We start from the raw sequence: 72089 nt of genomic DNA, 5'->3' as shown, positions 1-72089 counted from the left end.
ACACACACACACACACACACACACACACACACATACACACACACACAGTCTTCACAGGTTCACAAGAGATTCAGCAGAGACACAAACTCTGTCTATCACTGTGACTTTCCTCCAAAGGTCTTTAAACTTGTGTAACTGCATGAGAATGTGTGTGTGGTGACTAATGTCTGCAGTCTGACGAAGCTTAACAGAAAGCCTTGACTGACGTCCTGTTCCAAAAGCTACGCTGACCTTCCTGAGGAATTGAAGGAAGAACACTGACATTCACAGACAGGGCGGCTTTTTAGAAAATGTTCACATTCTCACTTTTTTATTTACAACACAGTCCAGTATTTTTGCCAAGAGAAGGTGAGAACTGCATGTGCCGTAATATTTTATATCATTGGTGACATTTGTATTTGAATATTTATGGGGGTTTTTTCAGCCTTAGTTTCAGATGCACAACAGATCTCAAGGTGGAAACTTGAAAGTGTAAAATTTGAATATTTGTTGTGATGGACTGTGTGTGGTTGTTGAAAGAGACAGAGCGGCTGACTGAGGCTGAAGGTAAATGCTTGATGAAGGCAATGTCATGGCTGATAAAGAGATAGAGATGAAGGGCCACATCTCTCACCCACCGCAACACACCGCAAGTGTCTTTGCTGCTTTCAGAACAATGCAGATGTCATTTTCCTGACCAGCGCCCTCGTAGTTGGAATGGCAAATGCATTCGCATCCATCTGGGAAACCACAAGTTATTTCAGCAGCGCATAATCAAAAGAGTAATATGCACTTACATAGATGGTGCACTGTGCTTGTTACATGCACAGATGGTCTGCTCATGTGTAAAGTGAAACTGATTTCTCTGCAAAGAAGTCTTCTTACTGCAAAATCCACCCCTCATCAACCTCAGCAATCTGACAGGGTGTGAGATTTTTAGACTATATATCTTGACCATGTGTGTTTATCCTTTTAAGAACGGGTGCTTCTCCCTTTAGAGCTGGATGAGAGTCATCGTTTTCAAGATTTGTGACTGACATCGTGATTTGCTGAAATACTAGAGGAAAGGCAGAATGCATTATGGGAAATTAAGTTGTTTATTAGCACTCTTTTGAGATAATGGCCGAAAGTTTACAGGGATCTAAGGGGAGCAATATTAGAATAGAAGCAGATTATAACATTGTTTCATTGATGAAAATAACAATGAAGAATTGATTGAAAATTGATTAAACCAATTTCTCAAAACTTATAAACCTATAAATCTGACAATCTAAATTCAGGAGATGTAGTTTGACTTTGGGTTTATGGAAAAGAGATATTGCTTCATCATCAATTGAAATACACTACATTCTGAATGTCATTTTCTTCATGTGTCTCTACGTGTGTTTCAGACATTGACACATATTTTTCTCCAAATTCAAACACAAACTAAAAAAGCAGAGAAAGTGGAATCATACAGTGCATCAGAATAATTTCACTGCCTCTCTTTGAAAAAGGTCCCACCTTAACTGTTCGCAGATCATTTTGACAGCAGCATCATACAGCATCAGTAGGCAAACATGAGGTTAGCGCAAACATTTTATTTACAATTATATAAATGTACAACATGCAAGATCGCACACAACAAACATACAATCATACCTAAGTGTGGGCGGGAAGTCTGACGGGGAATCCAGTGTCCAGAGAAGGGACAAATGTTTCTAGAGCTGAACTGACAAGAGGAGGATGCAGGAGGAAAAGGAAGTGGTAGTCATGATCAGCCAGCAGCACAAACAACAGCAAACAGTCTAGCCTACAACCAAACAGTGACCCTTTCTCTCTGACTCTAATTAACACTACCTTCATATCCCTGCCTGAATCTGAGGAACCACTTCATCAACTGCAAACAACAGAGAGAGACAGGTGAGTTGAATGTGCTGCTGCAGAGAAGGACAGATATAATGTTATAACAACCATGAACAAGATAATGACAATGATCTCTTAACACATTAAATAAAAAGTGCTATTACTTAGTTCATCTGACCGGTAAGTAGATCCAACGACTTTATGTGGAAGAGAATCGAACAATCGATTCCTCTCTGATCTTAGTGAAGCATAAGATTCCATGTTATATAAATCATATGGAGGAACACGATTCATGTCCTGCTTAGTGCTCAGAGAGGAGACACATTTTGTGGTATTATTGGAATCACAAGGTCGTCACGCTATGAGCAAACTGCAAAACTGATGTTACCTCTCTATTGTTAAAATGCCAACCACTCACTCAGTGTGATTCACAGCCTCTGTTATGATAAACAGCAGCTCTGATGTCGCATTTGGAGATAAGTGTGTGTGTGTGTGTGTGTGTGTGTGTGTGTGTGTGGGTGTTTTCACCCAACAGAAGGAAAGGTTGGAGAAGCTGATTTAAATTAGAGCGGTATAAAGTGCAACTCAAGTAAACTTTAGTGAAAGTAAGTGTTGTAGACAACTGGTTAGTGGAGATAAGGGAGAGGAGGTTAAAGCATGAAAACAACTCAAATAGAGATCATATGCATGTTTTCCTGGCACGCTGCCATGCCCAGCTTCGCAGTACATTTTCTACCTTTTAAAAAGTTTTTGTAAAAAGTCACAACATGATTATATTTTGAGCAGAAGACTAAAACACCCCCCAAAAAGTACATGTCACGATTGAGCCTGGCTTTGTTGTTGTGCAGCAGAAAGAACAGCTGTTGACGTCGCGTACCGCAGAAGCTGCCTGCTGGGCAGGAAACAGCAGAAGACAAATTCATGTTTATTCACACCGCCATTAGAAGGAATAACACACACAAGTAATGTGCAAGAATTGAATGTGTGCACTGAATACATATACTCAGGGAAAGAGAGGACTAGATATGCTCCCTGCATTCTAATTTGGACCATGCAAACAATAAGACACGTGAACTCTGCTGGAAAACTGGGCGATAACAAGAGTTTGATGATCAACTTGGGTTGTTAAAAAAGCTCTCACACACACACACACACACACACACACACACACACACACACACACACACACACACACACACACACACACACACACACAGAGAGAGAGAGAGAGAGAGAGAGAGAGAGAGAGAGAGAGAGAGAGAGAGGGAAAATCTCCCCCCTGTAGAGCTATGTTTATATTCTGTCATGTGCTGCAGAGAAGCAACACACAATTCTTCTAATCTGAATAAAGTTTTATCTCTAATCTGCAGTCACTGAAATGCAGAAGATTGGATGGAGGGTGAACTTCCTTGTCAGCTCTGATAATCTCCTTTCAGGGAAGTTAGATTAAATGTATTTCCAGTTTTGCTAACTGCACAGTGGGTCTGTGGATTTGATCAATCATATCTGCTTGAAAGTATACATCTAATAATTGGTTTTTATTCATATTATTTTCCTGTATGGTAAGCATAGCCTCTGGAGCCCTGAAGGAAGGTATTTTATCTCCTTCTCATGTTTAAAAACTGAACTGTGAATATCACAAGTTAAATATTTTGCACTCAATTCACACTTGAGCCATGCATTAGAAATCAATTTAGTTTAGATCCGGAGGTTATGGCAGCTGTGAATGGCCTTGTTCCTCCCACGAACCAATTAAAGACCATTTACTATGAGTCATGACTCTTTTCACTACAGGCTTTTTACCTGATCAAGTAGGATTGCTTTAAGCCTTCTCATGAGAATGACACCCTAATGGAAATAATTGTTGTTATCCTGCTTGTCAATCTGGTGCTGAATAAGTCATCCCACCGATTTGCCTAGAGAGATCTGATGGGTTTGGTCTGGTGTTAGTCTGAATCAAACCCACTGCCCACCAAGATTGAAAAAAAATCTGTATTTGCATTGATTATTCAGAAGATATTTTATATACAAGGAACATTTATTGAGACCTTAATCAACATTGTAAAATAAAAACTCAATGACAACAGCACTGATAATGTTTTTGATATGCACCATCACGGCACACACAGACCATTATGACCCATAACAATAACATCAACAGCACAACACAGACAGGGGGGTGCAGGCGGCTTAAATATTAATTACTTGACATTACTCTGACTAACATGTTTCCGATAAGAATAGTTGGTGAGTCCCCCTGGGCCCATGTTTGACAAATACAAGTGTGTCTGTGTGTGTGTGTGTGTGTGTGTGTGTGTGTGTGTGTGTGTGTGTGTGTGTGTGTGTGTGTGTGTGTAATAAGTAATTGAAAACAATATAATCGCATTTCTAACACACTGATGTTCTTTAGGTGGGCGCCAGCACAAACATGTATGTTCACCAATGTGTTTGTAGACATAAAACAAAACAAATATAAAAACTGCATTTCTGAATAATACAGCCAATATGTGCATGTGTGTGTGTGTGTGCGTAACTGTGACTGTGTGTGTGCACACACACACTATTAGCAGGGTAGAGAGTGGCTTTCCTAATCTGCTTCCTCCTAATTAAAAGCCTGTGACTAAATGGACCCGCAAAGGAGCTGTCTGCCGGGGAAATTTAAAAAAAACTGAGATGATTAGAGGACAGAGGAAAGAGGGAGGTGGCAGAGCACAGAGGAATCGAGGGATGAAGAATGAAAGGCACTAAGGATGGAGGGTAACAATGAGAGAGGAGGTAGAGAATTGGGGGAAGGATGGTGAGATGTTGAATGTGAGAAAAAGGGAGTACAAGCAGATAGGGAAATGCAGAAGGAAACAAAAGGTGAGGAAAGAAAGGTGGACAGAGGAAAGAAAAACAGAAGGAAGTTGTAGAGATGAAAATATTGTGTTTATAATGTTGTGTAGGCATATGGAAAAGGTGGGTAAAAGAAAAGATCGAAAAGTCAGAAAGAGACATACAGGAGGAGTCATAGTCTGTCGTCATAGAGCAAAGTAATGGACATAAGTCTGTTGATGAGCAGAGTACAAACACAGATTCTGATGAATGATGTATCTATATGTGTTTTAATATTTCACAGCAAATATGTAATAATATATATTATTACATATAAATGGCTGTTGATCTAATAATCATTAACATTGCTTAAACTGCACAGGCACGGCTTATATAGAGATGACTACAGCTTGAAAAGGCCAACTTTCTTAAGACATTCAGGTTCATCCTCTGGAAACCATGAATTCAATTTCATGGCAACCTATCTAGTTGTTTGAATATTTCATTCAGTCAACTTTCTTGTATAGTATAAAAGATGAGACTTCACCAAAGGTACTTTGGTTCAGCATCTGGAAACCATGAATGTGTGTAAAATGTCTTTGCAATTATTTTAAGAGTTGTTGATATATTTCAGACTGTTTATTAAAGTGGTGGACCAACTGACTTTGGATGATAAGATAGAAAAAAAAGTATTGTATAGTGTTGAGAAAAGACTGTGAGCTCAAATAAGAGTCAAATACTGGTCTGTCGATCTTTTCTTTTATTATATTTCACATCCTAAACAGTCAACTGTTAGTTGATGGATGTGCTTGAATTCTGATTGGATCAGAAGAAACAAAATATGTGCATGAGGCCTCTAGAGTTGGTGCATAAAACTTCTGCCCTGCGGCACATAAATCTAAATTCTGGAGGAGGCAGTCCCATCTCCTATACTAAGCTTTGCAACCATAAACAAACAGGGATAGAGAGGATGGAGAGGGAGCGAAATAGAGAGGGGGAGAGAGAGCAAGATGAAAAGACAGAAGAGATAAAGATAGAGAAACTGTGTATGCAAGGCAAGAGGAGAGTGTTTGATCACAGCAGCTGAGTCAGCAGTGCACTTTAGCTGAATGTAGATATGCTCGATGCTCATACTTGCAGTTTGCACTTCATTTATATGTATCACTCCCTCCTTCTCCCGCTCACTCAGACATAACTTGTCTTTCCCCACTCCCCGTTCTGTGTCTCTATGCCTGCCACTCTCTTTCGGTCTTTCTCTCGGGCACTAACAAATATCAATCTTCTCCGTACAATGAAAACCAGCGAGATATGATTACTTATTCCCATCTAAGGGAAAATTTGCAGAAAAATCCTTTACCCTGAGGCCTTAAATGTAAGAATAAGAAAATACAGTGTAAAATGTAATATGCACTAAGTGAATGGAAGTGAGTGCTTTCATTCTGAGCGCCTGAAGGTGCAGTGAGTGAAATAGCAGTAAGCGTCTGACACCAGAGTTTTGACTGGCAAGCAATCCATCTTTTGTAGCTGAGTGTGATGGTTGTAGAAAGGATATCACAAAGTATTTATTTTGTGCCCCTCATATTGAACAAAATGAAGCAATTTGCTGCTAAACAGTTCAAGTAGGACACAGGTCAGAAACTGTACTTGAGCCTAAGAAAATAATGTATTCCTGTTGTTTTCAATGTTTGAGATAAACTATCACAAAATCCAATTTACGGTAAAGCTACTTTTTGTGTCTTGTACTTTAATGCTCACAAAATATAGCTGAATATTGAAGCAGAAAAAGAACAAGCTTTAATTATCCATAAAGAAGTTTAACTTGCTTTGTATTTTAATTGAACTAATAAAATTGAAATAATCTGTCATAAAAATGCAGTAAAAGTTGTAACCAAAGACATAAACTTTCCCAAAGCTCTCGCTCTAAATGAAAATTTGCCTGTATGGCTGGCTGGCTTAATTTCCTCAGCAGAAATTAAAGATAGACTTTTCTCTATGATATATAGTATGGGAATCAATCTTCAAGCACACAGCTTCTGGGTTGTAGAGGATTTTCAAAGTGGCACAGTGATGGGGATGTAGAGAGACAAACTATTCCTGAGGGTCTCTTTGTGACTGTTTCCTCATTCTAGAAATGTGTGAAGCAGGGCATATTGAAAGAAGACTCTAAATTGTCCACTAGTATTATATAACAATTAAAGTTAAATGATGATAAGCTTTATCTCCATAGCACAAATCATGAAAATAAAGTCAATAATAAACTAGAATTACCATCCTGCTGAATTAAACACCTCCGTCAACCAGTGCAGTTTCCATCTATGTACATTTTTTTCCAGACTCATGTGAGATCACCGTGACCTTTAACTTCTCATCACTGAAACCTCATCTGTTAATCTCTCAGTCCAAGTAACAACTGGTCAAAATGTTATGAGATCCCCCAAAGGTTTGAGGTACAGTATCGTGATCAAGAGGCCAAGAACATGTGAGGTCATGTGATCTCAAATCCAATCACTTAATCTGTCTATAACAAACAATTGTGCAGAATTTGAAAGAAATCCCGTGAGGTCACCGTGACCTTGACCTAAAAGTGAATCAGTTCATTCTTGAGTCCAAATTAATCTTTGTAACAAACTTGAAGAAATTCCCCCACAGTGTTTAGATGTTGCGTCATAATAACAAAAACTTTTTTGTTAGGCCATGGTGACATCTGACCTTCCACCAACAAAATCGAATCAGTTGTTTTTTGAGACCAATTAAAGGTTTTTACCAAATTTGCCAAAATGTTCTGCCTACTGGTTGTTGTCGGCATAAAAAGCAAATAACTGTGATATGAACATAAAAATAAAGATAAATCAATCATGTTAGTGTTTGATCTTTGTGTGTTTAACTCAGTGCTGTACTGTTTTATCTGAAAGGAAGCCTTTTCCACTTTTAGCAGCTTTACGTTTTAAGATGAGATCAAACAGTTTTAGCCTCAGGATCTGTCCATGGATCAATGTGAAGGTCATTTTTTTTTTACTCTGAATAAGAATCAGAAAGATATGTTGAGTACAATTACATTCAAAAACCTAATTTACATTGTTTAAATGTATCCCTGCATTGATAGTCCAACATTCAACATATGGACTGCTGTATATCACATCAGTCATGATATCACAGTGTGTGGTATGGTTGCCTTCATGTAGGTTTTAATGCTAATGACAACCACGCCAGAGGACTGTGTGATGAGTGTTATAGCACTGGACAAAGTTTTTTTAACCGAGACAGCGTCACACTGAGAGGAGCTGACAACCAAAACCTGAATTCAAAACATTTTCATGCAATAGTGATTCCCAGATATTTCAGGAGTGATCACTCTTCTGCATGTCAAAGTTCGTTCACCTCAATGTTGTTGATGTATAAGAAAAAGCTGACCTACCCCAGTCATGAGTGCTGCTATGAAGTCCTCTGTCAGTGTGACCTAAATGTGGGAGAAGAAGAAAGCCTGTGAGAAGAGGATCATTGGTTTGATCCCCAGTTAAGACTAGCACAAACAAAAACATGGTACAAATTGTGTTATTGTAGCAAAGCAGTGGTCAAAAGAAGTTCCCTGCTGTAAAAATCCAAAGTGTACGTATATGAATGTGACGTTGGGCACGGTGGAGAGATTTTCCCTCGATAAATAAAGTTTGAAGAAAAAAGCTAACAGCTAAATAGGTCACTGCCCTGTTTCCACCGATCTCCAAAACATTAAATAATTTAAGAATTAATTTTCACAAGGGGTTGTGCATGTTCATCTTCGTCTGTAAATGTTTTTGCAAGTTAATATGTGATTAATAGTTTGTATTTGACAACAGGTCTTGCGCTGCTCATGCTAGGTTGATTAATGACAGCTAAAAGAGATTCACCCATGTGTGTTTGAGTCTCAGATGAGGAATCTGTTATCCAAAATCATCAGAATGGTAAGTGTATATAATACTTTAGTTCTTAATGTTTGTTAGTTTAGCAGTTGACACAGTGTCAGCATGAAAACTGAGGCCATATCTTTGCAGATGTAAGCTGCAGCAGCAGCCGTTATCTCCTTCAATCTTCATGACTCTTAGCCATATGGTGTGCTGCAGGCAAGGGCCTCTGGTGATTGTTTTAAGCACTCAACTGTACTTGTGTGGCTCTCAGCTGTCGACTCTTTCCATTCTGTTTGACGTGATTCTTGTGTGGGTGGTAAAAGAGCTTAGTGATGTTTGAATCCGTTGTTGAGAACCGGCCTCTATATCAGACTTTTTAAACCAACGACCCATCTATGCAACAGAAGTAGCTCCTCTTTAAGGGATGAGTCCTCGTGTGTGTTTGTGTTGCCTTCATGTAAATTTAACATTGTGTGCGGGGGAAAGCAAATTGCCATCCTAATGATAGAAAGAATTGCTGTAAAGAAGGATTTTTGACACAAAGAAATAAAGGATAGAACATAACATACACAATCCTTTTTTTTCCGTTTTCACCAAATACACATCAGATCTCGTCTCAGGTCTCTTTAGCCTGACCACACAATTTGGTTCCTTGATAAGTGATGTATAAAAGCGAGATTCTTTTAATCTGCTTTCTGTTTTTCACACTGTTATTTGAGCACCGTAGGTCCAAGGAATTTTGTGCGACAGTTTATCTTACTCATACCTTGTATGATGTAATAAAAACACCATATGGACATGTTAATAAGGTCAAAAACTCAATTTCCAATGGAGGTGGTCTTCCAGGCTCATAATTGCGTCGTGCTTTGAATATATGGTCTTTAATGCCGATGACGCACGATGAACTGAATAAGCAATCACACTGTGGGTGATGGACTTACTTTGGGTCCACATAAACAAAGCATTTCAGCTGCCCCCACTGAACTGATAAAAAAGGTGCACAGAAAATAGCACTGCTGTCAGTGGCTGGTGATTAACATCATGTGTTCTCACTGTACACTCACTCTCTGCCATATATTTGGTTCTCCACACAATGAAGAAAGTGTAAGGCAATGTATAACCTTTTGCGACATTTATTGAGACTTTTTATTTAATAGATTCAATAAGAATTTCTGCTCACTTGTGGTTTCATGGTATTTTTTTCTTTGTTGCTTTGGAACTTCAACACCACTTCATCACTTATCTGTTTTGTCGACTGCGTGCACAAAAGAATAAAGGGAGCTCAGCACTTCTACTGTATTGTGTCAATACTCATTCATGGTTGAAGCAGTTGGGGACGGAATTGAAAATCAGCGCTGTCATTACAGCTCCTTCTCATGATGGCAGCATATATATCCCCTACATTTGAAATGTATGACATTGCTCGAGGAAGAAATGAAGAATTACAATCTTTCGACATTTAGTGGTGCATTTCCATCAATAATAAAGCTACAGGGTTGGACCGAACTATATGCACTTTAGGCTTGGAAAGATTTTGGAGTTTTATACATCAAGGAACCAAGTTCAAATAATCCTGACTCCCCAGATACATTTAGAGTAAATAAAACTGTACACAGCTTTATGGAGAACCAGAGAGACAGATAATAGAGAGAGAGGATAGAGTCATTGAGCTCAGTGTGTGTGTGTGTGTGTGTGAGAAAGAGAGAGAGAGAGAAAGAGAGAGAGTCCATCAGTCTATCCTGTCACGTAACATGCTAAATATCACTGCAGACCACCACCAATGAAGCACAGGGATTAATGGGCTGTTTGAGGCTATACTTGACATTTCTGAAGCCCATTTCTTTGTGCAGGAATGGACACCCCCCCCCCCCCCCGCACACACACACATCACACACAAACAGGCAAACAACCCACGCATCCCCCAAAAGTACAGTAACATACAATGCTTAAGGTGTAAATGAAAGGATATAGAGATTGTAGTAAACTCTACATGTTGTAGCAAACTAAATACTGTGACTACAAAACACAGACAACAAACACACTCATTGAACAAACTCAAACTCATTTGTGAATAAAACTCTGATGGATTTAACTGATGGATTTAACTGAAAATTAACCGCCCCCCCCCCCCCCCCCAGTCACTTACATTAACACACCTATGGTCCCATTTATTATTTTTATATTGTAGAAGTTGGCTGGACTATCCATTACAACATCACCATGAGTTAGACACTCTTGCTATTTGGCTGAATTATGCAAAGTGTCAGCACTTTATTAATTGTGATGATACACTGGCACAGACTATTTAAACTTGTAATGGAACAAAACCTCAAGGGTCCCAGATACACAAACCTCTTTCAACTTAAAACTGCCTCACATGTAAACTGGCCAGTTATCTTTGACATGTCTCTCTAATGTTGCTACAATTTCACCTTGAGCGCCTTTAAACACAAAGGTGCATATAATTATAATAATGTGTCCTTACGACTGAACATCACAACATCTTTCAAAAGGAGGCAGAGAGGTCACTTCATCTTCGCTGTAGCTTAAACAAGTGGAGGCGCTTTTTTTTGTGAAGGTTGCAGTGCATTCTCATCATTTTTGGCCACAGCTCTGGGTGTTCAATGTGCTAAAAGAAAGTCTCCAGTGCCACAGCCTCTGGTGCCCCATGAATCAGTGCAAATGGCGACACACTATTCCTGGAAAATATGAAATAAAACTGGATGTGGAAAGAAAAGGCTGATTTAGTGTTTGGTTTTGCCAAATATTATAACTCACTGTGCTGCTTTCAAAACATTGTTAGTATGTTTTCCACCATCTCTGCTGTTATAGAAATAATTTAATATATTGTTAGGCCTTAAATGTTGATTTAAGGCACTTCTCCAAACACTACAGGCTGATATATGTACAAACCACTGAAGCATCCAGCTGCTGCACTCGGCCTCCAACTCTGAATTCACTCCTAAATTATTCATTTTGTTGTCAAAATGTTGCCTGCTTCCTTAAATCATTTTCGTTTTCTTTATCATCATGTTAAAAATAAAAAAGTCTTTAACCTCCTGGTTCATGTGTAAAACAACCATCCCGTCTCTTTGCCACAGTGAGACCATTCATTAGTCAGCATGCTGTTCATAAACCCAATTACACCAGCACCTGTGAGCGCTGCCTGCCCCTCATGCTGCTAACGCCAACTCTACCACCTTCTCCACCACCACCACCTGATGCCCACAGATTAGAAGTAATGATGGCCCTGCTGTGTGCCGCTGTCCATAAACAACAATATGGCCAAAAAAAAGTCCAAACAAGGTACGCACTATATTCATCGTCTCTTTATTATCGGGTTCTTAACTTAACTGAACAAAATTTGGTTTAAATCATAGACTGAATATAAAGATAGATGATGTGACAGCTCCCCAAAGTGAAGCCAGAGCATCTCGATAGCCATATAGTCATAACCCTGCCTTCTCCATGTTAATGGATGAAGATGTACCAACCTAAACATCAGAGTACACATGAAGTTTGGTTTTATTTAGTTATTTGGTTTTATAAAAACGAGGTTAAACATCATGATTGACAGCTGCTAATCATTCATGATTAGTCAAGCATACTGACATGACCTTGTTGTTACCGTTGCTCCATCCCCCGATTGCTACAGCACAAACTGATGACAGTGTTCGTATCCAGGATATTTTAGCTTCATTTGTGGATAGTTGGAGGAAGTAGAGACGCTTCGTCTTACACAGACTTCGATTATAAATGACATTTGGCTGCCATCTGTTAAAAGAAACCCCAGATTCACTAATGGCTACTCCCCAACAATGTTAAAATAATATATTGACACTATTATCCTTGCCTGCTTGTTCCTTTAAGTGTTGACAGTAAGTGGACCAAACAAATTCAGATGTTTAGATGCTTTGTTAGTTTTTACTCAGTGACCTGTTTTTTACAAACCACATAAACAGCTTGGATGATAACACCACCTTGGTTTTATGCAGGAAAATCAAGAAGAAGGTGAAGTTTGAAAAAAAAAAAGTCCAATTACAATATAATGGATTTATGTTTATAAAATAAACAGAAGCCTGAGACAGCATTTAGGCCAAACTAAATGAGTGGAAAAACAGCTTTTAAATGTATCAATGAATCGTATTTAGATCCTGATGGTGTGTGTGTGTGATCCTACTGTGACTGCGCATTATTTGACTATTTAATGCTCAGACACTAAATAAAGTGTTTTATATTCTTGTAATGGCCGTAAAGGATTAAATTTCACATTTTATGACTCTGCTGTGTGCTTGATAATAAGGAGCTAAGGCAATTAAGTCTTATCAGCTCTGTTGGGGAGCGCTGCAGCGTTGTGTATGCTACGTATTTTGTTTGTTCGTGTATATTGTGTGTGTGTGTACATGAGAGGAAGAGAGAGAGAGAGAGAGAGAGAGAGAGAGAGAGAGAGAGAGAGAGAGAGCACAGCATGATCAGCTGTGATGAAGGATGAGCGTACATCTATTTAATTGATGCACAACATCTGTGTATGTATTCCTGTCAATGCTGGTGTGTGTGTGTGTGCACGTGTGTCTCTCCTTATATGTCGAGTGGATATTTTTAGTACATATGCTCATTAATGTCTACAAGGCCTGTTATTGCTTCATGTGCATTGCTGTTGTTGTCAGTATTCATGTTGCAGAGTCTGTGATTGTTGTGTGTGTATGTGTGTGTTGTCTGAGTCTATGTAGCTATGACATATCTATTCATGTTATGAGACTTACAATACGTGCACATGTGTGTTTGTAAGTAGACATGAGAACTGTGTCAGTGGAGCACAGAGAATCAGAGAGAGACAGATAAGCTTGTGAAAATAATCCTCCCTTTGCCTCATGTATCAAGCCATCTTAATACACCGACGTAAAAGACACGCACAAAGCACTCACATTCACAGAGACCAACACACACAGAAACTCATATCTCTGCCAAGGTCGAGCAACTCTTCACATCATTGTCTGGTTCTTACTGTAGAAATATAAAAGAGAAAAGGAAGGGGTCTAACTTGTTAATTTCATATTTAAAGAAAGTAATCCCGCGAATCGATACGAGTAACTGTGGTAAACTGGTACAATTCACAATCGTGAAAAATGCAAAAATCTATCACTGAAAAACATTTTTCTACAAAAAGCTTCTGAATACTCTGAGGTTGCCATGTCAATATGTATATATGTATATGTATAGAGTTTTGGTCACATGACAGAGAAAGGTCAAAGTTTATCCCTCAACATTTCCTGAAAATACACATTACAATAGTTTACAATATGTAAGTGCTTGTATTTGAGGGCATGCATCAACCCACACATGCTCTCTGTGTACGCACAAGCTCAACATCTGGCCATGTTTTGACTAAATACAGTACTTAACTAAATATGGACAGTGGAAAAATGGTTTACGAAGATCATAATACTTGTTTCCACTTTAAAATTGTGTCCACAAGAGAGTCCATACAACTCATTTAACTACGATCTCCATTTTGCTGAAGATCAATGGGTTTTGGGTGAACTTTTAACTAATTAGATGTCCACAAACCCAATGGAAGTTTGATTTGTTGATGAAGTTTTAAAACATTTGAGGTTTAACTTTCAGGTTTTATTTTAGAGTCAGACAACACCACATTACACAAGTTTTGATAAAATGAAAGCTGATTTATCTGTGTGTGTGTGTAATGTGTGACTGTAGTCGTGAATATGCATAACTGATGGTCGCAAGGTCACTTCTCTGAGTACAGGATGCCATAACTCAGCCTTGTGTTAAACTAGCTCTAATTACTGAACACGGCTGAATGGAGCATGCCAGAACACACACACACTCACACACATTCTGCCACACACCTCCACATACATACGTACATTCTCCACACTCAACCCTCCATCCTCCATACAATGCAAGCACAGCCTCTAACATACACTGCATGCCTCAATGTTCATCCTGTGACACACACACACCCACACACACGCTCATGGGTAGGGACACACACATTTTGAGCTCATTAAGAGATTCCCAGAGGGCAGCCAAGAACAGCAGACTACTGTGGGAACCTGGAGGAGTCCGTCACTCTGTCCTGATCAGACACATTGAAGACATCCAGGAAATAGAGGAAGGCATTGCTTTATTTTATTATCTAAGATTGTATGGTAATAAATAAATGCCTGAGTGATATACAGTAGATCAGTCAAAGCTAGCTCCACATTTAGTCCAGATTTATTATTATGTTATTTTAGCCCCCAAACATCCATTCACTGTAACTTGCTGTCATACACAGACAAGAGTACAGTCAAAATCAAAAAAGCATTAAGGAAATTTAGTGGAAAAATGGCCAGTTTCAGGAAAGTTAGCTCAATAGCTCAATTGGGAGCTGAAACAGCTTGAAGAGTATAAAGAAATACTCCACACCAAAGTGTGTGAATTTACTATCAAAGAGTGATTCACCCCCTGCAGGCTTAAAAGTGGCTGTTAAAACTCTTTCTTCCTTCAAAGAGAAGAGCTGATGCTATGATCAGCTTGGATCTTTGTCACTTCGGTTCTGCAACAGTAACGAGTATTTACGGCAGAAAATAATGATCAAAACAACAACTGTCCACCTGCCTGCACAATGTGCTACTAACACAGTACAGACACATTAAGTGCATCTGAATCACATGCACAATACTGATGCCTCCTTTCAATGTCAACCAAAGGTGTATCCATTTCTATGGCAGCCACCGAGATCTCCGATGCTGAAACTCCTCCCCTCTGGTATTTTTCTAACTGGAATTTGCCACCACCTATGCTGAAAAAAATGCGGTGGATTTCAGACGTATGCGCTCTGGAAGTTAGCATAAATACTAATTAGCCAAGTTGATATTGCTCCAGGTATTTTCTGCACACAGAAAAAAAAATGTCTGCATGCTGAACACTAGGGGGTACAGTCAGTACGGAATTTCTAACACGGACCAAAACTGCGTGGAAACGAGCCGTGATTTTCATCACATACACGGGTAAACATCAAATAAGAGTACAGCTGCTATGAAACTGCAGTACTGTCTGTCCATTTTGAAACTCATTTCAAACCTTAACTGATTGATTTAAATAAAGGTTACTGAAGCTTTTGTGTCATGGCTCCCAGGTTAGCGAGTGCACACATACCACAGCACACACACCCACACTAAAACAATGGTCACGTTTTCCCTCCACCAAAGCTAATCCCCTCTCATCTGACATTAAGCCAAAGAATGGAAGGATGAAGAGGTGCGGAGGGAATGAGACAGGGAGGACAAAAGAAGAAGTAAATGGAGGAAAGAAAAGGAGAAGAAAAGCAACACAAGCTCTTTCCCAAGTTCACCTTTGACTTGAGGCTGTTAAACCTGGTGCCAAACATCTGCAGAGACATTGGTATTTCAAACCAAGATGTTTCTACATTTTAAGAGCAAGATAAAGTTTTATTTTTTCATTTAAAAACAATCCTAAGTTTTAATCACATACAGTGCAGAGGTAATATTTTATAACCTACGCTGAATGTGTGACTCATTTCTCACCAGAAATAAAACCAAGGTTGCAAAATTTATGCAAGCTTCCACGTCCTCATGCTGTGGCCAACACAGGCAGGCATAAATACAAGTTTGAGGGGACAAGCAATAGCAAACACACAAAGTGGACACACTTTCTCCTGGGTCTATTACATTGTTGTCTTCATGAGCACAATAGAGCATCAGACTCAGAGACAGAGAAATGATTCCATGTGGAATAAAATGTATCAAATGTCGACTGACTGACTTCACCATCTGTTTCTCTCAATCACGTCCTAAATCCCTCTTTCTTCCAGATTGTTAAATCCAGATTTGTATTTCATTCACAAAGATGACTCCAACTCTCTATCTTTCTCCTTCTCTGTCTCCCTTCTTCACTTTTCTTTCTTTCTTCTTTTTCACACTCCTTGCCATCTCTCATTTCGCCTAACCAGCCCAAGAAGTCTGTTATTATTATAGTAAGTATGGTAAGTATAAGTATTTTATCACTCACTCACACAGAAACAAATACACGTGCGCACACACTCACTCGCACACAAACACACACATTTATGGAGAGCACCACAACATTTCTGGGAAATCAGCCCAGTGGATCCAAACCAGAAAATCTATTAAAACAACAAGTGTGCGAGTGGGTGTGTGTGTATGAAAGAGAGGAGTGGGTAGCACCTAAGTCTCTGCAATGAGCCTTGTTTATCCAAAGTCTTTGATAACACATTACAGCAATGATATGTAAATTGGCATGACTTTTTGTACAAAAAGAAAACTCAATAGATTATTGGGGACGCACAAGTGTAATCAGTGTCTTCATGCATTCCTTTGTGCAGGAAAAATACATTAAAGGGCCGGTTCACCCGAAATACAAAACAAACAAGCAGAAGAAAACTTATATCCACTGTTGATTATCTTTTTGATATAATCTTTTTAATACACTCCAGATGAAATTCCACTCACCCTACATAGTGTCTCTTTCATTCGAGTGTGGTTGTGTCAAACATTTCAGACGGTTATCTCAAAAGCTGGGCAGATAAAACCAAAAGCATCTCTCTGGATAGATAGCACTGGGGGTAAATGAGAAAATATGTTGTACTGTATACTGCTGACCTTTAACTATTACAATTGCATTCATATCATTGTGATATTTATCAAGCATGTTAAGGACTCCTCCATAACAATCTGCACAAAGCGAGGAAAATGGGCTGTTGTCAAATGAGCAGAGAGCAAGAACACCCTGCAGCCTCATTGGCTTTTAAGCTCTGCCCACAAGTGCCTTCTATAATGAAACCATTCAGTGCCTCGCTCCGTGTAGTTGGATCAGAAACAGATTAAACCCTGAATATAATCAGAATCATAAAAATGGTAACGATCCCTGCAGGGAAATTGTTCAACTTTCAAGAAAGGTAGAAGTAAATAAAATGTAAAAACTAAAATGAATTTCTAATAATGCAAATGAATACACAAGTGAGTGAATTGAGGAGTTTACAAATGCAAATGTGCACAAAGTTATGTGTGAGGTGGAATGATAGTGAAGTGGTTAATTTCTGATAAACTACTTTGAACATTACCATTTTGTCCTATTAGTCGATACTAACAACAATGTGCAAACGTAGCGGAGAGAAAAGTGTAATTTGATAGTGGTTTAACACCAGAGCACTGATGGATAACTTGTACTTGATGGCCGCAGGAAGAATGACCCCCCCGAATGGTGTCAACTGGAGCACTTCTGGAGTTTGTAACCGAAGGTGCTCCTTTCGCTAAGATGAACACTGTATAGAGTGTAGGAGACATTGAAAATAAAGGTCAAGACTTGTGACAACCTCCTCTTCCTCATGACTACATGCACAGGGTCCAGCTCCATCCCCAGAACTGAAGCACTTAACCTTGGTGAGTAGAATTGGTCCTGTGTAGAAAATGATTCTGGTCACCAAACTCCCATGAAACACCTGCAGCACGGTTCCTCAGATTGGCACCGTGGTTCAAAAGAATCCCAATCAGTAGAGCCAAAGGGACACCCCTGTGCTTGTACTCTTGTAACATCTCCCCCTAAAGAAAAGCACAGCAGCAGGACTCCTCAATCTCCAGAAGTCCACTGGTGCTGCAGTCCATAAATTCACATCAGTCCAGAAGACTGTCCACTGCCCTCTGGTTCTCTGACACATCCTCCACATCAATGCATCCAACAACTGCAGAGTCATCAACTGCAGGTCAAACTCCTGTCTTGGGGCGATGCTAACACTAGATTATGTTGAATGTATTGATCTGCCTGTGGGCGGCAATGTCAGTCTGGTAAATCAACCAGTTGCAATATGCAACTTCACCTCTAGATGACACTAAATCTTATACAGTGGCCATGCACACCAGTTCCTTTATATTTAGTAGTTAGCTTCTCCCCCTCGAGGCAAGCCTTCTGCCCCCCGATCCACACACATATTACATATTAAGTTTGCTCGAGACAAATGCCAGATCATTCAGTGTTGCTGCGGACACTTGTGTTGCACTTTATACCGCTCTAAATTAAATCAGCTTCTCCAACCTTTCCTTCTGTTGGGTGACAACACACACACACACACACACACACACACACACACACACACACAGACAGAGAGAGAGAGAAAGGGAAGGGTTGGTATATAGATATAGTAGGAGAAAGATTATAAGTATGTCTGCTACTGGCTCAGCATTAAAATACATTGAACTGCAATAACGCTCTAACTCTGTATAATGAGTTGTGAAGTTGTATTTACAGACTAATGGATGTTTTTACCACTAATATGATTCAGCCTCTTCATGTGTGAAATTATTGTCTATGTTGAGGTGCAGATATTTCTATATTTCCCTGTTATAAACTATTTGGCAAGTTACCGTTTCATTAAAAGCAGATTCAAATGTATCTGTGTGTGAGTGTGTGAGCATGCATGGTGTATGATACATGTGTGCCTGCCAGCAACCTCTAAGTGTTCTTACAAATTCATTCCCCGGGCACATATGCCTTTGAAACTCAGAGGGGGGAAGTCTAATAGCTTATAATTTTAATTAATCTCCACTCCCTATTAATAACCTATATCATTCCCTAAGTGCTTCTATGTTAAAAGGTGCTGCATTACTCATTAGCCAATTGCTGTGCGATGAGACGGGTTTGTGATTAGTCAGCAGAAACCTCAAGTTGGCGATTTCCTCCCATAAAGTCAAAATAATTCCTCGGACATGTATTTCTTTTCACTTTTCAATAACGTCACAAGATTTGTAGTGGATTTCTCAGAACAATTCATGGATCTTGATATAAAGAATGAGACACATTTAGCAGACTCATATTTATGAGTGTGAAAATTTTGGTACAGATCCAAATCTGGATCTAGTGCATTGAAATTTGGTTAAGTAAGGCGACTGTTGGACCTTGGCGGAGGTATGCGCTCTATTGAGTGTCCTTCTACTTAATGGTATGACATGTTCTGTCATCAGAATCCAAATGAACTCATATCAGCTGTTTCCTGAAGTCTGAGAGCAGCGCCTAGCTAATTCAAGAGACTTCCACTCTGTCCTGTGTTTCCTCTCCAACAGCTAGAAAAAGTAAAAATACACTTATTGAAATGACATCACACAGTCACAACACAATCCAAAACAAACAGTATAATGTTGTACCACAGTCACTAATTCCAACTTGAGAAAGACATCGACAGTGACCACAGTCATAGAGAGAAGCAGACAGAAGCAGAGAGAAGCGAGGCGGGCTGCCCACAAGAGATCAGGCCGTGTCCTCGATGAGACATCATGGAAGCTGTGGTGTAAGAATTACACTTTTTGACACAATATGAAAAATATTCATACCTTGAATTTACCATTACCACAATTCTGTATATTTTATTTCCTTAATTACATTAATATTGTCATCCTATTGTTGTTGTTTACATAATTATTGTTCATCTGATTCTTAGACAGACAGTAAGACCGATAGATAGCCTTACGTCTAAAGTCTATTGACCGATCTCTCCTCTCTTGCTTACTGCCAGTCCATATTGCATGGTTTGCACACAAACACACGCACGCACGCACACCACTGACTTGGCACGGTCGGTTCGAAGCGCAGACGCGTCAGACAGACAATAGTTAACAATGCGGGAAATCTCTCGGTGACTGAACAGAATTCTTTCTAAACAGCGATAAGAAGTGAGGCGCCTTCCGTCTGAGCTGTGACCGTGAACACTGCTATATCATCCCCCACCTGCACGGAGTTGTTTCGGAGGCTTCACTGTGAGAGGAAGGCACAGCACGGTGCGCGACAAGCGTCAGGGCGCAGAAGCCAAGTGGGGAGGAGTGCGGAAGCTTCAAGTCACTGAATGGAAAGTTTGCTCTGACACTAACTTTTATTTTTGACTCACTGGGGGGGTGAAGACGACACCAAAGGTTTAAGGAGTCTGTTGTCGCCATGTGCGCACCGCTGTTTCTCCAGATGTGGATGGTTTTGTTGTTAGGGGCTTTAACCGGGGTCGGGAGGGCTCAGGTCTCCACGGTCAAAGTGATAAGAGGCAACATGAGGAGAGACGGTGAGTTGTCTTCATATCCTTATTCTCTCATATTGTGCACAATGTCTCTGTAAAACTTAAACATGAAATTGAGTGACTTTATTGTGGGAGTGTAATTTGATTCAGATTCTTTTTTAACTAAAGTCGTGTTATAACTGTAGAACCAATAGACCATCTGTGAAGGAAGATAAAGCAAGATTCCCCCCATAAATACATCATTTGATTAGTTTTGTCATCATGATATTTGATCTAAAACTGATTTGAGAGGATCAATTTTGCATTTGAATTATATGTGAATATAATAAATGATACTCTTCTTGCACAACTCACGTTGTTGTGGTAGCTGCTGGTGTTGCTTCAAATAGACACCCATTGTTTGTCAGCATGCTTTGTGGTAGTAAATGACCTGTTGTCCCACTGTTAATGCAGTAATAGAGTGAAGGAGACATGTAAAATGATGTGAGGTGGGCCCAGAGGAAGCTGAATGCACTTTTTCCACATCATGAGAAATGAATAGGGAGGGGGGGGGGGGCTTCACCGGTGCAAGCTGCAGTCGTCAGGTCGTCTATCTAACTTCCTGCAGGTGCGGAGTGCTTACTTTTCACTTGGCCATGAGGCTGGTGTCACAGTGCTAATGTACCTTTGATAACACACACACACACACACACATACAAACACACACAGCTGCAGGGTTGCTTTTGGCATGAAAATACCACTGTATTAGGTTCTAAACTGGAAGACTGCCCCTGAGGCCTGTTTCACCTCACACACGATAACATGAAGGTCAAGACAAGTCGCAAACGTTCCATTGGCCTTTGTCCCCTCATCAAATACCTTTTTTTAATCACTGTGTTGAGCTTTTCATGAGGAATTTCTTTACCAATCACCTGGACCACAGTTGCCATACATTTACGGAGCACAGGCTTCAACAAAATCCAGATTCTTCTATGGTCACCAGGCGCTGTGGCTTAGTTGGTTAAAGCGCCTGTCTAGTAAACAGGAGATCCTGGGTTCAAATCCCAGCAGTGCCTTTTCATTTATGTCCCCTGGGATCAGTCAATTATCCATCTGTTGACCATCAGAAGCAAAGCACTGCTGGGTCTTGTCCAATTGTATGTGAATATGATCGACATAAACAATGACAGATACGGCTGTTGTGAGAGAGGAGAGACCGAAGCCACAAGTGAATTGTATTTAGATCTAGTAGTGGTAACCGAACAGAGAAAATGTTATGTAGCTGCCATTGTTGTTATTGTTTCTTATGTAATTGTAAAAATCTCCATTTAGTGACTTAAAAAACTGTTAGCAGTTGGAAAAACAGGAAATATGTTGCAAAATATCTGCGTAATAAATGTTAACAGGGTGTTAAGTTTGACTGATTTTTCAACATTTACAATGCAGTGACTTATCTTCTCATTCATTTCAATTAAACCTGCAAAAACTAGTTTTTTTTGTTGCACATACCCCTGAGCAGTCTACACTTGCCCTATGTCAAACTGATAATTTGGGAACTCCCTGTGATGATTTTGGTATTTTTTGTTCTCCACATTTTTCCCTTAAGAGACATGCCTGAAAAACATGCTTCATCTTAGTAGTAACTTGAAGCTGTGGGCTTGACAGATGATGCCGGTGGATTTGTGAAATCGTTGAATTTCCCAATCAGCAGTGTTTAATCAGTCTATCACAAGAGTTCAAGAGGTGATATGAGACAGTCACTCAATCTCTGCTGTCACAGTCATAGAGACACCTGATATTTATGTTCTGATGATAACCAATCAAACTGATTTGATCAAAGTCAATTCTCTTGATCTTCTGATAATGTTAAGTTGCACAAAATCTATGATCCACTGTGATGACTGCTATTAAGACAGACTGATAGTTGGACGGTGCACAGACTTTTAACAGCTCTTTAATCCACTGCACGGTCTTACAGTAACATGCTGTGCCAGAGAAGTTATCTTTAGTTGTGTGTGTGTGTGTGTGTGTGTGTGTGTGTGTGTGTGTGTGTTTATGTGTGTGTCCCTTTGTTTATGTTTATTTACAGTAGGCTTATGAGAATTCAGTTTCAGTGTTTGATTGACTGCTGCTGATTAAATGTGTTTCTATCCAGGGGTAAACCTCAAACTGATAACGTCTGCGGCTTTCATTCGTCCACTTACCATTTTGAACAGAGCTTGTGTATTTCAGTGTGTGTGTGTGTGTGTGAATGTTCTGACAGAATATCTTTGCTCACTTTGAGGAATTCCCCCGAAGGTTTTTTTCCCCTGTGTTTGTTCAGCATTTTTGCTCGTTCTTTTTTGCCATTGAAGTGTGTCTTTGTGGGCATTAAAAGGGGGTGTGGGTGAGGTGTTGGTGGGGGGACGGGGACGGGGGACACAGGGAAACAGAGTGTATTCATAAAAAAGGAAACACAAAGGAACACATGTAAACACGCTGAGCAGTGTACACACTACTTGGCCTTTCTGCTCTTAACAACTTATCGCTCTCTGCTGGAGAGACCAGATGACCCAGATATGATAGAACCTATTACACATACATGTGTATGCAAGAAACATGTGCACATATATGCAGGCAGACAGAAGCACATAGTGTAACCTCAGTTATACTCCTCTATGGACGCGGACAGCTGCGGACACACCACAGATGCAAAGTCCTTGCTATTTATATTTCCCTGTAGCCTGCTTGGACGACGCAAGTAGCATCGTGACCACACAATCTAGCATAGACAACTTGGTGCAGATCCTACAAATTGGAGGGGACAACACGTTCCACACAACAGCCACTGATGATGAAATAAACAAAACCTGAAGGACCCTAACAAAAAGTACATGCGGGATAGCATAGCACTAGCTTCACATTGTTGTGCAGAAACAAGCACAGGCAGAAACACCAACTTTTGCAGATTTTGTAAAAACAGTATTCTTATTGTTTGTAAATAATTTGAGTATTTACTGCTTAAATGAGTCAGACAGTTTTTTGCACTGTCAAGTGTGACTGCCCACTGCTAGAGATTAAGATATGCATGACTGGATATTATCCGTGTAAACACAATTTAAAAGGTGGAGTTTGTAAGTACTTTCTAAAACCCTTATTTATTGGAATCCTCTTTCCATCTGATGGCAGTCAATAAATACACAAACCCGCTCTTTCACTACAAACTTCAAAAGCTGGAATTTAGGAACCATGTCACAGAAAAGTGGGATATTTTTAAAGTGTGGCCTGCGTTTCCAGGTACCAACTGTAGCTTTAATGTATTCTTAGAAATGATATCCTCAGATGTTCCGAAATGATTCCAATTATTATATATTATGTATGTAATATCTAAACCTGACAAGGCTTAACTTGTTAGCAACAAATTTTCTTTCAGCCTACTAGGAATGCTTATAGTACTAAACTAGCTATAATGCAATATTTATGAATTCAAAATCTAAAACAGAAAATCCTGAGATCAGTTCTATTTGAAATTTAAATGGAATTCACATTTGAATTAATATTTTATGACACATCAAGGCAACTGCAAAAGCACATTGATGGATCCAGGCACAGCTGCTCGAAACCACAGTTGTAGAAACACAGACACATACACAGACTGAGATGGGGGCGCACACAATTTGTGTATATGAGAAAAAGTTTGAACTAAAAATTGAGATGTTGCTTGTAAAGAATGTCTACACACAGTCAGTGCCATAGTTAACCTTTTAAACAAGCAGACTACCAGGGTCCACAATTTTTTGTGGAATGCAAGTGTTATTTAGTCAAAGCGCAACTCTGCAAAAAAAGAGAATATGACTTTTATTCCTGGCAGTGACAGAAACACAGTATGTTTCATAAAGGCTTCTGGCAGATCTTTCTCATTCCTCCTCTTCTTTCTACCAATAGTTCTTCTCTTATCAGTTGCCTTCCTCTCTCCGTGCCATCTTATCAGTCACCACATATCACTCCATCTCCCCAGATCCTCCTCTTTCAATCTCTCCCATTCTCATTTCAGTCTTTATCTTCCCATCACCCACACACACACGCACGCACACAGGCACACACACACACACACCTGTTTCAGCTCTTTTTAATTTAAAATCTATTTCACTCTGTTGGCTGTTGGATCTGTAACGTTGCGAACAATGTCACAAACACACTCACACAGAACGAAGAAACTTGTGCAAGGAAAATACTGTACTGTTTGTTTATATCTTAACAATCATTTTAAATGCGCTTATAAAACACAATCACGCTATGAAAAGGGCACAGATTCAGAAACAAACAAACCAGGTTACGCCTTAAAACTCTCTCTCTCTCTCTCTCTCCCTCTCACACACACACACACACACACACACACACACACACACACACACACACACACACACCACAGGTTCAGCTGTTTAACAATTGAGTGGCTGACCTTACAAAAGCGTGTGAGCTCTCATACTCTGGAGTGTGATGTCATGGGGTCCTTGACTGTGTCTGAGAACTCAACGTGGCCTGGTCGCTGATAACATGCACATACAGAATATGCAGCCAGTCACTAAATCAGATTCCTTACATGCTCGAGCATCTTAACATGAGGTATGCAGCCAGCCTCCTGTTTTCCAAGTAGAGAAGCATATTTGACCAAACAATCCCACCTCAGAAGTCAATTTCTTAGCTATTCTGGAGATTTTAATATTATCAAATGATCCTGTAATAAAGGCTGCGTCTCAATTCAGTGGCTGCATCCTTTAGAGGCTGCATTTGAGGACAGACCCTTTCGAAGGCTTCTTCTAATATAGCAGGTCCATGGAATTGTAAATGTTAATTTTTCTGATCCTTTGATGGACTTTGTCTTTTCTGTGATTGAAAGTTATAAAAGATCATTCTTGACCTCAAAAAAACAGCCATTGACAAAACAATCCCTCCTCAAAATCCATTTAGTTGTTCTAGAACTTTCAATCATATAACACAATTTTCCTCAACATAACATAATCTACATATAAACTTGTTTTTTGAATGTAAGTGCATTAAATGAATTCTTTCTCTGTGAGGTGAAGGAAAACACAGATATACTCTTGGCATCCTGGACGGCCATGAACCTGTCAGCTCCACCTCGCCATATCATGTCAAAGCCTGGTCATTTGTGACAGGATGCAAGCAATAGCAGGGAGGAGTGTCGGCGAGGTTACTGGAATTCATGAGTCACACTCAAGACACCCGACATGGAACTACTCCCCTGCTGCCCACCCAGGCCCACACACACACACACACACACACACACACACACACACACACACACACACACACACATACACACACACATACACACACACACACACACACACACACACACACACACACACACACACACACACACACACACACACACACACACACACACACACAATTACAGGATCTCCCTTTCTAGGGAATCCCCCAATAAACATTTGTCATCTCATATTAAAATGCAAACATTGCATGAGACAAAGTACCCCACCCTTAAATGTTTGGCAGACAGCCTTCCTCCCCTAGAGTTAAAATAAAGGGTGGTGACCCCTTGGACGGTCTGACGACATATGGCGTGTGTGTGCTGTTTTAGATGAAGCCTTGGAAAGTGAGCTGAGCTGGGCGTAGGTTTGTGTGTGTCGGTGCTCACATTTTAGGAGAGGGCAGAAGGAGCTTAGTAAAGAGTTAGAGGGCACAAGGAAGGAGGAGAGAGGAAAGGTGTGTTGAGGCAGATATGCCAAGTTAAAAGACCGACCCCTCCACTTTTCTGCCCCGTCAGCTTCGAAAGACAGATAGCAAAACCAACGGCAAGCCAAATGGATACGGTATGAAGGAGAAGATGGAAGAAAGCAGGACTGATAGAGGAGTGGAGGGGGATAATGATAAGGTATTTCTGAAGGAGAGAGCAGGACTGAGTGTAGTGCCAGACATCAGCAGAATATCTGATCTGATCGAATAAAAAGAAAGAGATTTTAAAAAAGCATTACCTAATCAATGTACAGCATCTTCGCCACAGATGAAGCCTGGAGACAAACCTTGTTTCCGACATTTTTAAAGCCAGATTACGCTAATGCAGCCCTCAAGATGATTCAAATATACAGCATATCCTTTTACAGAAAACATTTAATCATTTGATGAGGGATGGATGAATACGTGTAAATGATCAATTTTGCAATTCCAGAATCTCTGTACGTATGTATGAGGAACACATATCTCAAGATCTGTTCATCTTATCAGCTTCACACTTGGCATGTGTATTGTTATAGGCTAAAAGTATTGAGTGTTAAATTTAGTGAGATTTAGACAAGTAAGCAACCAGCCAGCTGTAGCAGTGGTGGCTGGGACACATCAGTGCAAGTGATACTTCGGTCCAGCTTTCTGCGCACTTGGTTGAACTTCACTGAAGTCTGAATAAACATGTAAACAGCTCTTTATGCAGCAGCGGTGGCACAGCTTCAGGGGTTTGTGGACTGAGTCCTGTGGCCGAGCTTCACTTGCCACGGGTCAGTTCAACTCAGGAAGAAAGCTGCAGCCAAACAAACAGGCATGAATGGGCTCTGCACTCGTTATGTTTAATTTTAGGTGTTGTATATTTTCTAAAAAGTAAACAACTGATGAGGTAGCCTGTAAATACAACGACAATTCTTCTTATTCAAAAGCAAAATTATTGCTTGCCTGATCAGTTCACCTTAGAAATAACAAAATGTGATATCATAGTATTCAATTCAATTTGTTTGCAGTGGTTTGCATGGTTGCATGATCCTCTCAGTTTACTTAATCTAATGTTAGTCAATATTTGCAAACTTAATACATGCAGTAGTTAATATCTTTTTTTCAACCTAGCCAGGCTCTGTGCAAATAAATAAAAATCCAGTTCACAAAATAACATGTTGATGTAGATATCCAGTCATTATGCTAAGCTAAAAGAATCTGATCTGATATTTGGCACAAAATAAGCAGATTCCTCCAAATGTTGAGATGTGACCTTACCACAGTTTTTTTTTAACATTATACATCTGTTCTTTCAGTGACATCTCTTCCTTTACTGATTAATGTGAACATGTGAGTAGTGCAGAATAATTCATCTCCACTGACGTGCACTGTCTTCTTGGACTGTACCAGCTCGATTTACAAGCTCTTTTTACAAGCACTTCTGAAATTGATCTGGGTTGGGGACACCGTGGAGGAGAAGTAGGGAGAAACGTAAACGATAGAGAAAGAGGAAGAGGGAGACAGATGTTCGGTCCTGGGGTGAAGTCGGTCTTGTGGCTGAGCGATCTGAGTGGCACAGTAGATGCAGATAACAGAGGAGGATGACACGGAGAGGAAGGAGCGGTTGGCGGGTGCATGGAGAAAGTGATGAGCCAAGTGCATGAAATGAGGAGCATAAAGAGAATAGAGATGGCAGAGAAGAAAATTTAGAAAGAAGTTTATGGGGAGGATGGCAGGCAGCTGGAAAGGGGAATTAAAAAAAGTGGGAGAATAGACATGTATTTGTAGTTAAAGGGGAGATGGGGTTGAGAGGGTTGAAGGAAAGAAGAACTGAAAAGAGAGAGAGAGTGTTGTCTGTCAGAAAAACAGCTGATCATCAGGTGAAAGAAAGAGTGAGTAAAAGAGTGAGCAGAGGGATAAAATGGGACAAACTGAAGTAGAGAGCGACGGATGTGAAAAGTAATTGAGCAGACACGTGAAAACAGTGATGGAGAATGGGTGCTGAACAAGCAATGAAAGTGAAAAAAGAAGTTTTCGGGAGAAAGAAGGAGAGCATAAAAGGGGAGAGGAGTTTGGGGAGCAGCACCCCCCTAAAAAGTGAGAGAGAAGAATAAGGACCAAGGGAATGTGGAGGTTTAAAAAGCGGATTGGTTGGGCAGCCGTGAGTTTCTCCCACAGGGTTCACTCTGTCTCACTTCTTAACATCTGTCGGCAAATATGACTCAATAGTAAATTGATGCTCTGTTTGTGCGAGTGTGTTTGGTGTTGATGTAGGAACTCCGTGTGCATGTGCAAAACTAAGTGCAGTATCCTCTGGCCTCCATCAGTGTGTTAACAACTGAAAACTAATAGAGTGCTTGTTCCAAACTCAGCTCCTGGGAGTTCACTGAAACTGTTTAAACTGTAAAAATATATGTAAACACAGCGGATGAAGTTACTTTTCTAAATCAACTCCCCTGAACTTTGCCACTCAGCTGTACTCAGATGTAAAAGAGGCTCTCAGATCAAATATGTCTAATAATGTATCCAACCATCAAGTTTCCACACACACAGGTGAATACCGATGTCGATTCTGACTCAACAGGGCCACCACACAGCTCCCTTCAAGTTAATGCACTTATCTCGATCGCCCACTGGTGGCTGACTGCAGTATATGTCATAAATCCAGCCTTCTCCATGTTAGTGGATGTGAAATGGACAAGGTCAAAATAAAAGAAAATATTCATTTTCCTCAAAGATGGTTTCTGTCATAGAGACAGTTTGTATAGTACCACTGTAATTTATCCAATAAGAGTGGTTTTAATTTGATATTTGATGCTGTGAAATGGGATGAAATGTCATGATTGACAGCTGAGACTAACTCAAGATTGGTCAAGCGTGTATATCAGCGGGACCTCGCTGACGTGACTCCATCTCCAGATCATTACTGAGCAGACTCTGGATCCAAATGTGCAACATGGCAGCATTTGTATCCAGTATACTTCCACTTCATTCACAACAGGAGGGGGGTGAGACACATCGTCCAGATTTAAATACAGTCTGTGATTAACACAAATAAATGACTGGTGTATAACGGCAAGATGTTGCATTCAAACATGCTTTCAAAGGGGATTGTTAAATCATCTTAGCTTGTGCAGCTTGTTGGTAGTTTTCTCAGTTTCATGCTGGTAATAACAGCTGATCTGTATCAATATGTGGTGAAAATACTGAATATAAAACCTGAAGATTGACTTGATGTCCACAGTATTCACTTCATTCATTTTCCAACCTAGACATATCTGTTCCAGCAGGCTGAGGATATCTTGACCCATGATTACATTATTACATTATTCCTCATGAGGCTCGAAAGGCTTCAATGTACTCATACATAGTTTTTGTCATTATTTCAGCTTCTCAACTGTGAGGAGTTGCTGCATTTCTCTGTAAAGGTAATTCTCTGAGATACAGTGAAGGGTATTTTTCAGTTTTATCTAACATTGAGGGGAAAGAATAGAAAAATGTAATAATCAGGAAGTCTGGGTGGTAGTTATTAAGGCAGACAACATAATTGCACTGCTACACTCACACCAAACACACTCAGCAAAAGGTCCTTAGCAACGGCGCAGTTGTGTTCTGTTGCCGCTCCTGGTGCTGCGCCTGATAATTCTGCTGCAACTGCTGCATCACACAAGGCCCTGCTGCTGGTAAAGCATTTTATAAGCTCAGTAGCTCCAAAGATTCATCCACATGTACTGCTCCGAGGATGGGTATCCGTGGGAGGGAAAATACTGTTGTCACTTTCTGCAGAGCTGCAGGGAACTTGTTGAACCCTTTGGAGTTGTGTGATGAGGTCTGAGCCTCGAGGCCAGAAGTCAACTAAAATCTGACTGAATCAAAGTCATGCTGAAATCAAAGAGAAGGAGGTGACTTATAAGATAAGATAAGATGAGATAGAGATTTATTGATCCCACACTGGGGAAAATCCTGTGATGTAGCAACTGACAAAAACAAGGCCACTTGAGGGGCTCATTCACAGCTATAGTACAAAAATTTGAGCTATGAGGTCATTCATTGTGGATCCTGTTTCATTTCACAGTAACACTTGTGAAAAAAACTAAAACATGAAACATGTTTTCTCAAGAAAAAGACTCAAGGAATCAAATGTTCCAAGTGTTGTCAGCACCTGCTGAAACTTTAATAGCACAAGATACTGATAAGGGAAAAAAACTGTGTGATGCCAGTGGGCTTCTGCTACCAGGGCTAAGTGAGGGTGAGAACATGACAAACGTCAGACGTGACACTGCAGAAATATGAGTGCAGGAGCTTCTCTCACCCCAGGAGATTGGTCCCTGCTGAAGGAAAAAGATAAACACTGTGTATTTATGTTGTGTGTTTTATATATGTGTGTGTGTCTGAGAGAGAGAGAGAGAGAGAGGGAGGATGAGAGACAGCGAGAGAGGGAGTGGGGGGGTTGACAAATCCTCTAGTGCACTGTGAGAGCTATGTCTTTGTTACTCCGACAATGGTGCTCTGACACAAATGAAAAAGATTCTTTTTTCCCTCCTGCATCAAACACTTTTATCTTTTCTTCTCCAACTGTCAGCATTTCTCCCCACATTTCCATCACTTTCTCTGATTCTCCATTTGGGTGTCTCAGCAGTTCTGCCGCCGTCTTGCTCCTTCTGTCTCCTCTTGTCTTCATTAGCTTTCCCTTTCCTGTTTTCATTTCATCATTAACTTCTGGTATCTGAGCTGCAAAGGGTAAGGAAGGCAGAGCAAGAGGAGCGCTGAATACAAATACAGAGAGAATGGGGGATAGGGGACATGGATAGGAGCACTGAAGAAGAGAAAATAAGGGATGAGGCATTGTTAGGGTGATATCAGAGGGGGGAATAAATGAGTGAGAGGCAGTAAGAAAAGTTAACAGGCAGAAAAAAAAGCGTGAGAGAGAATGAAAGGAAAGAAGGAGAGAAATGGCAGGAGGATGATGTTAAGAGCTACTGTGGAGCCTGCAGCAGGATAAGTGTTCCCCTGGTGGAGAGAAGGTCAGATACACACTGACAGTCAGACCACTGCTTAACCCTGCACTCTGACCACACACACACTTCACTTGGGCACAAGCTTGCATGCACATATGCACGAAGACAGACACACACACAGACACTCACACACACACTGCTGATGTAAGACAGCCAGACTGAGAGCAGGATAGCTGTCTAAACATAAGCATCTGCTCAGCATCACACACAACGCTTGGAGCAAACACACACACACTAACACACTGAACATCTACAGAGTCCAAACAGCCCTTAGAGGGATCAAGGCTGATATTTGATAAACTTTCACCATCCCAGCTGGGGCTTAGCTAACACACACACACACACACACACACACACACACAGTGAAAGGAAATCTCACACAGTTTTTCATGAAGTGGCAGAGAAACTGAAACATGAAGTCATGGATATTTAAAGTAAAGTGCTACATCAGATGTTTATTATATTGTGACTGTATATATGGTACATGGCCTTTGATGTTTTTTTTTATTGTACACGCATATTTGCATGAATATCATTGTGTGTGTGTGTGTGTGTGTGTGTGAGAGAGAGAGCACGATGCAGAGCTAATTGATTGTCCTCATCAGCCCTGCTGTTCAGACTGCAGCAGCTATCAACAGGAGCCAACTGCTACTCTAACAAGCTCACACACACACACACACACACACACACACACACACACACACACACACACACACACACACACACACACACACACACACAATCAAATTAGCCCTTAATGTAAAATCAGACGAATAGACTCACTTAAACGTAGACACAAAGGCACACATGCACACAGAGGATCTATGAAATGCACACAGTGTGTCTGTGTCTAAGCTCATGTTCGTGACATTTGCCAGTGAGAATGACAGACGTCAGACATATCTGAGGAATTATTTGGAATTTCTTGATACGTGACGAGTTTAACAAAGGCCCAACTTTCAATCAAACCTGAGGCCGGAGTTGTACAGAAAAGAAATTCACTTTTCATTCTACAGGAGCAGTGATTAGAAGGAGCGTGCCTCATGATTCTCGTTCACAGATACAGGTACAGATACAGATTAAATAGAGCACGACTGATATGGATTTTTTGGGGGCCTATATTGATATTAGGTAGCAAAATATATATTTATATGTATTGCAATGATTCAGAAGATGTTGTTATCAAACCCTTGTGACCAGGACATTTAACTGAGGTTTGATATTTTACAGTTTAACTATTAACTTTATTATAAATTACAATAAAACAAAGGGGGTCAGGGGGGCTGCGGTGGTGTGATGATTAGCACTGTTGCATTACAGCAAATAGTTTCCTGGTTTGAATCCCTGTTTGGCCGGGGAGTTTTCTGTGTGGAGTTTGCATGTTCTCCCCTTATTTGCATGGATGTTCTCCAGACTTCTCCCATGCACAGTCAAAAGATATTAGGTTAGTTACTTGATTAGAGACTCTAACTGGGTGTGTACGGCTGTTGTCTGTCTCTGTATGTTGTCCGTGCGATACCCTGGCAAACTGTCCAGTGCCTATACCCCACCTCTCCCCCAATGTCAGCTGGGAATACTCCATTGGTATAGATCGAATATGGATTGGGGGGTATCGCTGATGAAGTGTTGGTGAATACACTGCATCAGTGTAGGAGGTTACTTCAGGACTGGCCCCTCTCATTCCTCATTCTTTGCTTCTCTCAGATCTGCCCCTCCCTCAAACCCTCCTCACAATCTGTTCTTACAACCTGGGTTTGCTCACTCACCCCCACCTGCTCTTCTCTCTTACTTCCCTCCTTCTCTAACTCATGGATTTTTTTCCCCTGTCTATCGCCTTGCTGTCTTTTGACTCCTCCTCCATACCTAGGTCTCTGAATCACTAGTGTTGTTCATCTGTATGACACAACACACATGTGAGACTGTGTGCATCCTTTAATTTAAGTGTGTGTGTGTGTGTGTGTGTGTGTGTGTATCTTTGACTGAGCATTTTTAAATGTTGCTGTGATCCTAAATATTATGTCTTTTTCTTTTGATGCAATTTTACTTTGTATATTGTATATGGTACATCTGGATGTGTAATCAGCATATATGTTAATAACATTTAGATAAAAATATGTTGCATCATACTTGTATTAATGTTGCCAAGGAACTCATACTTTTGCCACTGTGCACTCATTTATTTGTGTTTTAGCAAAAATTACACAACAAATATCTAGAAAACATGGATCTATATGAAAAAAAAGCTGATGTCAACTTGGTGTGGTTCCACAGAAAAATCATTATCTATATTTAGATATAAATAGTAGATAGTAGATACTCTACTGAGTGCCAGTCCAACATCGTTAATGTTGTACTATTCTGTTTATTTATGCTGTGAAGTAATATTGATAATATGTTTGATGTCATAATACCATCTAAACACAGGTAGGCTTTCTTCTACCTATGTGACTCTTTCCCTCTCTCCCATTCTTTCTGTGTTTGTTAACATCTATGCTTGTGTGCAAAGGTTTCTGTCCATCACTTGGGTTGTCTCAGTGTGTGCATGGGCCCTTGAATATCCATATTTTGGTGTCCAAGCACCCATGCACCGCCTGTGCGTGTGTGTGTGTTCAGCCACTGCATTTGTGTGTCAGGGCTGCCAGAGCCACTCAGGCACAATGTCTCCACTGACCTGTCCTCAGTGCTGACTCAGTGAATCTTGGTCCGCTCTGCATTATTCATCAAGCTTAGCCAAGGTGTTAAACAGGAGCACATCACAGCAGAGACGGGAGCATGCTAAGTAGACTGGCACAAGACAAGGAGAATGTGGAGTTGTTAGCTTAGTGTGATACACAGATTAGCTTGTAGAAACAAGACCAAAGCTGTGTCTCATTCCCAATCACACGCATTTCAAATAGGATATGAGGATGTGGTGTGTTGACACTGACAAAGATGATTAACATCTTAAATATGTTTGAGTGTTGAAGAAAATACCTCTGACAATGGTTCCTTATTTTGAATTAAGAAATGAAATGCTGTGGTCCAGCCTGAGCTATAGCAAAAATACATGTTTTGTGCTGTTGTTTTTTACTACTAGTAATATAACACAAATAAATATAACCTTTTCTGAAGTTTTAAGAAACATAACATCCCTGTGATAGATGTGAGTAATTACTGACTGTTATAAAGCAATATTCAGAAAGGTTTAAAGCAAAGATGGACAACTAGTCCCCACTTCCTCCTGAAATTAAACCATTACGAACGCTACCATCTTGCACAGTAGCGGCCTGAGGAAGGAGCTTCAATCAGGTCTTGCTGATACATGCTCTAGGCCTTTACTTCGGTCCAAGTCGCTTTGGCTTCACTTTTGGAGACCCATCATGTCGTCCATCTTTTCATACATTATACTATTTAAAGGTACAGTGTTCAGGATTTAGTGGCATCTAGTGGTGAGGATGCAGATTGCAAGCTACTAGAAACAGATGAAACAGGCAGACTCCATTAGAGAGGTATGTTGACCTAAAGCGCTTGTCCTAAGGTTACGAAAACGATTCTTATTTCAGGTGATTATAAACAAATGTAAACATAATTATGAATGGTCTATCCCATTTTTACCAATTCAAAAAACAATGACTAAAAACATCAACACTATCTGTTCAACTTTTTAACTACTAATTTTCCACCCTAGTTGGCAGGGCACAGCTTATCCCTCTTCTTTGTACCCATTAGCCAAATGGGTCCCCATCAACAGGTGTTGAGTCATAGATGCCTCAGGGGCACTCTCAAAGCTAATTGGATGCTAATGTAATCAAAGGCCCAAAAGGACCATTGAGACTTGCTGGTGAAGATCGAAAGACCTCCATTCCAAAGAAAAAAAATATCTAAATGCCGTATGATTCAGAGCTTTTTCTGGGTCTCTCTCTTTTTCCCTTTGAAATAGACGGCACAGCTCGATAATTGTGGATTTTCACAAACGGGCAAAGTGACACACTAACACAAACATGCATATAACGTCACAGATCCACACAAATAGGTCTAACCCCAGCATGCTCTTTGAAGCAGCCCATACACAGCTAAACATGTTGAGGTCTCCTCTGTTGCCACTCTTTCCTTATCTATTGTCTTTACATTTATTTTCACTCACTGTTTCCTCCTCTCACCTCTGTCCTTCTCTACCTCACTCACTCAGTCACTACCTCTTCAATCTTTCTCCCTTGTCCATCCCAGCGTCCTTGATCTCTGCTCTGTCTCATTCCCAATTCTCAACCTCTCTTCACCTCCATTTTGTCCTTCATGCACTTTTTTGTTTGTCTGTCTGACTTTCTTCCTGATCCCCCTCTAACTTTCTCTTTCTGTGAGGATGTCCACCCTGACTTCTGTGTCTTGTTTTTCTGTGTGAAGAGACAGAATGAGCTCAGTAAACAGTAGTTTGGACATGTCTGTGAATGTTTGTCTAACCTCCTCTGTCCGTGTCACAGCACATGCCTTCGTGTTGGCTTCAAAGGGACACACGCATTTGCCTTCACTACTTCAAAATTTTCCACATCTTTAAACTCATATGTGCTCATAGAGCAAACACATATGTCCTTTCTCAACCTCTTACACACTGAAATTGTCCACCCACACACATCAAGAGTGTAATCCCCCCATGAGTGCAGAATGGAGAGAGCCACAAACCCTGTAATGTTTTTGGGTTCGTACTAAAACTGTCCCCAGTTACAGGTTATGTGAACAAGTAGGAAGTCATGGTGAACCTTTATCAGACCATACCATGCGCCATGGCAACAGCTGTAGCCTCAGACATTTTTTGGAGTTGTCCATCTGTCCACCCTTTTCTAATGAACATTATAACTTAGGAACTCCTTCAAAGAATTTCATCAAATCTGGCACAAACATTCACTTTGACTTACGGATGAATTGAATGAAGAATTGGGTTGTCTGGTGGAACTGTCAGGTAGTTCTAGTTGTCACTGTCCAGAAAATGAGGAGTGAAGGAAAGAGATGACAAGATGGATGTGCTGAGAATTTACAAGACAGAATAGAGCAATATGCAATATGTAAAGAGAGTGTGTGGATGTTGAATGAACACTTTTCTCTTGCTTGTGAGTCTTTTGTATGTGGGATGTTAAATGTGTGAAGCTGTTTTTGGAGGATTTTAGTCAGTGTGAGTCATCAGTATCTACATGGTCCCGTCACTGAAGTGACTGCGACACCAATAGTTCCCAGAGGCCTTGAAATTGAAAGTTCTATATGATGTTGTTACTAGGCAACTGAGAGGTTTCTAAGCGGATGTTTCAAATTCAATTATTACATAGGTTCATCTATTACACAGTTGCAGTCGATGATAGAAAGAGGATAGATGTAAGATATAGATAAATATATTTATATATAAGACAAGCTGCTAAACATGTGATACAGAGTTGTCGTAACCCTGTGTTGTGGACAAGGTTTTTTAAAAGAGCATACATAGCATGTAGCATTAGCAATTGTAATTTTCAACACTCAATAGCGCTGTGCATGTTTTATGGTGATGGCAATCTACCAGACTAATATATCTTCTAATAACGTGTACTTAGGTAAAGTCAACACAACTATTTTGTACAATTTAAATCACAGAATGGAGAAAAAATGTGATTCTGGTTTTTCTCCCATGTTGCACGGCAAAACCGCTCATGTGCATAAGTGCCTCCTCTTCTGGCCCCACCCACACAGTTCTGATCTGCCCAGAGACATTATTTTCAGATGTTAGGAAAATAAAATGTCTATGTTCTGAGAAAGCTTTACAAATTTAATAACCCCTTGTATTTAAAAATCCTAAGAGGAAGTGTACCGACCTTGTTTGCAGTTGGGGGTGTCCTGTCATCTCTTTTATGGTGGAGGGGAAAATACTTTTTGGGCTGCAGGGGATTATTTAAGCAGTAATCTTTTGAGTGGCCACTGGGATAAATGCCACATCCAGCTCTTATGATACATCCAAGCATCTGCTTCTCAGCTGGTTATCTGCCTTTGTTTCTTCTATTATTGAAATGTGGGTAAAGTGATATTATGAAATTTATAATATGAAAATATAATCTTACTAAAGGGCTACTATAACAGGGGAATATAAACACAACTAAAAATAAGATGCATTTCCCTTTTCTAATAAACAGAGTTTAATCAAATAATGAAAAATATCAAAACAAATGCCAAAGATAAAATCTATATATATATCTATATATATAGATAGATTCAAGCTAAAATGACTTCATTTTAGTTTAAGTTTGATCTACTGAGTATTTTTCTTGTTGTTTTATGCATTTAGAACATTTTCAAAAAATTATAGAAATTTAAATTGGACATTCATATTGATGTTTTCCCATGACACTTTGACCGCAGCACTTTGGCCATCATGCTAATGCAGCAGCTAGGTTGTGTCCAACTGAAGGGACATAATGCATGTAGTATGTCCTTTCCTATAATTATATATACAGTTATGGGCCTGCTGTTCTCTATAATTCATGAATATGTTCAACCCAGCTGCCTCGGCACATATGCAACTCTCAGATGAATGCCTATGTGGCCTGTGTAATGCACTGGACACTCCCCCGCGCCCTTTCTTTAAAACATGCACTTTCCTTCTTGATCATCATTTTGTTAGTTAGACTGGAGAATTTCTGAAAGGTCCCTCCTGTCTCTCAGTCCTTTCTATATTCGGCCTTCATCTCCATGCCAACGCTTCGCTCCAGCATCCCAATTCCCCACACTTTGACACAGAAACTGCAAAATAACATGCAGTCTCTGTGCGTATATAAAAGAAAATGATAGAACTCAATTGGTTTTAGTAGCAAAGGTGGGCCTGCAACAAAATGTGACAGAAAAAGTAAAATTTAATCAGAGAGAGGGAGAGAGACAATTGTGAATTACTGTGTTTTTTATCATTGGTTTGCATTTGTTTCTTATAATTTAAGATCTAAATATATAACAGGTGTTAATTAATGTGAACGGAAAAGTATAAACTAGAGCTTTCTGTGATGATCAGAAAAAGAGGGAATCAGAGGTAGAGAAGATGGTGCAGGATGGAGTGAAGACGAAGGGAGGAGAGATGCGGGGTGAGAGCCGATGCTGACCAAAGCTGACACCCCTCGGCATGCAGTGTTCATCCCCAGGGTGTGTGCGTGTGTGTGTGTGTGTGTGTCTATTTCATGCATCTATGGTTGTTTGAGCGTGACTGGGGAACGAGGGAGCATATTTAAAGATGATTTGTCATGAGAGAGTGGCAAAACAGTGGAGCCAGCACAGGCTTTGATACGCAGCACAGCGACACACGCGCACACGCGTGCAGACAGCACATAGACATGCACACAGACCTTGAGCTAACATTTAGCCAGATGGAAAAGGCTTTGGTTATTTCTCATGGGTGGAAATACTCTAAGGGTGTTAGTACAGCTTCCCGCATCAACAACCAACACACAGCCACACACACATATACAGATGCACACAAACACAGATCCATATATACAGTAGAGGCTTACAGATGTGCACACATAAACCCACTGTGAGACATAAGCAACGCACAAACACAAACATGCTCTCGCAGTCTTTCGCAGCTAATGGGCAGCTTTTAACGATGTGTTGTCAAAGACAGATGAATAAACAAGTCAGCAGATAACTGGGAATGACAGCAAATCGGTCTGTAATAATAATAATTATAGTCAAAGTAATACTGATGATGATTATAATGGCAGAGGAAAATGGTTTTACAACCTGCTGTCTGTTTTTTAGGTCAAATATGTGTGTAGATTATTGGTAGAGCTACTGCCACATTCATTCAAAGCCTATTTATATTTATAAAACTGCCATTTAAAGTCAACCCACATTCACCAGATTACCGTAGTTTAGCCATTAACTGTCTCGCAGTATATGAATCTGATGCAAGCTATCCACGGCTGCATACAAATGACAATGTATCATGAACAGTTTTACTAAGTGGGCTTTTCCTTGACACGTCAGATGTTTTCAGACATCAGTCTATGCAATCAGAATCTTAACTGGTTTCTTTACTCTCTCTTCCTGCTATTGAATCTTCCTGCTACATATTAAAAGAATGATCCTGGAAAGTTGGAGAGTTAGATGAATACCACATTGTGTTTGTATAGAAAATATGAAGCTATAGCAAGCAGCGGGTTAGCTTAGCAATTGTTGTTCGGGCCTGGGTAAAGCATGCAGGAGGCAAGACGTATAATTTTCACTGTGGAAATCGCATGTTTTAGCTGTTGATTGTTATTGTGAAAAGTTCTTGAATTTCGTTGTCTCCCCAAGTTGACATCTTTATCTGCGTCTTCTATGAGTATGGCATATCTTTTCTGTCCTTGCCTACTGAATTTTCCGGACACTTATTCACACATGGGCTCATTTAGACATTTTACTTGCTTGTAGGATAAGTCACAGAAAATGTGTGGAGCAAATGACCCGGACATTTGCGTTCTCACATACAGTCATTTAACTGGAAACAAATGAACATCCCAAAATGTTGAATCCCTTTGTTTAAAGCACCTACCTACTTCTACATAGAAACTGAGAATGCCACCAAGAACAAGAACAGCAGCATCACTTTCCTCTGGGGAGTTTTTCTCAGCTGAGAGTGAATGTGTTATGTGTGGCCTGTTAGCTGGTGTAGGGGCATATGAGAATTCATTTTGAAAAGATGAAAGTCATACAGGGGATGTCAGACAGGGGTTGTCAGATGGGGAAATGGGATTGCCTTGTCATCGGTAATGTCCTGTGGGAGTGTGTCTCTGAGGGAGAATGTATCATATGCAAACTGTCACTCAAGAAAAACAGGGTTGGGTTTGAACAGAAAGTGACTTGGAATAAAAAGTGTTGATTTAGGCAAGTGCTTGCACACATGTGACATCACCAAAATCAATTTAATCAAGAGAAAATTATAAAGTTTAATATCTCGCCCTCATCGTCACTTGTTTCTTTTGCTGCAACTTCAGTACTTTCTAAACTCATGCGTTTCGTGTCTCTGATGCAAACCGGTTGCTGGGTGATTTAAGTGTGATTGGCACTCGGATCAGAAATAGATCTCAGAGCCATGGAGAACATCACACCCTGGCACTGAAGGTGGGAGAGCCAAGTTTAATTAGTGAGAATTTACCCACATACATCCTGGCAGACACGCATCCATGCAAATACACACTCAAAACGGAACCCAGCACATTGGCAAACACACTTTGATAGACTGTCTAACACACACACATGTCGCACATAACCGAGACGAGCAGCTTCTTTGTGACAGTTATTTAAGTGTCGCATCATTAGTCTCAAAGCCTAATTGCCAGTGTCAGACATTGCAACATTACGTGTACCATTGTGTATTAAGTGTGTGTGTATTTAAAACTCTAGGTGTGAGTCAGAGTGTGGTATTATCAGCACTACTGACATCATCCTATTACCTGAGGTTGCACGTTAGTTCTCTGCCAAGTTTGGAAGATGTTAGTGTTGTCTGACTGTATAATAATAAATGAACACTAATAATTTTGTAAATGTGATGAAGACCTGAAATCTTGTGCTGCTGCAGATGGTAAAAAAAATAATGTTAAATGAATGCAACCAAACCAAAACCAAAACTCACATAGATATAGATTTAGTTGCAGCAGTGTATTGAAACATCTTAAAAACACACAATTTAGCCACAAACAATTTAACAATTTATGACAACCAATTGATTTATGACAACCAATCAACAATTCATAATTTCCCAAAGTAAAGGATACAAATGAGATCAATCCTTACACACAATTCATTGTATTTTTTGCGTAAAAAATATTTTGTGTGAAAAAGTAAAAAGAGACTGGGCCAGTGAAAGAGACAAATTAAACTTTATTTGGTTACATATTTGGAGACAATTTAATGGAAATAATTTGCCCACTAATAAGAACACTAATAGCAGCCGAGCTGCTGTGAAATGATTTGGACAGTGGCTCTCACAAACTCCAGCATTTTGAGTTTGACTTTGAGAATTTCATGTTGAAGGACTATTAGACTGCAAAGTTGAAGTAACTTACATTAACATTAGATAAACACATGTTTTCTTTTCTCATTTAGTCTCCAAGGCAGCTTTGAGTATGAGTAGCTTTTTGAATGAAGTATGACTGACACTGCCAATCAGGTACTTCACACTATTTAGGTTTTTTAAAAACTGGTTAATTTGTCTGTTTGTTACAGATAATATTCAGCGTTAGTCTTAAAAACAGTATGACATATATAACAAGTCTTCATTAAAGAGCCATTCAAGCTAAAAAGCAGCATAGTTACTGTTTCTTTCCAACTCTTGAGTGCTGCAGTCTAGAGCTGGATAAACAAAAATGTGTCTAAGCATTTATGGACTGCACTGCATATCCCACTGTGCCCACAACGTATGTGTTGGGTTTATGAGGATCCTGCTTTGCCCTGATTCCATTTCAACCCTTTACCTGAAGCCGTAGCCTTACATGCATTTGCAAATCAAGCTGATGAAATGTAGCTGCCAATTTCCAGAGCTGTCAATTCTCTGGACTGGATCTTTAACAGAGAGCCCATTTTCTAATCATTGACCCATTTGCATGAATTTGCAATGGAGTCACTGACATCACTGCATGATTTATAGGAAGGTCAATGGTGTGAGTGAGCAGCAGTATCCAAAAGAGCCGGGTGGTACTTCAGCATATTTGCATATTTTCTCATTTCCAAGTCCTGCTTCCTCGTAATGCTTTCTGTCTCTCACACACTCTTTTCTCGGAAACACTTGCTCGTGTTCTTGGATGTGCACATTAATGCTAATTCATGTGACAACATATGCACGTTCCACTATACTCAAATGTGCATACACACAAACACACACAGATAAACTAACCAAAAGGAGCAGAATGGACAGATATTGATGTGCACCATGTAAACCATTTCTTCAGAAAAGGTGTTGCCACTAAAACTAATTTTTAGTGTTTTCATTTTGTGTCTTTTTACTGCATAAATGAAAATTAACTTGAGCTTATATCATAACATTCACCATACTGATCATCATGTTCCCTCACTGGAAAATGACGGGCTAACATACTGTAGGTTTGGCCAATCAACAACCAGATCTACAGCTTTTTGAAAAGATTTAGCAATAACAATTTTGCCAGAGCAGACAAATGAAAGATGTTGGGTTTGGTCTCTTTTCCAGCTGGATAGATGAGCTGGTCCCTCATTTGGTAAAATCACTGGATAATTCATTCTGCTAATATCTCCGTCTGCTGATTAACTCATTTCATGCAACAAATGTAACAACAGCACAAACAAACAGAATCTGGCTGTTGCAGTAGGCAGACCGACCCCAGCAACCAGCGACCCAGCTCCATTATTTAGTTATTTTAATGATCTCCACATTGATTTGAGACTCCTTCAGTTGGGAGCTTGTGAGCTGCACCTAAGCCTTAAAGTGGAATGATTATGATATTTCCTTTATCAACACTGTCAACAAGATCCTGTGCTCCTTTGCAATTACTCACACATAGAATTAATCTTTACAAAAACCTGCTGTTTTTCTTTATGGACACGCAGAGTTAAGCATCAATCTTCACTCCTGTGTCTGCTCATGTTTGTCGCTCTTCAAACATAAACTAACAATCAGATGTATTTAGTAAGTTGGTGTTGAAATTACGATCCACTTTAACCCAAAGTCCTAGCTGTGTGTGACTCGTGTTGTGTGTGGCAGGGGAACTGCTTGAGAACAAAATGTTGGACTGGAGTCAAACAAACACAAAGTCATAGACAGGTCCTAATAAGTTCATTAGTGTTGGTTTTAAGGCCAGCGGGGAAGTGGGGAAGGAGAACACTACAGCAAGATACTCCAGCACAGTACAAGGTAACTGGGCCCAGTGTAGGTTTGCACTAATTCTGAATCAGAAGTGGTATTTTTGTATAAACCCTGCAACAGAGACAAGAAACACTAAACTGATGAATATTAGGAAATAAGTCGGGGAAAGGCAGTTCAGAGGTCAGGGTCAGCTGAAGAGCATCAGTTCAGTAAAAAGCTGGATATATTTTATTATCTTAATCACACTTGAGCAGGTTGAATGCTGAAACGATGAGTCAGAATCCAGGTTGTTGGTCAAAAACCATCAGTAAATCTCTAGGCTTCCTGCTCTTTACTTATGATAGAGTTTTCTACCACAACTACAGTAAACTTGTAAATATCCCACACATTTCCCAAACACAATGATATTGCGTGACCTTTCAGTGGGTAGAAGCTGATTAGCTCACTCAGTAAATTCTACAGAAACAGGCTGCATTATTGTGGAGAAGCCCAACAGAGTTCAAAGAGAACACAACCAAATTAATTAAAAATATGAAGAAATGATGATATACACGCGCGCACGCACGCTCGCTCGCACGCACTCTCTCAGAGCACTGTTCCCCAGGCACCTCAGTGGGTGAGAGTTCCTGACACATAAGCACTTTTATGACTGAATGGACCTACACAGTCAGGCTTCTGATCAGCAGAGTGGAAGAATCCCATTACAAACTGCGCCCCGTTACACACACAAACACCCACCCACACACACTCACAGATGCACACGCACATTTATTCACACAAGCATAAATGGTCATATCCGAAAGTACACACTCATGCACGCACACTCTGAGCTACAGTGTTAATTGCTGAGGCCAAAATTAGCAGGAGGTGAGGCTGCCAAAGAGCGCTGAATGACCGATGAGACAGAATTACTGACTGAGGCAGAGAGGAGGAATCTGAAGAGAGGGAGAGATGGGATGAGATAGCAGGAGGAATTAAGGGAAGTTTGCAGTGAAGGAGTGGAGGAGAAGGCCAAAGCTTCATCATCATCTCCCTTGGGTGCAGGCTGTGTTACCTTGATTATGCATTCAGCTCTCTCGCAAAAAAACACTAACCCGTCAGAAAATATTGCCCAGTCAGCCTACTTCAGCACACAGCCTGACCTTACAGTGTGTGTGTGTGTGTGTGTGTGTGTGTGTGTGTGTGTGTGTGTGTGTGTGTCTTTCTATGGTTTTTTATGGTCTTTGGTCATTTTTAGGCAGTCCTCACAGCCTCTTTGATGGTTAAGACTCTTCAGGTACGGGTTAGAGTTGGGTTAGGGGTTAAGGTTAGGGTTAAGCTGTGGCTAGGCTTGACAGATTGGTCATTGCGAGCGCCAACTGACCACCTCTTCCTTTCAAACTGGCCCTTGAGGCGTGAGACTCGATACAGTCTTCTGCAGTTGCACTGCTGGGAAAAATACAAAACTGCTGGAAAAGGGCAAAGAAGAGGAAACACAATCAAAAAAGGCTCTGGCTTGTTTCCTCCAAACACTTTGGGCTGGTACAAACTTCTTTGCTGTATCAAACAGATCAAAGAGTGTGTTTTCCATTGTTTCCTGCAAAATGCATCCTCTTTACCTACAGCCTGTAATTTCCCTCAGGAGCCATCTGAGAATCTCTAGGCTACCTCATCCTGACATGAGCAAGGGAGCATAGAAATAAGTGTAGATGGCATGTAACGTGTGCAAGGAGAAGAACAGTGAGTGTAGACTGAGGGGTTAGGGAAGTATGTGTTTGTGCATGTGTGTAAGAAAACGTTCTTCAATGATTTGTTGTGCAATATTAAAATTGGATTTATGAGTGAGTTAATTAGTTGATTATTGGTACTGATTAGCTATTACTTTGGAAATTACCAATACAGTTTAGAAAACCAGTCAGTATAGCCATAAAAGTAAAAACCCAAACCCATGATAGCCAAAAGACGTCAACAACAGGTTGTAACCCAGACTGACAGTGGTCATGTCACTTAAAGGGCAACTATTGTTCTGAATAGCTGCTATAAAACTAGGTGTGACTCTTGGTCACCAGAGAGTGATTCTAAAATGTTTCTGATGTTCAGTCAAAATTTCCTCTTGACCTACCTATTAGTAGATGGCCTCCTTTTCCCTTTGTGCTGCCCTCGTTCATGACCTTCAGAGAACGAATCGGAATATTTTCGTTGACCACTTGACCTTTTCGCTGTACCACTGTAAGGCCAAATATTCCGCTTGTACAGGAATATCACAATCTAATGGATATATTAAAAAGGGCAGAAACATGAACATATCCACAGATTTTGAAGAGATCCACAACAAAGCTGTCTTTAAATCTGGATATCCCTTTTTATAGAGTCATTACAGTTGACCCATATGAATATGACTCTTCTCAGTTACCCTGTACTTCCAGTGTTTTCTTCTCACAATTGCAAACAGTGCACACCACAAAAGTAATGACTCTGGGGAAATACCAATAAATCAGCAAGACTGATGCATTGGCCGATATAATTTTACTTCTGATTAATCTGTATCGATGCACACAGCAGATAATGACAAATAAGAGCAGTATAGAAACATCACATTGGGTTTGAGGTCATTTAAAGATAGTGTTCCAATTATTCAGTTTGCCCAATAGAAAGCACCAACATGTATTTAAATGTACAATTTGAAATGTTCCACTTAATTTGTATCATGGTCACAAAAAACAAAATAACAAATCTAAAGGATATATAAAAGAATGTTTGTTTAAGTTATGTATTGATATAAAAATGTCTTTGGGGTTTTTTCATCCAAAAATATCTGTCCCAAAGTACCTGCCTCAAAATCCATTATCAGTCAGGTTAAGACAAAAATAATCAGACATTTTATAAAATAACCTTATTCACTGTGTTGCCAAGAGATAGATGAGAAGATTCGTGCCACTGTTTATCTATTACATTTTAAGCTGCAGCCAGCAGGCACTAAGCTTTGCATAAAAACTGGAAACAGTGGTAAACAGAATCTCTGGCTCTGTAAAAAAAAAAAAAAAAAAAATCCTGCTACCAGCACTAGCACTCACTAATTACCATGCCATATTTGGTTTTTGTGAATCCACAGAAACATAGCAGTGTAAAAGCTTAAAACTAAGACTGAAATTGAACTTTGTTACCTTTGCTCGTATATAGCATAGCTACTTGGCAGCTGGCCATTGAAGAGACAGATATGACAGTGGTTTCATCTTCATCTTTAATTATTTGTGAGAACTTTTCAAAAGCTAAAGGCTTTTTAATTGTTGTATCTGAGGTCAGTCTTTGCTGACGTCATTAGACAGAAATGCCACATTTACATTTGTATTGTTTTTGTGCCAAAATGCATTAAAGTCAATGGGCTCTATTTTAACAACCTAAGCACATGGTCTAAAGCAGATGCTGCAACTGTATTTAAAGCTTTTTATAGTTTAATAGTGAACGTGCACATGGTTTGAAAGGGTTATAGTTTGTCTCTAAATTAATTATGTGTGTGTTTAGGGCTTAACATGCGATTGACTGCCAAATCCCATTCCTCGCCTCGGTGGATAATGTCTGATCTGTCAGGCTTCATAGATGAGCTGACAGTCTCTGTGTGTAAAAATCAGGGTGTAAAGATCTTGTACCTTAAGACCTGTTTTTTGTTGATCAAAGGCACAATTGCTTTTCAATGGGCCAACAACGCCCCTGACCACACCTCAGTTTAAAACCAACCCGACCATGGGCACTCAGATTGGGGCACTTGCATCGTGCTCGCCATTGCTTTGACTATATGTAAGATAGGGCCCACGGTGTTGTTGCGTGTAGATTTACATTTTGTGTGCATGTGTGTGTGAACAAGCTGCTTTGCTTGTTTTATTTATAACTGGACTAACTAACTGATTAGTTGTAACCACTAACAGACAGCAATCGCCTCACCACAGACTTGTACCGCAAAGAGGAAAACATCACAGTAACACCAGTGGGTGGAGCCATCCACAGCCCACGCTACCCTAATGCTTATCCCCGCAACCTGCTGTTGTCATGGAAACTGCTGTCACCGCCAGGGAGCCGCATTCACCTGGAGTTTGACGGACACTTCGGCCTGGAGGAGGCTGAGAACGGAGTCTGCAGGTAAAACATGAGATGCAGAGACACAGATAAGCAGGCAGAAAGAAAACAGAGTGGTGGAGTTCAGAAGACAGAATCATAACAGGAGACATAAAACAAAAAAAGCCAAAAGGAAGAGCTGAAGAATAGGAGGAAGCAGATGAAGTCAGATGAAAGTAACAGTGAGTGAGAGAATACATGATGGAGTGTTCGATTTGGAGTGACAAAGAGGAGATGAAAAGTTTAGTGAGTAAACTCTCCAGTTGAGCATTACAATATATGAAAACAATTTGAAAATGAATTCAAAGTATGTGTGAGAAAATAATCTGCAAAGGTGCAGGGGGGTGGATTCACTGTAAGAGATGGATAGTTGAAGTTTGCTTTCTTGGCAAAGAAGTAGAAGAAGTTTGTCCTTGAAGGTGGGGTGGAGGGTGGGAGGGGTGAGAAAATAGACTTTTTAATCCCCATATGCAACTCTGCTGTCTTTGTAAGCACTTTTCTGAAAAGACAAGGGGGAGCAGCGTGGGGGAAGGAGGGGGAGGAGAGAGTAGAAAGGAGCTGTGCCATCTTCTATGGCAAATGAACTAAGTTGTTTGTATTTCCTTGTGTGTCTTTAATAGTTGTACTAACTGAGCAGACCGTTGATTGCTAGTTACTCATGCTTTTGCATAATAAATTGTACAAAAACTCTAAAGCCATTTTCAGAAATGAACAGAAAATGTCTGGGAAAGGAGATTATCCGGGTAAGACACTTTTACAACACCAAGAAAATGTCCTGAACATTCAGGTGAGAGGTGATGTCATAGGACTTATCATATAATTTCTGCTGTGGAAATCCATTGATGACACATCTTTGTCATTGTAAGATATTTGTATTCTTCCAGTTTCGTCATCAACCCTTTTTCCTGCTTAATTCTCGGACTCACTCAGACATTTTCCAAGAGGCTGGCAAGAAAAGTTGGGAAAATGTCTTTGCGTTCCCATACACAGCCCCTCTGGAAAATTTTAGGACAATGTCTGGACTTCAGTCTGACTTCATGTCTGAAGGCCAAATCACTTTTTTTATGATTTTTTTACTTTTACTCTACTTTCATTACTTCTTCTTTTCATATCTTAGTATTTATATTGTCTTTTTTCCACTCCAGGTATGACTTTGTTGAAGTGGAGGACCAATCAGAGACAAGCACTGTAATTTGGGGTCGCTGGTGTGGGCAGAAAGCTCCACCTCGCCTCAACTCCAAAAGCAACATGCTCAGAGTCACCTTCAAGTCTGATGATTACTTTGTTGCAAAGCCGGGATTCAAAGTCTACTACTCCCTGCTGGTGAGAGACCAACACACACACACACACACACACGCACACACACACAGGCACACACACACATGCACACGCACGCACACACACACACACACACACAGGCACAAACACACACACACACACACACATGCGCACGCACGCACCAGCACACAAACACACACACAGCTGACGATGAATCACAAGCTTCTATGTGGGACACGGCTTAAAGTTTTTTTGTCACATCGGGTTCAGCCTGAGTACCACTGCATTGCTCCAGGTGAAATGCTTCTTTCACTCTATTACCCTCACTTGACAATAAAAGAGAGAAATGGTATGATGAGGAGATAAACAGAGAGGAAGGGAGCGAGGGAGGATCTAGAAACATGGTCGGTAAAATGCCAACATGTATTAGCCAACTGTTCTTTTCTCACATGTCCATTCGACAGTAGAGGAGAGATGGAAGGATGGGGGGAGGGGTGGCTGGGGAGGATGAGAAAGTGTTGAAATGAAGGGATAAGGAGATAAGCCTTTTCATTCTGTCAGGAAGAGGAAAGAATGAAATAGGGGGAGTCTGATTTGAAGATGTTCTCCCTCCCTATAATCGAGGGGAAAGGGGGAGAGGGACAGCAGCAGAGAGAGAGAAAGAGGCATTTAAAGATGTTCCTTGACTTCCTCTTTTATGAGTAGAGGAGAGAAGGAGGAGAAGAGACACAGCATCGCTGACGAGCTTGAACCAGTGGCATCGCTTATCATCTGATAAAAATCCCTGGTATGAGCAAAGATGGAATAAATGGCAAGGCAAAGAGAGAAAGCAAGACAGACATACTGTTTTTTATACAGTCACTAAGATTGTATGACATTTTAAAGATAAAGCTGTCGTTGTTCTATATGTTTCTTGTCAGCAAATCCTATGAAGACCAAAACAACCAGTAATTTGTTTTCTCTTCTAACTTTCTTTTGGATTTGACAGAAAAAAAAACAATGGGGAGCAGATGTATAGTAATGTCATCTTTGGAATCAGTGACTTAGGATTGGCTTGTCTGGGCCACTGAGAAACATGGAGAGCACAAGCTACTAAGAGGACAAATCACAGTCTAGTCTCCACAGCCTGTAGTTAGATTACTTAGGAGGTGCAAGTCTGGCTACAGCACTGGCTACTGTTTAGCACACAGCTATATGCCAAACCTGTATACAAACAGCATCATTTCAATGCAAAAGTATACATTGGCCCTCACCTTGCTAGTTTTCTTTTTAGCAGTCAGCCTCTCAGAGACGACTCAGCTGCCAGCGGCCTTTTGATTTGACATGGAAACCAGATCAAATTCTTACTGGTTTGTGAGTCATCTTATTTTGGGGGAGTTAGAGGAAAGGTGTTAGTTTGTGACATCAGTTTTCACAGCTTTAATTTGACACCTTTTATTAAAAAGTTTATTATTAAAAAACACATTTGGGATCCATTTTTATGCTTTGATACCTATAATTACCTCAACTAAAGACACAAGAGGTTCACAATGTTCCATCCAACCTGATGAGAACAATTTAAAGTACCTCAGGATTAGGGCTCTGCAATTAATTTATCAAAACAGACATCTATAACCTCTAACCGATCTAATTTTGCACATGTTGGTTAATAATTTCCCCAATGCGTGCACTCACGAAATGTTCGGTTTTCGATTTAGTTCTGTGCCTTATCACCCTGCTGCAAGTTATTAGGACACGTAGACTACAGGACTTGAAGTTTACTTTGTGTTTGACATGTATTTAAACACATTGAAAAATATTCCAACTTTTTTCGCGTCCACAGTTTACACACAACACTAAATAAATGCAATGGTCAGTTTGTGTGAAGCGTGAAAGGGATAAGGACACACACACACACACACACACACACACACACACACACACACACAACCACACACACACACACACACAGTTCGAGCAGAGTCGCTTGTTGACCGACACTGAGTAATGCACCCAGTGATGTATTCCATGAAATATGAAATAATCGTTCATTAATTGTAATCAAGGGAAAAATATCGCCCAGCCTTACTCAGGATTTGATACTTGACTAAATGTACCTACTTTTACCACTGCAAAAACCACAAACAACTGTCTTATCTCTCTTCCTCAGACTCTCATTCTGCTTTTTTCTGTCTTTGCACCCTCCTCACCCTTTGTATTATTTCTTTTGGTCAAATAATCCTTTCTCTGTTCATTTGAAGCAGAATCCATTGCTTGAGGGTTATCCCATTTCATCAGTTTTACCCATTTTTCAAACAGCTCCTGCATTTCTTTTTCCATCTTATTCACACAAACACACACACAGAGAGCTTCCCTTCAGCTAGGCCAGAGCTGTGTGTGCGGCTTAATTTAGCAGGTCTAATTTGTTCTCTGCAGACCTGCTGAACAGATAAGAGGGAGGAGGAGAGGAAGCAGAGAGAGGAGAAATGGAAGAGAGAGACAGTGAGCCAGAATGAGGAGAAACAGCATTGGAAGGAGAGAACAGGTGTCTGAGATGGTATCAGCATGTCAGCTAATGACTAAAACAGCCTGGACTCAGAGAGGCAGAGAGAACGACGCATTTGTGAGGCAGGGAGATATGGAGTGGACAAGATGAAAGAAAAACCATGAGGTAAAGTAAACAGCGTTAGTGCTTGACAGAGAAAAGGTAGTGTGGAGTCAGATGGAAGCATATAGGGAACAGATGGTGAATAAATTAATTCAAATCTCATTATCACTATCATCACTATCTACAAATCAATCTGAATCTATCTGTCTGATTAGACCTCATCACAGGGTCTCTGGGTTCCTGGAAACCAAGCACATCTCTACGACAAGTCTAGCCAGGTCCAAAGTGTACTCTGTCTGGACTGTTCCACTCGGTTGCCACATATCTTCGGTGTATATGTCTAATACCTGATCAGTGCAGACTCAGTCACACTGATCACCAGAGGAAATCATGCTCTTAGACGTGAAAACAGAACATGTGCTGTGAAAATGACATAGTGCAGCTCGTAACAACCTTTTATTGCTGCTTGTTAGTTAGAGGAGCTTCATGCTGCTGCAGTGTTGTGCATCTTGATCATAGACTGTATATATAATGGAAGACACGTCTCCTCCATTGCTTCGCTTTGTATAAACATGAAGCCAAACTATTCTGGATACAGGAATGCCCTGTTGTGCTTTTGACGTCATTTGGAGACAGAGTCTGCGCTGTAGTCATCATGGGAGGGAGTGCCAGTATCAGGTCTGAGCTGTCAATCATGATGTTTCACCCCATTTTCACGCTTGAACATGCATCAGTAGGATGAGAACTACTTAAAACAACCATCTTTGACATTCACACTTTAGTTTGGATGGTTTCACATTAACTTACATGAAGGAGGCGAGGTTAGGACCTATGTGGCAGCCAGCCACCAGGTGGCAAACAAGACAAGAAATCCAATTGTTTAAATCACCACTCAAAGTGGTTTGCGATGAATTCAAATCAGATTTTGTAAAACTGCAAACGTATCAATCGCTCTAAACCACAATCATAGTGTTAATTAAGGTGTAAGGTCAATAAGTATTCTGTGAAATCTCTTACACCAAAGAGATTTTTGTCTGTATTTCATTGGACTTCATGAAATAAGTGGCTTTAAAGATGTCAGCACTTAAGGTACTACAACAAGGTGGTTTAACTTTTATCTGAACTGTGAAGCCAAACAAAACATGAGTTGGTCACCTTTTTGGCAGAAAGGATTTTGTTGTTTGACATCATCTGAGTAACAGTGATGTGTCTTGGGTGGGGAAGCCTGGGCAGTCGGTGGGAAGTGCAGCTAAGCCAGATGCAGAAGTTCATTGATCCAGTAATATGATCCAAGTTAGTTCCCAGAATCCCAGAGTGACCCAACATGTGCGCATCCCACGGAGACAGGACTCATTTATTTCTCATGGAGCACGACCCTGGGTGAAAACAAAACACAGTCATGTGTTCTTGTATGTTTGTTCTCAGTGGGAGCATTTTTACATAGATGGATATCTTGGTCCCCACTTCTACTCAAAAGGGCTTCTTAAAAGATGTTTAGAAGTAGTACTATTTCAATGTCAATCACCAAGAGACAAGATTAAAACTTAGTTATCAAAGTAAAAATGAAATGCCAGTGTGCAACATAGGAGGAAGCATTTTTCTGGCTTTAACCTGAAAATTAGCACAGAGATGAGAGGTAAATCTAGCCTGTGTGATTAATCTATTTATAACTTCAACATCCTCTGGCTGTGAGCGAGATACCGAGTCATGCAGGATGCTGTTGCTTTCTTCACCGTCCACCACACACACTCAATCCTCAGCTGCTCCAGCATCCAACTGTACAAAATGGGATGATGAGAAGGGCACCTCCCTGGTGCCCTCTCCACTTCATTGCCACTGAAAAGAAGAACGTTTCCATAGCACCAGTGAATTTGGCAATATTGGCTAAAATATTTGTTTATATAAAAATATTGCTTCATAAATTTTATAAGCATTTACAAGATACTTCGAAACGATGCTGACAGGAATTTGGATTATCTGCTATGTATGTATTTATGTAAGTCTACTTTGGTCCTTATTGCACCTTTATTTGCATCAGCACATCAGTGAGGGTATTGCACATTAAGTGAAAAAAGCTTGATTTACACCATCAACCTTTGTTGTCTCTCAATAAAAAGTGAGTAACATACGAATGCAAGAAAAATCAATCAATTTACAGTCTACTGAGATAAATTTACATTTGTATATACATTTGTTAATTTTGTAAAATGAATACCATAAAAATGTGAGGACGGTCGTGAGATAAATAGAGGTAGTAGGAAGGTAAAAGTTTGGTACTGCAGCTGTCAGGTGACGAGAGGCTACATCCTGAGAAGTTTTCAGTCTGCAGGTTCTGATCGCTGTCTCTGTTTTTAGACTCTATTAAGTGGCCCAGATGTGCTTAAAACATGAAGCATTATACCTTAAAAGGAAACGAGAGTAGAGATCTGTAAACATGAGTTTAGTCTCACATACACACACACACACACACGCACACACACACACACACCCTCTCTTACAGGAAACATTCTGACCTCATTCACAGCTGGTTTGGGTGTGCATTTATGTGTATGAGTACATTTGCAGGCTTTGATCTCAACTCTATTACATTCACAGACACACACACACACTAAGACAAAGTGAGGGCAATGTGTCTTTGAAGTGTGGTTCGGACAGATTTACTGTTCCACATTGACCAGAGAGAGACGGTATTTAAGACTCTTCAAGGAGAGGGATTCAATAGCCAATGAGATTGAATGTGTGATACCGGAGACGGTGTGTGTGTGTGCATGTGTGTGCATGTGTGTGGGGGAGAGGGGGTAAAGATAGAAAGAATGTGTGCATGTGTGCCAAATATGTCATTCTGATGAGTGTTTATCACTTTAACATGCTTTGACCGGTCTGATTTCTTCGGCACACACACACAGACGTGCTGTGACCAGCTTCATTGGAGATTCTTTTCAGATTTTACCGACATAATGACAGTCCATCAGTTAGACAGGCAGGCTCCTGAATGTCTTGGATAACGTTAGATACATGTGAACACTCCACCCTGTCTGACTTGAGCTGTGTGTATAGTCACAATGGGGGCATGAACCTTAAGCAATTGCTGTAAATTTACAGCCAATTTTCAACACTAAAATACTGATTTCATGTTTAACAGTTTAGATCTGTAGTTAGCAATGCATTGTGGGCTTCTTAACTTGGAGCAACAGGACAGAGGCCATAAACGGTATGCTACTGTTTTAAATTACGGGACACTACGGTATTTTTTGGAAATTTTCCAGAAGAGACACAACACGACGCACAATCTGTCTTAATCACCAACATAATGGTCTTGCATATGAACGGTACGTTAATTAATATCTTATTTTCTTTCTTTCTTTTATTTTTATTTTGTTTGTGTCGACTTTTAATGAAGTGTGTTTTACAATGAGTTAACAGAATTAAGCTAGTTCGGTAAAAGAGACACTTGAATCCTCAAGGCTTTGTTAAACCGTTTTGCATCAGCTGTGTTTTTTCTTTCATAATCTTAACATTGCAACTCAGTTAAGGTTAAACATTTCAGCATTAAGACTGATACAGTGGCACTAAAAAGCAGCCAGAAATGATCTTCGCATATTTTGAGTTGCTCATAGACATCATGTGCTTCGTAGCTTGGAACTCAGTATGGAGGAATGTGGAAGAGCCATCACACACACCTCAGGGAAAAACCTACTACCAAAGATGTCAAGGATGTCATCTCTAAATGTGAAGATAATGAGGTGGCACTTCGTGTTGTTCAGCTGCTCATGGCACACTTTGGAGAGGACCTAACCGGGCTGATCCTTCTTGCAGGTGTTAGTTTTCTTTTTTCTTTCTCTGTTTAATAATTATTTACCTTTTTATAATTTTTCATGTTAAAAATGTTGCATGTATGTATTTGTTCCCTACAGGTGTCTGCCACTGCAGCTGACATTGAGACAACTCTTAGTCTTCCTGCAAGTCCTCGCCTGATACTTCATGGTATACATTTCATTTAGATCCTGTGAGACACATTGAGAAATTGAAGAATTGAATTGATTGAAGTTTCAGGTCAACAGGGCAAGTCACGTTTGGAGGTTGGAGGATCACCCTTGAGGGCCGTGTTTTCTCTGAGGGCATCACACCAACATTTGCAACGGGACTTGCTGCTGTGTTTGCAATCTACTACATATTCAGTATCAAGATGAGGCAGTCTGTACTCTGGAATTCATTCAGAGGTAAAAACATTTTTATCGGCCTAAGGCTGTATTATAATTCCATTTTGATGTCACTTTATTGTCATTCAGGCCCACTCTATTTGTGCAATGAAGAAGACAAAATAACAATTTATTGAATTTAATCGAATGTACACAAAAGAGTATGTCGTTGCAACCCCACTCTGATCTTAGACTATTTTGATTTCAGGCGCTTCATTGGCATAAATCCAGAGAGAGGGACAAAGGCCACAAGGGGCAAGGTTGTCTCCAAGGAGAAAGGTGTGATGGTCCAGAGGAAGTCTTCTGCAGTCAACACACACATGTCCATGCTACTGAAGAACCTCCTTGACTTTGAATGGGACTTCATATAGATCAGTTAGTTCTCCTTAATCTTGCTCTCTGTCAATGTGTTGTTTTGACAGTCTGGCATTGCCACATTAAGCCACAAGAGAACTGGTATTATTAGCTTTCTAAGCATTAGCTTGGAGAGTATATTGTACATTCCTGATTGTATAATATTTGTTTGTTATTGTTTGACAGTGGCAACACTGGAATAATGCTACGGAGGAACAGAGGAACTAACAAACTGATCCACAAGATTTGAATCAGGGCCGTTTACACCCACCCAGACTCCCACCGGAACTAAGAAGTAAAAACACAAACCAACCTCACAGGACTATTTTAAGACGTAAACTGCAAGTTGCAAGATGTTTTGGCACAGGTGCCTATTACAGTTTCTCCCCTAAATGTTGTTTTTGATCCATATAGATGCATAGTCAAAATGTTCTCAGTAAATTCTGAGATTGTATTTTAAATGTGTTTTTGCAAGAACATAAGCATACCTCACAGGATGGGTTAAACTCTTATTTCCTCTGTATTTGTTGCATTGGTCTTTTTCTTAGACCCATTGTGTTATTGAACAAGTGTTCAAACTTATGTGTTAAAGACAATATTAAATAATATTGACATTGGCCGAAAAAGTCAGCTATAGGTCATGCCCTGACAGGCAGGTTATTGCTCTGACAAGCAATTTAAGAATTTAAGTTTATTGCCATAGTCTAAAGCAGACACTACTAGGCTGTTTCTGTTAGCTACTTTAAATCTCTTTTCTTTGTTTCCATTTATTTAAAGAAGCAGTATTCAGTTTAGTTCATGTTGATATTTCTTTTTGAAATAAATGATTTTGATTTTCTAAGATTTTATTGCTTATTTTGCACAATAATCACAATAATGCTGAAGCAATTGTCTATAGCCCTGAGAATAATGAAGTTCTAATATCAATTGCATTTAAAACTGATATTTTAGGAAACTCTTAAATTGAGTTATTGTATTATCTACTGTGCCTGTCTACAGTAAAGTTAGTAACAAATTAAACAGAATTTTATTGTAATTCCCAAATAATTATAGAAATATGCTGCATTTTATTTAACAGTTTGAATACAGAAATATACTGTATTTCTGGTTTACAGACTACTACTGTAAAGTCAATTTACAGTATGAATTCCGTAAATTTACAGTATATTACAGGCATCGCTGCTGCCAGCTCTTTACCGTAAATTATAGAAATACTGGTATATACACCGTATTTCTGGTTTATGGTCTACTACCGTCAAATCATTTTACAGATGAATACCATAAAAATTATGGTATATTACAGGCGTCTCTGCTGCCAGCTCTTTACTGTTATTTTACAAGACAATTATTTACAGTGTACACAAAGCCTGGGTTTATGTCCCATCTGACGATCTTTCCGATATTTTACCGCATCACCTAACCACAGCCATCACTTACTGTAACCATGAGTAAATGCAGAAATATGTACAATATATAAACAATGTTATGTCTGTCTGAGACATGGAAGTGAACTATCACTGAGGTGGCATTGTGATTTAAAGTTAAATATATGCCAGCAATGCTATTCATCCATCTAATAAAACAGAGACTTGCATTTCTTCACATTTAAATCCTCAACAACAGAGTTCTTGTAGCGTTTACGCTGTAGATGTCCGTGTAATGAACAACCAGACTTTAGTTGGAGTTGTCTAAACTTGAAGCCCCTGCAAAGAACTTTTCACCTTTGCCTCTGTGGACAAAAGCGGTCGTTTTTCTTTCGTCTTCTGTCATAAAAACCTCGGTCTGGCCAGCATGTGCATTTGTTTTGGAAGGAGTGAAAAAAAACTCACACAGCCGTTTGCAAGGATGCATAGCGATGAGGTAATACTGCTGCAATCTACAAATAAAATGAACCTATGACATTCCTGTTTAGGAGGAAGAAAGCAATTTCGGGTTCTCTTTTGAATCCTTTCTGATCACATAATTCTCTCCATCTGTTGAATGCCCGACCAAGATTAACCTGCGTTTTAGCTTGTGCTTTATCACTAGCCCTCTTAGCTTCTCTTTGTTTTTCGGTTCCTTTCTCTTTTTTTTCACTTTGCTGATCCTGCCCCAGCATCAGCCATGCCTACAAAATGCAAAGTCAAAAATAATTATCTCTAAAGACCAGTCTGCTCCAGCTTCCTCTCAATCGGCTAGCGTGCTTCTCACTGTGAAAGTTTGCCGGCTGAAATGTAAACACAGGTTTTTCTCGCCTGACTGCTGTAAATCATATTGTCTGACCTGACCGCCAGTGTTGAGACCCCGACCACAGACATTGAGAACAGTTCATAGAAAAAGACAGTTTTCTCCCTGATTGTCTCTTTACTTGTTGTAGGTCATAAAGAGGCAGCGATATTAAAAAGAGACTGTTTCATAACCAGCAGCACCAAACAGAACCCATCAACATTTGAGATCCAGTTAGCCCCCATATGCAGTTATTGTACCGTGTGCATTGTAGTTCTTGAGGTATAAATTTGTTGTAACAGGACCCTGTGCTACAGAGCCACCGCATTTTATTGCACCTTCACGACCATGATTCCTTTAGTCAGACCTAAATCATGTAGTAAGTGGCATCACTTTCAATTCATGACCTAAATCAATCAGACTTTTTATTAATTTAATCATAGACTTTCTTTTCTGAATGGTTCTTTATCCATTGTCTGCTAAACTGATCAATTGATTGGTTTATATTTGTCTTCCATCCCTGCAGTATGATTCTCCTCTACCTGCAGTCAACACCAACTGGGAAGCTGTCACTATGCTCATGTCGGTGAGTCACATACACACGCACACACACACTCTCTCACACACTCTCTCACACACACACACACACGCATGCGCGCACACACACACGCACGCGCGCACACACACACGCACGCGCACACAAACACACACACAGCCAGACCTGCCTTGTGACACCATCACCCCACCAATAACCCACACACGTACAATGGCGAAACTAATAATTTAGATATACGGTCCATTTGTATCATCCAGCACACCCCCACACAGACCATTTCTATTCATGTATGCACTGTACTTAATATGCATGAAGCTTGCGATGCAACATGACATAATGTTTTTATAAGCATATGTAATCAGTGTAATTTGTGTGTATGTGTACGAGCACTCGGGTTCAGTGACATACTGTATGTGATTGTAATAATTAGTGTGCGCTGGGCTCGTGGCAGTTCTTCTGCATGGACAGATAATGGTTATATGTATGTGGGTGTTTTCGCATGTGCACTGTATGTATGAGGATGTCACTTCCAGGGCAGATGGGAAGTACATGTATGTATTGGCCTCTTACACTTCCATGTTATACTATCTGCTTCATGGTTTCCTACTAACTAAATTCATGTTTGTAACTGTTTCTGAGCAAGTTTAAAATATTATTATTATACATAATCTCTAAATATACATATATTATAATTTTATCAGATTATCTTGATAAAAATACATTTCCAGCTCTTTTTAGTTTTATGCAGATCTACCGATTTTGTGCTTTTTTGATTTCCTACTCTTAAAGGATGTGGAAGTACAAGATGAATCAGATGACAATATCTGAAAAGTAATTCAATGCATCTTTTTAATTTTACCTCTACGTTCAGTTAAGCCTGCATGTCATTGTTAACTGTACAGAAGCCAGGGTTGAATTTTTTGTAGCACAGTGTAGTGATCTAAGTCTCAGCTATAAGCCCTGACATTTTCTCATCAATTACCTTTGTCCTGTGGTCTGCACGGAGGTCGTTGCTGCTGATTATGGCTGCCAGAGTCAAAGGCATAATCATCCTACATGCTGTCACAATTTGATTGCAATTGCCTCCTATCTAGATAAAGAGCCAGCAGCAGGGAGCTATAGTTATTGGCTAATCATCTGCTGTTACTTTCTGGTTTAAATTTGACTGACACAGTAGATAAATAATATATTTAAGTATAGAAAATATACAATACAAGAATAATGAATTTAAGTATGAATTTCAACTATTGACTTTTACACAAAGGGTGAATGTCTCAATATAAATGTATTGGCACATGTGCTTTACATAAGTAGATAAGAACAACACATTTCAGAGGATTAATTTTGTTGAATTTCCACGATAACTATTGCAAGTTTGAAAATAAATATACATTTTACAGAATTTGCAGACAACAGGTTGGTGCATTGGCGTGGGTGTATAGATGGTGAGTGCATAGACATATACAACAGTTTATATATCCTGTAGTTTTGATAAAATATTTCCAGTGTGAAATATATGGAATAACTAAAGTGGAAAAATATCAGATTAAAACATCTGCTGTTTTTCATTTCAGTAAAAGTTCAGTCTGAAATTTTTTGTAAGAATCTGGAATTATTAGATTAATGTTCTGGCTCTCCAATAAAACTTTTTAATTTATATATTATGGTCCTAGATAGATAGTGCTACATAACAATGGTGGAAGAAATAACAAAGTGACCCAATTAGCCCTCATGGCTAGCTGCAATTTCCCTGTGAGAAATTAACCTATAAATGAACAACTGCTGAAGTTAGAATAGGTTTAAAATATATAATAAATAATTGATCTGTATCTTTTGACCTTTGCTGTTAGCAGGACAGCGGCGGAGGGCAGATGATGCCTGTCACGGTCACAGAGGGTCCTTTCTCACTGGAGGATCTGGACCGGACCATAGCTGCCTTCGACACCGTGGAGCAGCTTCTCAAATCCCTGAACCCAGACACCTGGAAACAGGACCTGGACAGCATCTACACTCAGACACACATCCATTATATATCCAGGACCTATCTTCTGGCAAGCAGACATAATAAAGGTAATTATACCGAACTCTCTCAACCATTTGAGACCTTTACATGATTTCAAAAGTCTCCAGAGGATATCATATATAATTATAGTGTTAAAATAACGTCTTTGGTTTTAATATTTCTCTTGGAACAAGGATCGCATGGATCAAGCAGATGAACATATAAAAATACATTTCAAAGACATTTTTATGCACCATATCAAAGAATATACACAGCAGAGTAATATTTAAGTATCAGAGCCTTGAGTTAGTAAAGGAAGATCGGAACATTGATGTTCTCATGGTGTTTTATTGCGCTGTAGACGATGATCCACAACAACTCTGCTGCACTCACAGTATTTCTCTGCAGACTGGTGCAGTCGACGGTAGCTGCTGTACTGGAGGGGAGGGGAGGGGGAGCATGCAGCCTAGTGTTGACCAAGAAAAGACCCACGCACTGGGAGGCCATATTCTATCCTCGCATAGCAGGCTACACCCAAAGCTCTGTGGTACAGTGGAGCAGAGGGTAAAGTCATATACGGCTCGATAATTTCAGCACAATTATTAGTCAGTATGTAATGACTGTGGAGACACATTGCTGACTTATGTTCAAATATAGTAAAGGTGGCAGCCGATGAAACTGTGCTAATGAAGTGTTGCATATTCAATTGAAACCCCATCATCCCGTCTGTGTTGGGTAGGATACAGAGCTATTATAATATTAGCTTGTCTGCTGGTTGAGTGTATCTCAAAAATATTTTAAATTCTAAACTAGCATATAACTAAATCAATACGCAATATGAAAGATCATCATTGGAAAAAGTAGCTGCTGTTCATATTAAGATGTAAAAGCAGTGGCTGAGTAAGATGTTGCATCATCAAAATGAGCAGTTTGCTCTCAGGGGGGTCTGATAATGAGTCAATGACAGATTTAAGGTGACACAGGACCAGCCGTTCAAGGCAGTTCTTCACTGTGAAGTCAGTGCCAATGACCTGCAGTCACTGAGGCAATAGATTTTATCCGTAGGTGCACAGCTCGAGCCAATGTCTCAGACCAGATACAAAAATTTGACATAAACATCATTCATGTAGAGAACATGCTTAAGGAAGTGTGGGTATTCAATCCCATCTCTCTCATCTGTGCCTCTGTATCTCTCTCTGTCCTTCTACCCGAGGGCTCTCTTGTTCTTTGGTAAATATGTGCGCTTGACAGCAAATCTATCTCTATTTATCAGTGCATGTGTGTGCTCTGCTGGCATGAGGCAGCTTCATGTACGGGGAGTCTGTGCATGTTGCAGCACAGAGAGGTGCATAGGTGCTGCAGATCTTTGATACACTGAGGTACAGTGTAGCTCCGTCTAATTGGAAATTCAGCCTGTGCAGCGGAGCAGAAATCTGCCACAGTCAGCAGCCCAGCTTTGTTTTCATTAAGACGCACACACTCAGTGGCTCACATCCACCTTTGTTCCCGTGAAGGACAGTAAGTCTGATCAAAATATTAATTGGGACACTCTGCGTGTGAGTAAGTCACAAACATGCACACACACACACACATTAATCAGTTTGACTAGCAGATTTTTACAAACTTTTAAGGACATTTTTCCCCTGGAGACTGATTCAGCCCTCCTGATGATCACGGGACGAACATGTTTGCTATTTACAATTCAAAAACAGGAAGAGTCGTTTAGTATGACTGGAACATTGACTAGGCAAGTGAGCAGACACCTGCAATAGCCAAAGAGAGCGAGCGGTGTCATCAGTCGGAGTGCTTGTTTAATGTTTGAAATCCCCACTCAGAAATCTTTTAGTGGCAAGCGTGTTGTCATGCATCATGACACGGTTGTCAAGTGTGTGCATTATCAGGATTTAAAATCAGATACTTCTGTCATTATGTCTGTGATCGCCTACTTTTTAAAGGTTTCAAAACCCTCTTGTGTGCAGCAAGTATTACTCTGACCATAACCACTACTTGATAAACCCTCACTTTCACCTTTAACATGGCGTCTTTTTCCAAAATGCTGCCATTGCAATTGTCTCCAATCGGACAAAATGTCCCCCAATAACTGGTCTTTTGTCTGAAATTTGTCTCAAAATTGACTCTGTGAAAGACAGACATTGGTGGCCATAAGAGTGACATTGTCATTCTCACAGTCTTGCTTGCTCTCAGTTGTTCTGTCTTTTTTCCCTCTCGCACTGACCATGTTCCACACCACTGCTTTTCTAAGATTGCACCGATTTCCCTTAAACAGACACAAGCTCAGCCCTGAAAGTGCAGACACACACTAGTACACAGCATATACACACCTACACACTCAAAGCATGTACCTTCATCTTTGCGCACAAACGTACACACAAATCCACAGCACACCTATTGTCCCTCTTGCATTTGGTGTTAAAAGACGGAATGTGCACATCAGAGCCAGACTCAATGTACTTTTGTAGCAGCTCCTTTTAAATCACCTTGTCAAAAGCAAACAAACGTTAGAGAAATGTGTGACTCTTGACTCTCTCGCATTTCTGTCATCAACTATGATTACCTCGCTTGTTATTTTTGCCAAAATCACATAGAGAACTTGAGGGTTTTCAAGTGTGTACTTATACACAAAAGGAAACTTAAAGTAAAACTTTAACAGGTGAGGTTTAGATAGCTACCACTATGCACAAGATGCTACTCTCTACTGAATCTTCTGGAAGCTTCTTTCCTCTCCACAGAGGATCTCAGAAGCTCAACCAAAATGACCATCAGGGTCTTGACCACCTCTCTTACTGAGGCCCTCTCTTCCCTGACTGCTCAGTTTGGCTCCGCAACCAGATCCAGGGAGAGTCCTGCTGGTTCTTGTCCTTGGGATCTGCTGATTTCTGCTCTTCGCTCTGTCTCTCATCATTGTTGTTCATTGGGTTTCAAACATGAGTTGCGTCATGAAGGGAAATCCGAGCAAAAAAGATTTATTTTTGTGAACAGTTGCTTATTGATTATCAATGCCAATCGGTTTCCCTTGACCCTCTCTGCACTTCCCATTGGGTTCTCTAATTCTCTCTTTTTCTCTCTCTCTCACAAACACAATATTGCATGTCAAGCAGATTTGTCATCGTTATACTGATGAGGTGTGTGTGCAATTTCAACGCGGGTTCTATTGTATGACTGATCCTTAAAGTTGTGTTGTTGCAGTGAACCTCAAACATAACCCAATGAAAATCAACCATTCAAAGCTTTGCTGTGGTAGTAGACTGCAAATATAAAGTCTTTAGTGTTGCATTGCAAAAGCCTGTTGTATTTCAATGAACTGAAATCTTTTTGTCATTTTCACTGAAAATAAACGTAATTAGAACACTGCTGACAAATTTAAACACAACATTTTCCCATGCTGTTGCCTCAGTGGTTTATGGACTTGACTTGTTTGTTCAGCCCTGGTGTAAGATCTCTTCTCTTTGTTGTCTTTGCCTGGGAGCGTGCTACAGTGGGTCTACATTGCTTAGAGAGAATCAGGCTGCAATCATACAGTCATTCTGATGAATGGGGGTGATGGGGTTTAGGAGCTCAACCCACCACTGTTTGATGTGATAAGTGCTTTCTCCTCCTACTTTCTTCTGGACGAAGGACAGTTGCATTCTTCCATGAAGGTGAACGCATCAGCAATTTCTTCTTGTCATGTTGCTGAGGCTTGTTCACTCACCCTTTCTTAAAGTGGCTCCTGCAGGTAGTAAAGCCTCAGTCTGTAGTCTAATGGGTGCTTAAGGCTGCCTAATCTGAACCTTAGGAGCCATTTGGGGAAATGCCATTAACTTCTTACACATATCTGTATTGTTATTATTACATTTGTGAAATTTTGCCAGTGTCATTACAGCTGGAAATATGCTGGACTGGGTCAGTTGCAAGGACAAATGTATGCAGGTTTATGGTGCACAACAAAAAACCTCCACTAGACCACATCGTCACAGACACAATGTTAAGTGGCAATTGCAGGCAAGTTTTGTAGTAATGGATCTAAAGCTAAGAACCTAAGACCTCGTTCAGGAGAAGAATTTATGAAGTGAGCCCTGTTGATGCTGCAGAGTTGCTAGCTCTAGACAAGGTAAAATTGAAGTGCAGTCAAAGGGCAGAGAACGTCTATGGCACAGTATATTGAAAAAACATTAAAGGGCACCGCAAGAAATTTCAAGTCTTTCTCTATGACCTGCATTTAAAGTGAATAGCATCTGACAGATGCCTGAGTTCAACCATCAAATTACAGAGGTTAGTGTGATATAATCTGTATTCAATAATTAAAAGGCCCTCGTAGGGTGCTCTAAAGAATGATATGGCCCTTGATAGGAAAATGGTTCCCCACCTGTCTAACAGCAAGTATGTACGACTCATTTCTAACTATGAAACAACACTATGAAAATGAACATCTGTAATGTGATAAACAATTGTGGTTTTTCATATTTACTGCAAACGACGACCTATTACTAGATATTATCCAGCGCAAAAGTACTTGGTGTACCCCTTAAACAACAGACAGACATTTAATTATCACAATGTAGTAGTTACAGGCAGCTGTTAGAGTAGAAGACAAGGGCACACGCCTAGCAAGACTTCTGCAGAACTAAAACTAAAAATGATGTGAAAAATAATTTCCATTTTTATGCAGTGTATAAAAGAGATTTTTTATCCTTAAGTAAAGCAAAATGATTGATGATTGAACGGCCAAGACAAACCACCAGCGATGTTATGATCAGTGTGGTGATTATTATCCAGCTGACGTCTTCAAAGCAGAGAGCAGTATGCCTGACACTGATCACCGCTCCTCTTTCACCACTTTTTACTCTCATCTCTTGTCCATGTGGTCGCCCTGGATGACCTTTGTAATATGAGCAATTTAAAGTTCTCCCTTTATATCTAAAGAAAGTACATTCAGTGCCTCTTTCAATTTTCATCTGTCGCTCCTAGAAAATCCATACCAATGCCAGAGATGATTGTTGTGGTCTTTCCCTTAACCACGTTACACATCTACCCTTTGTCCATCTTTGACAAACATTCAGCAGCCTCAAAATAAATGCTACACTTTGACCTCAGGTTCTCTTTGTGCCGGTCAACAACATTTATATCATTCATTCAGTGGTTTCTTTGCCAATGCCAATACTAGAGAGAAATAAGGTATATACAAGATTTTAATGAGGTAGGTGGTAGATTTTACTGTCTCAACTGAAAATTACTATTATAATAACTGAAATTTGCCTTAAGCATCACAGTGTGTGCGTCATAACATTAACAACAAAATACAATCGTCCAACAATTGAACATCAAGCTCCTGGTTTTTCTCCTATTGACCAGGACTTACGTTGTTTAAATCATCAGCTTTTCCCATAATCCCCTGGATTCTCCTGCAAGCCAAAGACAGGTCCAGGACTCAGACTGTAGATTGTCACGATATCCAATCTACAGTCAATTAATTCTTCCCCTGGCCTTTGTGTTTATACTTTCTGTCTCTGTCTGCCATTTATCTACAGTCACTTGTTATTGCAGTGTGCTGAGTCAATCACAGCCACTCTGCTTCATTCACCTCCCTTCTTCTGTTATATTCTTTCACCTCTGTCTAGTAAACCTGTATTGTGATAGAAAAAACAACCAGATGTTTCTGGTCATTTACTGGAGAACAGAATAGTAACCTCTTAGATGATGGATTGACAAGTAAGGGGTGCCATGTGTTATCAAAAAACTATTCAGTTTATTCCAATAAAGACAAGGATTCTATGATGAATAGAACAGAAACTCAATGAACAAGTTTCCCCCCCTCCCTCTGTCTCTGCATCCATCCAGTTGATCTGAACCGTCTATATGATGACGTCAAGCGCTACAGCTGTACCCCACGCAACTACTCTGTAAACCTGCGCGAGGAGCTGAGGGCCACCAATGCCGTCTTCTTCCCTCGATGTCTGCTGGTCAAACGCTGCGGAGGCAACTGTGGCTGTGGAACTAACAACTGGAACAACGGCTGCACCTGTCAAGCCTCCAAGACGGTGCCCAAACTACACGAGGTATAGGTCTTACTAACATTCTAACACACACTCACAGATTGGTGGCCAAAGCATCACCCGCATTACAGATGAGGAGTTTTTGGTTTGTTTGTCTTGATCATTTACGGCTCCACATCCGACAAAAGCACAAGCAAAACATTTTGTTTTTGTTTGTGACCTTGCCTCATTCCTATTTACTTACATTCTGTGTGAAAAGCAGTTGCAGGATGCATTGGCATTGGTCACAGGTGAGTTTTCTGGTTTTCCTTTCCAATCATCCTGCACCCCAGGAAATTGAGAACAAACAGAACACATTTTTTTATAAATTGATCTGAAATGCGAAGAATCTCCATGAGAATAAACTTTAAACCTTAAAAATTAAATAATTGTTTATATGGGTTTACATTTACTATATTGATTCTATTTTCTTATGCACAATAATTATATACAAAAGATAACTCTTGATATAGACAAAGATGTGAGTTTAATATCTCACAGCATGTGCCAGGGAACACTGGGGCTTTTCCATTAACATGACAGCGTGTAATTCAGATATGAGCTGGGCTGGAACATGAGACTAACATCTCAGCACATTTTAGGTGCACAATCGCGAGGGGCAGAAGATGGCGTGTGTGTGTGAGTAAGTGAGTGATGCGGATGTGGAGAAGCAGGAGAAATCGGGCGTGCAGTGGCAGGAGCTGCATCAACAATGAAGCAGCAATGCACCAGCAGCCACACTCTTTTTCCTTCTGCTTCTCTCCATTTGTTTCTATGTTGGATCTGTCTTTCTCTTTCCCATCTCTCCGTCTCAGGACACTGTTGGCATTCTATCACTTTCTCTCTCTCTGGACTTCCATCATCCTTTCATTCTTTCCATTTCCCATTTTCAATTTAGTTCTTTGCAAAAGCACCATTCTTGTTCTTTAAGCCTGTCATTCATTCTTTTCTCTCTCTTCCCTCCATCTCTTTGTGTCTTTGTTCTTGTGTAGTTTCATTATTGAAACATGGTCTGTAGGGCTCCCTCCCTCTCTCTCTGTTAACAATCATACAATGGGAATTTAGACAAAAGTGGAGTTTAGGTTGCAATTGTGCCATGTGCATCTGAGTGTGTGTATGAGTGTGTGTATGAGAGTGTGTGTATATTGTACATGCATAGAACTGTTTGTATGTGTGGTTGTGCGTTTTGATGAGATTTCCACCCTGTTCTCTTCTCTTAGCTAACAGCCATGGACCAGTATAAGCTTCCCCCCAGTAACTTAACTTCTTGAGAAACACTATCAATCAGGACTATTGTTTCAGTGCCAGTGCAAGTACTGACATAAGTCATAGGCCACCTGGAGTTTACCGAGCGTTGAAGAACAAACTCACTGCATCATTTGTGGAACAGTCTGTACTTTTAGTTTATTTCTCCTGAAGAAACAGCACCTGAGAACAATGTGGCAAATAAAGTCAGATAAAATGAATGTGATTCTAAAGCACTCTTTAGCCATTTTCATACATGACCTCAGGAGGATTTCTGCAGAATTGTGTCCGGACTCTCTACGGAGGTTTTGACACATGAACAACGCAGCAGGAGATTCTCTGCTCAGACACGTTAACAACACAGAAATCACCTGAGCATTCAGACGGGGGTGCAAACAGCAATCACCCAGAGCTCTCATGACATCTGCGTCAGTCTCTTCTAGGTTTTCATACAGTGATATTTGTCTGTTGCATGTTCAATATCATCAACACGCCCACACAGTGAATCCTGCGGACGATCTCCTGCTCTGTTCTCACATCGACTCCTGCGGACATTCTTTCCACTTTTCACAAAGGGACTGGCTGGAAAGCAGCTTTATAGACTTATAGTGTAAAACAAACCCATGTTACCTCTTTCTTGACTCTTGACGCATTTGTAAAGAATTGTCAAACTTTTTTTTAAAACTACAACATGTCAAATTTTTGACGTAGTAAAAATCTCATAGTATGTCAGACTGACTATCAGTCTGTTTGCCTCTGCAATCTGTGTCAACACGGCTTTACCAAATCCCTTTATTTAAATACCTGGTGTTTGATATTTTCCCCTCACATACTCATGTTTTCTCTTTGCAAAGTCAACAGTCAGCCATTGGCAACTTGTCCTGGATATATCTTTGCTGGGAAAAACTCCAGCTTACAATGAATTTCAAAATAATAAAGGGATCCCGGTGTGAGTGGACTAGAGTGTAAATGTCATGGTTTCCAAAGTCATGTAGCACATGTGATTCATCTCAAGGGTTTTAAATAAATATACTTAACTTTAAACTTTTGCTTGGAATCATGACTTGACAAAACATTTTTAACACCTACAAATCAAAGGCAACATTTTCTTGTGCTTCTCCATCTCATCCTCCTTGATGTCTTCCTCTCTGTCTCCACCAGGTGCTGAAATATGCCCCAGAGGTCAGTTCGCCTCAACACCACCGGCGGCCGAAGGTGCGTTGGATCATAGACGAGATCTTCCTCACACACCATGAAACGTGCGAGTGTGCGTGTCCCTCCCAGCCTCCTCGCTGAGACACTCGGGACAGGCACGTGCCTCTGGAACTGTTGGACGAGTTCTTCCTTTATCTATTTGTGCAGCGCACTTCATGTAACAACAGCAACGCAGACACGCGGTAAAGAAGACAGCATTATGACCGGCAAACCGCAGCTCGCATCATATGACTTCTGGTCTTGCAACAAACTACATTCCTCTGTTCACAGGACACCACTGCAAATGCAAAAATGTTTCAAGCCAAAGCTATTTGTTACTCAATTTTCCCACAACATGGATTAAAAATCAGCTTCAACCGAAATAAACATCACTTGTGCTCCGTGAAATGTTAAAATAACTGTGGATCTCCAGAGGAATTCACTTAGCTCCAAAAGGTAAAAATTGAAAATCATTTTGGATAGAAAAAATACCACATAGCACAAATACTCCTAAACCTACATTTCATTATTTATTAAAAGAGTTTATTAGATGAAAACTAGATTAGAATTCAAATAGAATTGGCTTAGACTGCTACGCAACCAATATTTTATTCCAATTTCACATGTATGTCTTTAGGTCTGTTAGAATAAGACTGTTTCTAGAAACTGCAGGCACTTCTTCAGCCAGGAGCCCACTGAGATGAGTGAGCGTGAGACAGAAGGAGGGAGTGAGAGGGTTTTGGAGGAAGTGTAAACCAAAATACCACTTTATCTTGATGTGAAATTAGGCTAACCACAACCTTCCAGATCTGAACTGCACGCTAACACACTCGCACACACACCTACTCCAGGCTTCCACTGCTACCTAAAGAATAAAACGGTAGTTATTTCTATTGAATCCTGCACTGCTCTATTTTTCAGTGAAGGGCTCTTTTGTCTGAATATATCCACTCTTCTCTTTTGTCTTCCTCAGTAACTCCATCTCTAACACACACTTTCTCGCTCAGTTCTTCTCTCACCCTCAAAAACACCAAAGGAGATGTCAGATCAGGCCGCTGCCCATTTTTTCGGAACATTCCTGGCATTCCAGTTGCTCACCGGAATTCTGCCAACACGGATAAAACCAAGAGCTGCAGACCCTAAAGACATAACAGAGGAAAGATGCTCAGGAAGAGAGACGGAGAGGAAGTATTTTAGGACAAAATGGTTGGCAGAAAAGGGCTATCGAGCTGCCGAGTTGTAGATTAGGGGCACTTCTGGATGAGAGCTGCAGAGGGGGGACCACTTTCAAGATGTGACACAGAAAAACAAATGGCTGCTCCTTCAGTGGTTTCAATCAGTATGCATAGGTTTTTTTGGCTGGTAGCTTTTTCTATTTCATAAAAGTACTAATATGTGTCACAATCTGACCCTCTGTGTCATGTCGGTTGCAGCACCACAGGGAAAAAGAGATCTGAGAGAATTAGTGTAATGCTCTGATACTTCAGAGAGGAAGTGTGTGTGTGTGTGTGTGTGTGTGTGTGTGTGTTCGTCTGTGTAAGTGTGCGTGCTCAGGAAGAGGTCCTTTTGTTTCAAGGGGTAGAGGGTTACCAACAGTCTGCAAGAGCTGGCAGCAGATACAAGCATGTGAGCGGTCGGCATGTGACTGCGCACGCCAGTGTGTGCTTGTGTATGTGTGTGTCCTTGTGTGTCGTGTCTGTAGGTAGATAGCTCGATTATCAAAGCAACAGGGCAGCAAGAATTCAAACTAACTGCTCAACATTTCCATACCCATGAGCCAGCTGTGAGAAATAAAAGACGCCTTCATCTGTCATCACTCCATCTTCACCTACTGTGTATCCCAGCATCACAAACTCGCTTACAGGCTGGATTCACGCAGGGAGAATGGGATTTGACGCACTACTTCTGTTTAAAAGAGAATAACTGGACACAGATGATTTCCTCAGTCACAGCAAAACCCCATCAGCTGACGGCAGTTTGATGTGCACGTCTGTGCTGTAAGTCAACGCATGATACTTGGCAGGTGTGGGATACAAATATGTTTTAAAAGTGTGATAGTCATATTCCAAATAATCTCGCACAAGCACACACACACAGACACACACACACCTTTTTATGAAATCAAATTTCATATTTTGTTTGGAATATAAATGTATGTGAGGGGTGTGTGTGCATCCTGCGTCTGCCGGCGTTATCAGCACATTCCATTGTTGCACGCTCCAAAGAGCTCAGTTTCCTCTTGTGGTTCTTGACAATAGAACCATGTGTATTTCAAAGTCTGACGTTTGAACCTGCTTGTTTTTTTTACTCACACCAAGTAAGAACAGCTAAGACCTTTGGGAACATTTCAGAATAATCTACTTTCAATAATATTTGCTCCAGAGTTTCAGCCTGTCATGTTTCAAATCTCAGAAATGATTTAAGTTTCAACACAAAAATGTCCTTTGATGTATTCAGAAAATAATGTAGTCTGTATGAAACTGTATTCTTTACTTCAATAATTTATTGTCATTCTCGGTTGTTTTATTAAAAATATCAGCTTGGTTTTGATAAATAAAATATTTCTAGCACCACTGCCTCCAGTGCTTTGATTATTTTGTATTCATCAGCTGTTTGACTTTACATGGTTTTATTTAATATGAAAGAATGGCTTGTTTGATTACCTGTGGAGCGTAATAATGAATACATTTAAAAAAACATGTCAAGTCAAACATCTGATGAATGTGCTGTGATTCAGCGAGTACCTTACACAAGGGCTGCACATCATTTCCATCTCATACCAATAGGTCATTTCATATCCATATAACAACACATAATTAGTTGTAAATCTTTACTTCTTTATTCTTGTTTGTCTGGGCTGGTCGGAGTGTTTCACCTGTTTGGAGTTACTACAGACGGTATATACAGATGGAGGATGCGTCTGTACTTCCTCCCACTATAGAGAATAAAGCCAAAATATCCTGGATATGAACGCTGCCTTCTTGTGCTGATGATTCATTTAGAATCAGACTCTGCACAGAAGCAATCAAGGTCCAGCCTACGTTCACACTTGGCCAATCAGGAGTCAGTCTCAGCTGTCAATCATTACATTTCACTCCATTTTATATCATCACATAAAACTTTTTAGTTTGGTCCATGTCCCATCTACTAACATTAAGAGGGCAGGGTTTATAACTATTACTATTACATCTCAAAAATGTGGCTTCACTTTAGGGGAGTTGTCATATCTTCAATTTTTATATAAAATCTGTGGGAAAATTCCCAT

At 40.2% G+C, this 72089-nt stretch overlaps 1 protein-coding gene, 1 long non-coding RNA gene and 1 other non-coding gene across 9 annotated transcripts; 2 read left to right on the top strand and 1 right to left on the bottom strand.

Annotated features, from left to right (window-relative positions):
• Positions 1-19748: 19748 nt before the first annotated feature.
• pdgfd (platelet derived growth factor d) lies at positions 19749-71394 on the top strand. 7 transcript variants are annotated; one of them, XM_020094846.2, is made up of 8 exons: positions 19749-19845; positions 20219-20604; positions 46986-47196; positions 48318-48495; positions 58322-58381; positions 60202-60421; positions 66192-66409; positions 68792-71394. In XM_020094846.2, exons 2-8 carry the CDS (start codon positions 20487-20489, stop codon positions 68924-68926), a joined length of 1140 nt encoding a protein of 379 aa, XP_019950405.1. In that variant the 5' UTR covers positions 19749-19845; positions 20219-20486; the 3' UTR covers positions 68927-71394. The 7 variants fall into 7 exon arrangements, 5 of the variants coding, with proteins under 5 accessions (XP_019950405.1, XP_019950407.1, XP_019950406.1 ...); XR_011244540.1 differs by lacking the exons at positions 19749-19845; positions 58322-58381; positions 60202-60421; positions 66192-66409; positions 68792-71394 and adding exons at positions 54673-54855; positions 54952-55021; positions 55099-55257; positions 55445-55611; positions 55777-56431 and having other exon boundaries at positions 20115-20604; positions 47007-47196; XR_011244539.1 differs by lacking the exons at positions 19749-19845; positions 58322-58381; positions 60202-60421; positions 66192-66409; positions 68792-71394 and adding exons at positions 54673-54855; positions 54952-55021; positions 55099-55257; positions 55445-55611; positions 55777-56431 and having other exon boundaries at positions 20115-20604.
• Positions 21541-21614, top strand: trnat-agu (transfer RNA threonine (anticodon AGU)). The gene has a single exon. It is a non-coding gene; the product is annotated as a tRNA-Thr (tRNA).
• Positions 49869-54666, bottom strand: LOC138412023 (uncharacterized). Its single transcript, XR_011244541.1, has 3 exons — positions 53253-54666; positions 52739-52873; positions 49869-52413 (listed from the first exon to the last, which is right to left on the bottom strand). It is a non-coding gene; the product is annotated as an uncharacterized lncRNA (long non-coding RNA).
• Positions 71395-72089: the final 695 nt, after the last annotated feature.

Source organism: Paralichthys olivaceus, chromosome 11 (assembly GCF_024713975.1).
Source record: "Paralichthys olivaceus isolate ysfri-2021 chromosome 11, ASM2471397v2, whole genome shotgun sequence".
Taxonomy (NCBI): domain Eukaryota; kingdom Metazoa; phylum Chordata; class Actinopteri; order Pleuronectiformes; family Paralichthyidae; genus Paralichthys; species Paralichthys olivaceus.
Note: the sequence above shows the minus strand (reverse complement) of the source record. Positions and strands in the feature narration are given on the sequence as shown.

Excerpts from the sequence above, each read along its gene's own strand:
- pdgfd (XM_020094846.2), top strand. The coding sequence starts at position 20,487 with ATGTGCGCACCGCTGTTTCTCCAGATGTGGATGGTTTTGTTGTTAGGG. Across the intron at positions 48,496-58,321 it reads AAGTCTACTACTCCCTGCTG|TATGATTCTCCTCTACCTGC; the intron begins GTGAGAGACCAA and ends CCATCCCTGCAG. Across the intron at positions 60,422-66,191 it reads GGCAAGCAGACATAATAAAG|TTGATCTGAACCGTCTATAT; the intron begins GTAATTATACCG and ends GCATCCATCCAG.